This window comes from Akebia trifoliata, chromosome 5 (assembly GCF_017979445.1).
Source record: "Akebia trifoliata isolate Shusen 1 chromosome 5, ASM1797944v1, whole genome shotgun sequence".
In the NCBI taxonomy this organism is placed as follows: domain Eukaryota; kingdom Viridiplantae; phylum Streptophyta; class Magnoliopsida; order Ranunculales; family Lardizabalaceae; genus Akebia; species Akebia trifoliata.
The window spans coordinates 7,398,521-7,470,609 of NC_141379.1; the positions used below are offsets into that span (position 1 = coordinate 7,398,521).

Consider the following 72,089-nt stretch of genomic DNA (forward strand, 5'->3'; position numbering starts at 1 on the left):
AAATTAAAATGGAATATAGAAACTATAAAAGGAAGGTTAGATCATTCAAATCTACCATAACATTAATCTTAAATAATAATAAAAGTATTAAATCTTTTTTATCACAATCTACTTAGACAAAACTAATGCTCGTAAATCGGAAAATGAATTTGATTTAGCATCAATAATAATCAAAGATTATGCTTCCTTTTTAAATAAATAAATATTAAAATTCTTAATCAAACTACCAAAAACTAAGCATGATTTAACTTGACTTTATCTAAAATTAAACCCTCAGAACTTACGATAATTTAAAATAGTTTCTAATAATTACTAATCAAAAGTGGAACACATAAGAACATAAATCAACATGGATTCATATGCAGGCTTTAATTAAAACAGTCATTTGGCTTCATTGACCTCTCTAACGAAGGTTTAGCTAAAAAACATTACAAGAACAATAAAAAATAATAAGATAGATGAGAGAGAAAATTATCTTCTTTTATTGACCTTGATTTGAAATTGGCAACATCTCCTTACAATCTTAAAAATAAGAAATAAAGAAAGAAAATATAAAAACATAAAACTAAAAAAATAGAAGAAGAGAGGTTGATCTCAAAGGAGATGAGATTTAGCTCTAGTCTGATCTCTTATTTATAAATACTAGATTAGGGTTTTCTAGGGTTCGAAAATCTTTCGTAAACAAAATAACTTCAAAACCCTGCTTCAATACGAAGTATTTATAACTGTCAAACTGCAGTGCAAATCTCAAGGAATTTCATGTATTATTCACTGCACCGCCCTACCCAACCTGGGCACCGTGGTCCATATGGGCCCAATTGGTTGGTTAGTTGACTTTGTCCGGAGCCTAGATCATAGTGAATTCTTCGACTTTTCTGATTTATTTTTAGAAATTTATGATTTTTTTCCTATTACATGAATAACAGTAATTAGTTTCAAAATACATTATTTTATTGAAATCAATAATTATTTATGGACTAACAATGAATTATATCTAATTAGAGAATTTAGTGTATAATTTACTCGTAAAATCTATGTAATTAGGGTTCTAAAAACCATTTTCTAAACCTTGATTATATTTTTAATGATATAATTCTTATTGAATTGTCGGCAATAAAAGAAACTCTATCATTTGCAAACAAGGAAAGAGTTCCTAATAATTCAGATATGCTTGTATTCTTAGATGCTATCCAATCCTTGAATGGTGAACTTCAATCTTCATGAAAGTATGAAGAGATGATTATAAAAATTCACATACTAACACATTTTTTTTCAGAGTTATAATTTTTCCTTTCATTAGAGGGAAATTAATCATGCAGCTGATTTTTTAGCTTCATTAGGTGCTTATGATGATGATTTCTTTGTAGTTGAAGATGTTTGCTCTATCCCTCAAGAGCTCATAAATATTTTGATTGATGATACATCCCGTAATTATATTCATAAGTATTGAATAAAATGGGACGGTCCTATTAACCCTAGCTTATTGATATAAAAAAAAAAAAGAATTGTGTATATCTCAATATTGAATTATGAGGTTGATCTAGCATGGACGGTCCATGATTCTTCAACTTGTAAACATGGGTTAGAATTTTCAGAATGGGCTGATTTTTGGTGAGGATGATCTTCTCACCATAGAGATCATCATCACCAAAAATCAGCCCATTTCAAAACTTTTAACCCATGTATGACAAAATACGTAGGGCAAAACGTAGGGCAGATAGTAGGGTGTCGTGTGTATATATATATATATATATATATATATATATATATATATGGGTCCCGTTCGCCACCCTTAGTTTTACCACACACTTTAACAAACGCGTTTTGTCTTACATGGGTTAGAAGTTTCGGAATGAGCTGATTTTTGGTGAGGATGATCTCTATGGTGAGGAGATCATCCTCACCAAAAATCAGCTCATTCCAAAACTTCTAACCCCATCAAAATTGATTTACAAAAAATGGACGGTCCACGATTTTTCAACGTGTAAACATGGGGCTAAACATTTCGGAATGGGCTGATTTTTGGGGAGGATGATCTTCTAATCATAGAGATCATCCTCACCAAAAATCAGCTCATTCCAAAACTTATAACCCATGTAGGACAAAAAACGTTTGTTAAAGTGTGTGGTAAAACTTAGGGTGCTGAACATTTCCCTATATATATATATATAGGGTCAGGTTCAAGGGACATATGAGAAAACATATGTAAAAACAATGTAACACTAATAAATTTTCAAAATATGGGTTAGAAATTTTGGATTGAGCTGATTTTTTGTGAGGATGATCTCTATGATGGGAAGATCATCCGGAAAAAGAAAAAAATCAGTCCCATCTGAAACTTCTAACCCCATTAAAAGTGATTTAGAATGTGGACGATTTTTTTCCAGTTTTTGTTAATAATTTGTAAATCACTTTTGATGGATTTAGATATTTCTGATTGAGCTGATTTTTTGTGAGGATGATTTTCTCATCATAGTCACCATCCTTGCAAAAAATCAGCTCAATCCAAAACCTCTAACCCATATTTTGAAAAACCATTGTTTTTTCATATGTTTTTACATATGGCCCTTGAACCGCCCCCATATATATATATATATCTCATGTGGTCAATATTAGACATATCTCAAATTCAAGATATTTAAATCTTATCTATATGTTGTGTGATACCTTCTATTATGGTAAAATCTAAATTAAATAATAATTATTTTGTTTGGTTAATGGGAAATTGCCCTAGTTAATCGTTACTTTGCATTTTTAAAGTTCTCAGCTGGAAGAATCGGACAATAGAAAAATGTGGCTATGAGGTCATGGTTAATTTGTAAGGAAAGAAACTTGTACTTTAAATTAAGAAGAGTCGTGCTGAAGTAACTTCAAATTTGTACCTCATATTGCACATCCTGTTATGAAAGTGTGTAGGAACCATATATGTTTTTTGAAATGTATCTCAATGAAAAGCATTTATGGTTCTTACACACTTTCATGTCAAAATGTGCGATATGAGGTACAATTTTAAGGTCACTTCAGCATTAGTCAATCAAGAAACTTATATTTTTTTTATGGAAAATGCTAAAGTGATTGTGTAAGACACTACATTTGATATGCTTTCCTCAAGATATAACTAAAAACATCAACGATCTGTGTACACCTCCACGTCAACTCAGTGCCAAACGTAGTTTCCTATGCATTTACTCTAGGATGAGTTTTGAAAGTTTATAGATATTTAAGGCAATCTTGAGATTTTTTACTTTTATCAAATATGATCATTTATAAGATATAAAAAAAATACAAATCTTAACATAATAAAAATGCATAGGTCCAATGCATTTACACTTTGGTATTTATTGCATGACGCATTTGCAAAAAACAATTATGTTAATGACAAGAAATGCCTTCCTAAATTGTTCCAAAGAGACTCTGATTTTAATGTAAGCTCTTTATATAAGAAGATTTAGATAGGTCATTAGATATGTGATTTATTGTATTTTTAAGTATAAAACTCAATGCACCCTTTTCAATGCCCCATGGAATATTTTTTGCACATCACCAAACTTCCACAAAGATCTTTTAGTAGGTCTGTAATAAAACATTCAATAATTTCTCTAGTGTTGGAATTTACATCTAAACAATTGGGATTGTGTGTTTTTTCAAGAGTCATTCTTCATGAGTCATCGGAACCCAACCTTTAAAAAGAAAAAAAAAAAAAAGTTATGGAACTCATGTAAATTTTATGAGAAGAGAATTTCAATATCATGGATTAGTAGGTCGAATTTAGTATGCAATATGATACTTTTAAAATAATAACACCAAAAGTGTTTTTGTTTTTAAAAACAAAAAATTTAGACTAAAATGCAATTGTAATAAGCTACTAATACTAAAATATACTAAATATGTGAAAGAATCACAATGTGATCAGAGCATATCATTTCCCTAGACAAAATAAAAAAAATTCTTGACTTGGAAAAGAGAAAATTGAAATTGATGAGGTCAACTTAACTTTTGGAAAATATGGGGGGGAAAAAGGAAAGAAGAGACCCATGGTCTGGTCTTAGTTCACACAATAAGAAAATTTTGTAAAAATATAATTTTCTTAAAAAATGGAATTTGCATGTGTATTATTAGATAATTTCATTTTTAAAAAAATTAAGAAAAATGATTTTCTAATAAGAAGAACAAAATCCTAATGTTATGATCTCTTGATTACTCCTGTCCTCACAACCACAACTAAAAATCAACTATTTGTTGTACCTTTAAAAGATATTATTTTATTTAATTAATATAAAAACATTTTTCTGAGAAATTGAACAGGAGATTCTTAGTTCCATCAAATATGGCAAATAAAAATTTCACAAAAATTGATTTTCACTTGAAAATCATTTTTCCACTAATTTTCCAGCAAACAAACCCTGATTTAAAAACCTTTGTTTGTTTCTTTCAGATTCGGTGCTTTCTTAGTTGTATAATTAATGTCACCAAGTCATTATAATAAAGATGGTGAAACCCGAAAGAAGAATGGATAATGACAGGTTAACTGGAAAAATCATTTCTCTATTTTAAAATAGGGATTTAGATATACCCCCACATTTTTATCAATATTAGAGATACATCCCATTTTTCAAATGAACGATATGCCCCTTGACCTATGTCTTTTATGAGAAACTATTTTAAACAACCTAAAAAGACCCTACCCCACCAAAACTCCCCTTACTTTTTCAATATGACTTAAATGGCCTCATTCAATCTAGACCTAGATCTTATCTAAAATACTAGTGTAAATAACCTAAATATCTTGATCATCAACCTCAATCCAAATAACCCCTGTACAAAACAATGGACTAAAGACAAAGTTGAAGACAAGGGTGTTTAGGTCATTTTATGATCAGTCTCTAAGACACAACAGGGGTCAAGACATTTGTCATCAGGTTGAAAACACGTGGAGATGAAATGAGGAAGGTTGACAGATCTCTTATGTACACGTGGCAAAATTTTATTGGCTTCAGCAGGTTTGAGACACTAGTCCATATAAAACAGACACGAACAGATTTAGTGGGCCACTATTTTCTTCGGTTTGGTCGCTTTCACACACTTCACAGTGTTTGTTCTTTGACGGCTTCACAGAGAGAGGGATTAAAAAAATCAAAGAAATGCAAAGATCAATGAAGAAGCACTCGGTAAAAAATATATATATGTATATATTTTACTGCGTTTTACAGTTCTGCGTTTTTTTTTTTTTTTTTTGTTAGTCAGTCTGAAATACTAACTAGTTTGTGTTATATTTCTTTAGTTCTGCTTTGGAGGGTTGTTCTTTAGAAATGCTTTTTTGTGTTTTGTTCTTTGTTTTAATTCTCTAAAGTTTCAACTCTCAACTGTGTTTTTGATTGTTTTGGTTGGTCTGATTCTGGATTGATATGGGTTTTACTTGAAACAAAAGACTTGAAATGGGTTTTGTGTCTTCTTTTTATTTATTTATTTCATTTTGTGGATTGGGTTTTGTTTGTTTTTCTCTTTTTTTAACTTTTGGTATCAATAGCTCATGTGGGTTCCTTTTGTTTTTCTTGTATTTTCTGTTTTGATTAAGTTTAGGCGGATTTTGTTTATGTTTTTTCATTTTGCTAATTGGGTTCATCTCTGTGGATTATGTTAATTTTTTATTATTTTTTAGGCTGGTTTGTTAATTGGGTTTATCTCTGTGGATTATTTTAGTTTTTGATTATTTTTCTGCTTACAACTTTACTAACCTTTTTCTTTGGTTGTTTCATAACTGAAAGTTGAAACGAATTTTCTATTTTCCCTTTGAGAATGGGTTTTGCTTGAATTTCCTTTTTATTTATTTATTATTATAATTGTTTTAATTTTAAAAATGGTTTTCCTTCCTTTGTTTGTTTGTGTGTGATTTGGTTGCTTTTGTGAATAAATTTGCTCACTTACCTGTTTCTTCTATGCTGTTGAGTGTGTGTTAGATTATTTTTTGGCTGATTTTTTTTATTTTGGAAATCATAAAAAATATTATTGTTTTAAAATAATTTTTCTGTTTGTGCTCATGTTCTCTTTTTTTCTTCAAGGAGATCTTGTTATGCTTTTACCCTATTTTATTATTTTAATTTCTATTCTCTTATTATCAGTAATATGTTTGTGTTTTGCCTTTTAGTTTCATTTTTGTCATCTGTGTTATTTATTAGTTTTCTTTATTTGTTAAACCTGTGTTTAGAAAATTGACTGAGAAAATTTTTGGTTAGTTTAGAATGACTTTTCTATCTAGATAAAGCTTGTGGTGAATATTTATTACATGTTGATGGATGCTTTAGATCTGCAGTATTTTGTGGGAACATTCCAACTCATATAATATCCGTACAATCTCTTTATCAGCAAAAGATATCAAATACGTTAACGCATAGCGTCTGAAGACAATAACATGCAAACTTGATAATTCTATCTTTCTTGTTGACATAGAACTTTTATATAGACTTTCAATAACTAAATTTATAAAATGCAATCATATTAAGAAGTTCAAGGATTTACAATAAAGTGGAGGTCAACTAAATATAAACAGCTGATTTTCAAACGAGGATGCAATGATGCGTTGGTGCTCTACATATGATGTCCGTCGTTAAAAGTATTCCAGTTAGTGATCATTGGTCTTGTTGACATGTGGCTTGAACAATGGATGTAATTAGATATTAAGCGTGAGAATGTTTTCACAAATCCCCGTTCACAAATTGTCATTGATACCGTGTCTCTTTTTTCTTTTCCTTTTGGTTGGGGGTGGGGAAGAATACCTCAAAATGATGTCATGAAGTGGAGATGTCTTTGTTTGTGATTGCTCCTGTTCAATTCATAAGAATAGCTCGTTAGCTCTCTTTGATCATGTACGTATTCCACGGATTTCCCCTATTCATACAATTAATGTTGCAGTTTGTTTTTCAAAATAAGTTTTTTGTTTCTTTCAATGCTCTCTTGGGTGCCAACTAGCTTATTTGATAAAGTCTTTGGGTGATAATACCAGAGACTTGGGTTCAAATCCCTCTAACACTGAGTTACTAAACTTATTAAAAACAGGCTTACCAATTAAAAAAGAAATTCATTTATACAAATTCTTTGATGAATAATACAAGAATAAGTTGAAATTAGAATTTCTCAACCAAATCAAACCTATTTTTAGACAAAAAAAAAAAAGATTACTCAACAAACCTATAGTGGTTTGGAGAGCCCTAAAAATTCTATGGGACATTGGAAACATCAAAATGAGTTGTGGCTTATAAATAAGAAGATGAGGAAATAAAGGTCGAACATATTCATTTGCTATTGTTCTTTTTTGTTTACTTCCTTATTAGAGAGAGGGGCCTCTAAACTTAAGGAGTGGGGCTTATTGAAAAAAAATGGGTAGGGTTATAAATAGGCTTTTTGCTATTATAATAAGGTTTGCTCACCTTTTTATCAGTTGGCTTTATTATCGCACCCATGTAGTAGTCCACCTTCGAAGTGTTATTACGAGTTTGTGTAGTATTCTCCCCTATATCTAAAAGGGCTTATGTACTCCACTTTACTTTCTACTAAATGGGCGTTAGAGCGAGTGGAGCCTTCAATTTAGTTGTTTCCCCTCATCATGCTCTTTCATTTCTGCTTAAGCTTTCTTGGTTTGTGGGATTAATTAATTGGATACCTAAGAACCATAATCTTCCCTAGGAACAACTTCTATGACGATATATAGGGGTTAGGTTTGGCTTTTATGCACCCTACCCTCCAAACAATATGGAAACCTTTTGGCTTGTACTGCTTGCACTCCTAGATCTTCACTCCACCCCAAAGAGCCATGTTGAATACTCTCTCTTTTGACATTACGGCGCGAAGAAATAACACTTTCGTTTGAGCATCTTTTCACATACACCTTCTTTTCCAGCTGCACCCAAACAAACAACTCCAGAGTGTTAACGCGCGAAAACTGTTGCGCATTACTGCATCATCTTTCTTGTTGGATCCAAAACAAGTGACAAAATTACACTACAAAGAAGTTGGTTTAACTACCTCGTTGTTTTCCTGAGCTACGCTTCGAGGAGAAGACCTACCTTAAGAATCCTAGATCGAATACGTGATCATACTGCAAAGTAGATTGCTTGGCTTTGGAGAACGATGGAACCCTTCACGTAACCACTGGTAGGCGGGATAAAAGATGAGAACATAAAGCCGGACCAATGTGAGCGAGCTTTCTGAATGGATATTATGTACAATCTTTTATTAGTGGATGTTATTATTATGCGTAACTTGCAAGTCCCTTCTACAAGTGATTTATAATTTAAATTACATTTATAAGTTTTATTAATATTTTTTTAGTATTTTTTCAAAAAAGAATATTCCAATCAATGTTTACTATTGATTGAAATATGCAGCTAAAGACTTGCATTTATACCTAAAATTCAATTACTTTGGTTGTTATACATTATTCATTGAAACATTTCGCGAAATGTATGGTGACTACCACTGAAAAATATACAGAAAAAAATGCGATTTGATTTGTGTTGGATCTTGTGAAAATAGAAATATTCTAGTATATTTAATGCAGTACACTTCTTTATTATGCCCATGTGGTATTTAGTAATCAGACTAATAAAAACCTGCATAGCCAATTTCATCCTTAGAAAAGTCGTTGCAAGATTTTTCTTGATTTAAAAAAAAAACACTAATTGGTTCCTCAACATTTTAAGCATTAAATGAAAATATACGAGGAACCCATTTCGAAACCCGACACTTTGGCATGTCCAATAGTTTACACTCTTAATTGATGATAATAATGAGTGGCTTGTTTAGGCAACCCTGTTTTAATGCTCTTGTAGCATAGCGGAGTTTCAAATAAAATAAGTTAGGATAGGAAACAAAAATTGTTACACCGGTGAGGTTTCCACCACTATTCCTTAGGTAGATAGTTTCATCCTTTGTTTAACAAATATTTAATAACAAACATCTATCATAAAGTATCTAGAGTTTACTTGTACCTACGGCACAAGCATCCTCTTTGTGGTTAAGGGGGTAAAAGAGGAAAAATAATGAAGTTGGAGAGGTATTATTGAAATAGAGGGAGGAGGAAAGATAATAAAATTGGAGGGGGTAATATTGGAAAAGAGTGGAAGAAGAAATAAAATAAAGTTAGGGGTATGTTGGAAAGAGGAAGATATGTTGTTTATGGGGTATAAATCTTGAGACAAAGAGTAGGAGCCACCATTTTGTTTTATTATATAGATAGTTTATTGGGAATATTGGTTTTTATCAGAAAATTTTCATTAGAGAGAAAGAATGGTCGAGAACAAATATAAGGATTTAGTTCCCTTTGTAGTATGTTAGTTGATTTTGGTAGGAAAGGAACAACCATGTGTTCGAGAACAAATATAAGGATGAGCATTAGTTAGTTTTAGAGGTGTTAGCTTTGTTATTCTTTTGGTGTAAAAGTTTTAAGGAATTTAGGGGTTTTTTCTTCGAAATTCGTTGTTAATTGGGAGAGGGTGTGCAATGTAGATATGGGGTAATCTTTTGTTGTTTTTTTGACGGCTTGTCCGCCTTTTGATATGTTTGTTCTTTTTCTTTTCGGTTGGTCTTCTCAACCTCCGCTTTTATGACATCAAATTATCTTTACCTGTCAAAAAAAAAAAAAAAAACGAGGTCGAGGACCAAACACAAAGAACTACATTCCAGATAGGTTGCAAATCGTGTCCTATCTAAATAAAAGATTGGTGAGGATTTGTAATCCGGAATTGGTGAATAGCAATATAAGATTGGGTAATGAACTCCAAGTAGTTGTGATAGGGTGCCAATAAGAGAAAATGGTTATCACATCTTGTGTTTATAATGCATTTTCTTATGGCGTGATATGTGAGGATATCAATGGTGCTCTACCACAACATCATTGCCCACCAAGTGCCCCATGTGAGTGTAAAGAGACCAGCTTGGTTGAGAGCATAGTTGGCAAGCTCATGAGGTATAGGCATCATAAACAAATATTTTAGTTTTTTAATGTATTGTGCGTCTATCCTTTTCAAGGGCCCGACACTGTATTTTGTTATACATTGGTTAATTTTTGCTAATAGTGGGCTTGTTCTTAAGTAACCAAGTTTAGTGGTTTCAATTTATAATTGCCAAATAAAGCCAATGCTTAAGATTAAGATAGATTTATTTATTACATTGGCATTTATTATTATTGCAATTATATGTCTGCAAGAGATTCTCTAATTTTGGGATCTTTTTCCTGATTAGTACACAAATCAATTTTCTTCGACAAGTTTATCCTTCAGCTATGGTTATAGATAAATTTTAATGAATACTTGTTTGATATAAATAGAGACCTCTTTTTATCATTTCCTTATACTAATATCAAGTTATTCACAATACCTAACCCCAACTAGTTAGGATATACCCACACAATGTATGTTTCAAGGATGTGTATGTGTGTGCGTGCATGTGACTTTGTCTTGCTGTTTTAGGAGATCCACTTGCTTGGTCCTAACTAAATATACAAGTTTTGTGTTTTCTTCTATTGGGTAGTGCTTAGCTATTTCTATGTGGTGATGATAAATGCAAGATTTCTTATATTATCTCTTCATTGTGCAGGGTCAGCTATGTGACATCTGCGGTGATGTTGGATATGCAAAACTTCTTTCAACTTGTAGCATCTGCCATGCATCTCATGAACATATGTATGGTTGCCCCCAATATATATCTTTGAGCTAATATTTATATTTCCATTTGTTGTCCTCTGTAGCAAATGCAATACTGCATATCATTTATTAGGAACAAATAAGAGCACATTTGCACAACTAACAAGAACATGACAGAACTCCACCTGATACCGGTAGTCTAGTCAGTCAAGCCTACGTTGGCTAGTAGCCACTTAACTGATTAGTCTACATTTTCTCTTCGGCCCCTCAACAACTTGGCGCACTTTGGCCCCCGATTGGGGGACCTACTAATTTATTTATTGTGTAGTCATAGCCGGACATTTTCATCTGTTGGTATTAAACTAGTTACTAAAGTTTTCCATTCCAATTAATCAGATAGTCCATCTGATCCTTCAGTCCTTTGTATGGTAAAAAGAAAAAATGTCAATTATACAGACTCTGGTGGTTGGATGGTTAGACTTAACTATTCAGCATGATATTTTTCCTTGGGATGTCAGGTGCGATCATCAAATGTTTACTCAGACCACACCTTTGCATGTACTACTCATGGTTGAAAACCCAACCTAATTGTTTCTCTTGAATTAATTGTATATTTCAAAGAGTAAGTCTAGCCTGACTAACTTAGTAAGATTTTAAATCATCTTACTAAGAGTCGTTGAGCTCACCATGTGGCATCCAAAAACATGATCTAATGCCACAGGGATGTAGAAGACAAAAAATCTACGAACTTGAAAAAAAACATAAAAAGGTTATTTTTCGCTGTTAAATTTAAATTTAAATCTGGGTGTCTGGTTGGAGTTCAATAGCTGTCCATTTTCAAAACCTTGGATCAAGCCCAATTTTTTTTTTCTTCCCAATTTGTCCATGAAATCTAGAGGGCTGTGGTGTTTAGATTGCCAATTTGGTAATCCATTTGAGCTCAACGACCCTTAGTAAGATTTGAAATCTTATTAAGGAAAGTGTTTCATTTGCATTAATTCTATTCGTTGGCAATTATTAAAAAGACATGTTTTCTTCTTTTCCATTTTCAGTTATTGCATGCGCAATCATCTCAAAGAAGTTCCAAAAAGTTGGATTTGTGAAGCATGTCAACGACAAAATGACATAGTATCACCAAAATCTGGAGTAAAGGAATGGCTTCCCAAGGCTCCAATGTCGAATACTTTGGTTCCCAACAAATTTCACGGGGACGAAGAAGCTCGAATTGCAGATAAAAAGCAGAAGACATTGAGCATGGCTAATGACTTTCCAAAGGTGCCCGATTCAAGTAAGACAAAAATAGGTTTGCCTACGAGTAAGCCCCCAATGCAACCATTTTCTAGAAATAATATTTCCAAGAAGGTTCAAACAGGAAAAGTGAAGTTTCTTCCAGTTGAAGATGTCTATGCATTGACATCTAGACCCAAAAAAAAGGCATTCCCTTCTAGCTCTCGAACCAACTCATTTGTTACTAGGAACCAACCTATCTCCAAGAGGACTACTTGATACAGGAGGATCTACATGGATAGTTTATAGTAAATTGGGCATAACTTTGTCAATGCACTGGGGACTAAGAAGATTACGCGACCGAAATCTTTTGCACCTCCAAAATCAATGTTAAATTTGGACTTTCTATATATAGAATCTTTGATTGTGAATAACTCTAATTCGATTGTGATTTTGAACTTCTGGTAGAAGAGAGTTTTAATGTGTTTAAGATTCTTAATTGAATTAGGAAGTAATTAGAACTTTACTATTTTTAGACTTACTATAAATAGTATTTTTTTTTTGTGGAAAGTGCCTGAGCCCGAGGTATTGTGGTTCATAATTTATATAATTAACACTAATTTAGTTATCAAAATATATAATAGTAAGCACTATTTAATGGTAAGCCTGTAGTATTCTTGTGCTGATTGGAACTCTCATCCCCCCCCCTACTCCATTACTTTTCCTTGCCCACACACATGTTAATTCTAGTTATGATTTTTGGTTATGTATTATTTAAATAGTAGATTATTACCAATAGAATAATATATATAAAAAATACGAAGAAATTGGAAGAACTTATCGATGATTGAGGCACAGAAAAGTCTTTGTCATTAAAATCAATTTTACCACTTTATAATGAATCCTCAGTACAGTTAGTCTCAAGCGTCTGGTTTCCAAGATTCTACATTTATTATCTGCTAACCATGTACTCGAAAATAACAGATCTATAGTGAAGTCGATAAGTTCGAAAGTTATACAAGCAACAAGATTGTATGCAAGATTTTTTCTTGGAGAGAACACTAGAGTAGAGAATAAGAGAGAGATCAAAAAGTTTTTTTGTATATCTCAAAGATTAGGTATAATCTATTTTATAGACAAAGGCCCAACGGTCCACTATAGTAATGGTAGATACGTTTGGGCCTTAATTAGTTTATTTTTGAACGTTAGAGAAATCGAATGGTCAACACATTAACTCTAACGGGTTAGGCAGATCAATGGTTGCAATAAAAAGAAGCAATGACAGATCAACAGTTGAGATAAAGTGAGCTTTTCACACGAGGCTTAAATTCAAGATGTGCACCCTCTCGTGTGCATATCACATGCGCACACGCACTCCGATTTTCCAACGAATTGGCCCCAAACACAATAGGTTACAGTCCCACGGTGCCTTGGACCCCCATGTGCGCATGAGACCCACTCTCTTTCTCACTCACACTCAAGCAATCCTTTATTAGGTAAGCACCACTCTTGTATTTATCCGGTGTGGAACTAAAATTTGGAAGAGTTGTCTTTACAATTCTCACAAACAAAAAAACTAAGAGAATCTTTGACTTTTAACTTATACAAAAATGGGCAAAACACTTTTTGCTTATGTTTCAACAATTAAGGATATCTCTGCACTTTACAAATAACACTCGAGAGGTCTTGAGTTCAATCTTGTCCCTAACAAAACATAAGAATAAAATATATAATAAAACTATGAATTTTTTCAACAATCCCCTATAAATTCATAGTTAAAGGGAAAAAGTAATATTATTCGTACAAGATGAAATACCAGATATCTAATGTCGATGTCTTTTGGACTTAATCGATACTTAATATAGATAGACAAAACTTACATTTTGGAGTCAAAAAAATTCCCCCTTCATGGTTAATTTTATTTTGTTTTATTTTGATAAATAATTGCAACAGAAAATTAATTTTTGTACATTAATAATCCTTAAGAAAATGGGTTTTGGGGTTTAGGTGAATATTTGATATCCCCCCACCATTTTTCTAACTCAGACATAATACTCCTTTTGGCCTTGGTATTCTACCAAAGACCCAGCAAAAAATGGCTGAAATACCCTTACACTTTGTTTGGGTTGAGAGAAGAGAAATTCAATTTCTTTCTAATATGTTTGGATTGACAGGAGAGAAATTGGGACAAGTTTGAAATTTTAAAATATCTTAAAAGAGATCTAGGGGCAGAGTTGGAATTATAAAATATTTTAAAAGGATTTTTCTTTGTTTCTCTCCAAATCTGTCAATTTTGGAGAGAAGAAAACTCACTATTTTTCTCATCTCTCCCCACTTAACAATCCAATATTTCACCAAAACCATAATTTTGACTCAGAAGAACATAACGTTCTACAACTAGGATCTAAAACCATCTCTAAAATTCTATATACCTTTGTCACGAACCAGTACTAACTAAAAGTCAAGAAACGAATAAGTTAACATGGCAATTAGCTCATGTACTATGACATAAGTTGAGCTTTAAAAAACTATATATTTCACTTTATTGTGGTGTGTAGTAAGTAGAAATATTGCATACTCTGTTAAAAATACATCAATGCTAGATGTTAAAAAACATGATCTTTTCACATAAAACTTGGCGTGTCACTAACTAAAACACACCATGGACTTTAAAATTGGTCTGTGCACAACAAAAAATGATCTTTTTTTGGGTTTCTGGCCTTTAAGACATGGTTTTCTAAACCCAATTTTACTTGATTTAAAACAATCTTTTCAAAATATTTTCCATGTTCACATGCCAAAAAAAAATCACCTAAATTATAGAGTTGACCCAATAAAAATGCAAAACTTCTAATGGCAATGTATTTCAACCAAATTAAACAAAAGATTTCCCGTAGAAAATACAGCAAACACATGTTTTGTGACAGTGATCCGAAAATGAAACCCTCATGTTCTTTTCTATTTTATTCCAAAAAGTTTTATTATAGAAGCAACCCCCCAAATCTCCTAGACAATAAATAAAAGGGGTTAATGAAAATTTGTTGATTTGCAATGGTCATAATGCCTTGATTAAACACAGAAAATGGTGTCACTTAACCCCATGAAATGCAATGATCGTCACAGAATCCAATTTCCAATCTAATTTAAAGAGGATCCAACCCAGAGATGATCAGATTCCACAAGAGTAACTCAAAGTGCTTGTTAATAATAATAATAATACTTCGACCAATTCATTTTTATCATCATCGATTATATACCCCTTTTTGAAACTTAAAAGGAAACCAACCAAGATAGACTTAAACAAAATAAAGTGAATCAAAGCTCCTCAACTCGGGCCCAACTTAAACATCAAAATTGAATTTGAATTAAATTGAAAAAAATAAAATCAAATATTAGATGCATCACTTATTGAGGTCATATATAGGTATAACATTGATAGATAGGATGATACCTATCCAAGAACTCAGAATTGAAAATAATTTAAAAATACGATGGTATTCCTTCAGAGTGAATAAAGGAATTTGAAAATTGGATTCTTGGATGATTACCTTATATACATATATGCTCAATGGGGTACATAGGGTGCAACTTGGTTCGATTTAAGGTCAAATTGGAACTTAACCAACATAGGTCGGTTCCACTAAATAAGAATAAGAACGGAACCAATTTCCATATTCTATAAATTGTAAGTAATATTTTTTAATATAAAAAATAAACATAAAATTTCATAAAATAAATCACTAATCTATCAATAAAAAATCATTAGTTTATCCATAAAAGATCACTAATCTCTGTCCTCATTCCTAAAATAATTCATAAAAATCATGATATACATACATATTTCTTTATTGCAAATGGGGTCGGTTTGGTTTGGTTCTATACAAGTTTGATCTGAGAACCGAACCAAATTGATCAATTCTCCATTTTCGTAACCTGGAACCAAACCGCAACTTGTTCCAAATCACCCCAAAGCTATTGGTTTGGTTCGGTTCTCAGTTTGAACCGGACCAAGTTGCGTCCCTAGTATGTATGATGACCCTTGATCTCTTATATATATATGTATATATTTTTTGGTTCTCTATTTTTTAGAAAGCATGCATGATCTCTCGTGGTTGTGGATCTTTAATTGACAATATGTTATGGGGAGTCCAAAAAATTTGTTTCTATTTTCTTATTGATCCATATAGGGATTTTTTTTTCTTCCCTTTTTTTGCGTCCATCCATCATGTGTATAGGTTTCTAAGATTCTTTTTATTCTATATATTTTCCTTCTCCAACATGTATTAATGTATTTGTTAGGAAACTTGGTCAAAAATTGATTGAGGCTGATTTTTGTTTGAAAGTCCTCAGATTTAGGGATGAAATTTGGGTTGCCCCATACATTCCCTAACTTGGCAGATACACCATAAATCTTTTTCTTGTGTATCCCAAAGCTAAGGATCAACGATTTTGTCTACGACTTGTTTGGTTTTTATATATATTTTTTGGAATAATGCTTAAGTGACCTCAAGCTAGAACCTCATATCACACTTCTTGATGCGAAAGTGGATAGGAACTATAGATATTTTCATCGAGATACGAGTGAAAAAGTAACTATGGTTCCTATCTACTTTCAAATGCAATATGAGGTTCCAGGTTTAGGTCATTCCAACATGACTCATTTTTTTGTCTAACTTGATTAATGATTTAGGCCTATGATTTTCTAAAATTGGATTTTTCAATTTTTTTCTTTTAAATTAAAATCAACGGTTCATATATATATATATTTTTTATGAAAATCGTTGGATTGACGTAAAAATCACAATCCCACACTAATTAGGCGATGTTTGATTTTGCGTTAAAACATCGTTTTTACACTTTTTGCGTCAAAATGTAAATTTTCAACGTGTTTGCTATTTGTTACAACAACAAAAAAATGTATTAAATATTGGCTTATTTGTTGTGTGCCTAATTCCATACACACAAGCGTGAGAATGGTTCTATCGTCAGTTACACTCATGTTGCTTAGTTGTAACAATATCTTTCAGTTGTAAGGTAACTGGGTCAGTAACAATCCTAGTTGTGATAGAAGTAGATGCTTGTTTTTAAGAGGATTTGCTTGTTTGTATGTCATGGGTGAAGAATTGGTGATGTAGCAACTTATTTATATTTAAGTCTTTCATTTCAATGAAAAGAGCACAAAAAATTATCCCAAAAATTATCTCAAGAGGTTGGTTACCCTCGAAGTAACCATTTCTCTTCAAAATTATAAGAAATGAAAGGCTTGCACGGAACAATGGTATCAAAGTGGACAATCCTATCATGACTGAAGGAACAAGGAATTCTAAACTCGATGAGGTGCTTGCCTTGTAGAAGGAAACCACAAAGAATCAGGGGAAGATGTTGCAAGACTTGGTGCAAAAAGTCATTACTATGGACTCTAAAACTGAAGGAATTTCAAGTGATCAGAACAATGACAAAGGGGAGAGCTCCAACACGAAGTCCATTATCCAAACTCTACAATGTAATTTGATCGCGTAATTCAGACTCAAACAACTCGATTGGATTTTCCTCGGCTCAATGGGTCAGGTCTTTAGGATAAACATGTAAAATATCTTATTGCCATCTACATTAACATTCAAACAGACACATAGTTCGTACATCAACATGTTTAAAATCATTATATTTTTTTATCATCGTTGAAAGGAGAAATACTACAATTAACACTGTAATAAAATTCAAAATAAATATTATAAGTAAGTTAATATATCATATTTTTGCATATCCAATATTTTTCTCTTTCTCCAAGTCATGCATAAGTTTTTTAACCACTACATTATCCAAATCATGGTCATCTACTTGATCTGTCATAAAAATGCATCATCGTGTTTTTGAAAATAAATAGTCAATATATTAATGAATTTTTTTGTAATAGCTATGAAAACTTAAATTGTATTAAACTAGATCCAACTAATTTACCTGCCATGATGAATATCTATAAAATACTCTTCCATTAGTTTTCTTCATATAAGTAGCAAATTATTTCATCATTAGGTCATAAGAACAATATGAGGGAAATATTGTTCCATGAATACTACAAACACACCACATTTTATCAAAATAAAAAGTGTTACAATGTCATACAAAAAAAGAAATATAATTGTCTATCTAAATAATATGTTACACTCTGATAAGGTACAAGATAGCCTACCATCAATAGATATCCAAAGTCGATCAAATAATATTTACTTATAAGAAAGTAAGACAATATACTAACATATTTTCAATCTTGCATTTTATCTTAATTTTTAAAAACTAACCTAGAGTAGGATGTGAAAATTATAACGATGACTTGTCAATAGTGTTGGGAAACACGCAAAAATTATTGGTCGATCTATCCCATCCAGCTACAATGTGTGTAAATGTTATATCAAAAACACAAGTGGCCATAAGATTTTGTATTATGCCTCTGTGTTTTCGAAATTTATTCTGATACATGAAAATGATATGCACATTGATATATGTCCCATCGATCGCCCTAATACAATCCTTATATTTATATATTTCCAATATAAATAATCATATTTGGTGTTATTAAAATAATGGAAAATGAAGGAAGTCATTGAGGAAATACCTTAAAATATGATCAATATCTTTCATTTGTTCGTATATACATCAAAACTTTGTTGAAATTGGGGGAATAGTCAAACATTTTGAAATTTCAATTAAACCTTTAAGAACTACATGAAAGTATTTGATAATGTTATTCAATAAATGCTTGAATTTGACGTTGAAATTGTAACTTATTATTGAATCGAGATATTTTTTTCATCTTTTATTAGACCATTCCCTTCCAATATGTCACACAAATGTAGAAAAAACATGTCATTCCATCCTAAATAAATCATTGCATGTATTATTTTGTCTATCAATGATGTCACGCACATGATCTGCTCCAGAATAAATAAAATTCATTTGACTCCTTATAGATAAATGTGTCATAGTATTGTTGTATTGCAACAATGACACTTGTTTACAAAATTTATAACGATATATTATCATCTATGGTATTTGTGTTATAAATTTTATCATGAGTAAAAATATCATTATTATTGGACGTATCATTGTGGGTGGACGTACTATCATGAGTGGAAATATCATTATTAGAATTCATAAGTCTGTCATTAAATACATAAACTACAACTTATATAGAATTCAAACCATAACATTCACCACAACATAGATAATAAAGTCAAAATCATACCATTACCACATCATAGGTAATAAAATCAAAATCATATCATTTCCCATATAATCTAATATGTCCCAATCCACATAAAGCAAAAAAATACAACACGCATTATCAATACCACCACACTGACAGCATATAGTTATAACAATTTATGAATGATGGCAATAAATACAAACAAATATTATATCGAATGACACACTCAAGCATCCTCCATTTCACCATCCAACTACCCAACACGAAGTTAATATGTTCGCAACATATATCAAATTATCATGTACTCTTTTGTACTAAATAATTCAATGCAAACCGATAACGATCACTATTAGGAATGATTTCTATCTTTGTTTGGAATTTCTTAATTAAAGATGAATACTCTGATAAATTAAATGATGCACTTGGTATTTTTCCTTTATTAATCAATTCCACAAATATATCAACTCAAATCTTATAAAGATGGAATGTTTATTTTTTCAAATTATTTTTTAACTCGTTTTCTTTTGGTTATATTACTTTTTGTATCATCACCTGACAAAAAAAATGTAAAAAAAATCTAATTATTAAAATCTCTTATTTCTTAGAATCCATGACAATCATGTGGAATTCTAATTCACTTACACCAATTAACCATCCAATTAATCTAACAACACCATAATAACTTAAACGTGAATGAAACATATTAAAAAATAATGAATGTGATAAATAAAAAATAAAAAACACTCAAACATATTTCTGTAATAAATAAATAAATAATCAAGTAAAACCTAAGTGTCATCCAGCAAGTAATAAATTTTCTTGTTCGATGTATGAATGATCTGAATACAATCTCACAAATTCATTTTTTATATACTAATCCTTCCCCATGAACTCAACCTTTTTTACATCATTGAAACAATCCTAACATAAACATCATTAAAACAGTTTTGTAGTATCAAAATAGACCCAAAGTCTTAAAACAAATTGGTGTTAAAATCAATTTGAAAATTTTGATTTTATAGCATTTTAAACAGCTTCAAAAACTTGACTTTTAGTACCAAAATGATATTTTACAGCACTCTAATCAACCCCAAATTCCTTATGTTTTAGAAACCAATCAAAATAAAAAAAATATTCAGATTTCAAAGTATCAAAACAAACCCAAACAATGGGTTGAAATCAGAACTGAACAGTAGGTTCATATTAGATTTTAAAAGTGGGTTCAAATTAGATCTGAACATAGATTGACTGATATGAAAGATAAAAAACACTCATATTTTTATCGAAGGATCGAAGTTTGAACGATTGAGAGGATAAGATCGAAGATTTAGAGCTTTTATTTCTGTCGTACAAGTGTTTTTTGGTGAAATTTTGTGTCATTATTGGTGAGGTTGAGATTGAAATATCTTTATTCTCCTCTATCGACAGTATAGAACCATGGTTTTGTGAACATGTGTTTTAACAAGAGAAATAAATGATGACATTTCTAATAAATTTCATATTTCAATCGGGATATTTTTTACTATTGGTCAAAGCCATTCTTGATATTTGAAAAGCCGCGCAAACATCTTCGCGATACAAGTTCCAATCAACTTACTAAAAAAGATTATTTTGGCTTCAAAATAACATGATGAAGCTTAAGAAGCTGTAATGAACAATCTTTCATGGGTTTTCGAGCTTAAAATCGAAAAAAGCCCCGCGAGAAGCCCAAACAAATAGGCCCTAAGAGTGTTGATTTGAGCTTCTAACATAGTTTTTAGGGCTTTTAAGTTAGAAAAATATATGGATGTACATTCGATTGGGCTTTTTTACACTTTCATAGATTTGTTTTAAAGAAAAAACAATATCAACCTGAGACCGTCTCAACCCTGTTTCGTGGGGATGATTTTGCGCGAAGCCAAAGATTGAAAAATGATTCTACTTAAAAAGATGATTATACATTTTTACAAAAATAAAAATTACAATGTAAAACATAGATTACAACTCTCTTCATCTTCATAAAATACAAAATTTGGGTTAAGGCAAAGTCGATAGAAGATATTTCGATCTCAACCCTCTTGAACGATGGCAACACTATTGGGATCCAATGATTGAATGGGTAGAGGTTTGTCTAAAATCTTGAAAAATGAGATATCCCAAGGGGCAAATTGACTTCTTAATTCAAGAACATGTTGCGATATTTGTTTATACTATGTGTCACAATGAAAGGTATAAGGTATTAAGGGCCAGTTTTAAGTACTCATTAGATATAATTAATAAATACTTTCATGTAATTCGTAGAGGCTTAATTGAAATTTCAAAGTCTTTGATTGTTCCTCTTAATCTCAACGAAGTCTCGATGCATATGGAACTAATGAAAGATATTAGTTATATTTCAAGGTATTTTCTCAATGATTCTCTTCATTAAAAATTACTTATAATAACATCAAGTATAATTATTTATATTAGAAATATGTAAATACAGGGATTGTATTATGACAATCGATGGGACACATATCAGTGCGCAAGTCTCGTTCGTGCATCATAATAGATTTTGTGGAAACAAAATAACCACATTTGCTTTTATATGACATTTACACACATTGTAGCTGGATAAAAGGGATCGATCAATAATTCTCACGTATTTTTCAACACTATTGGCAAGTCATCATTACAATTTATACATCCTCCTCTAGATCAATTTTTAAAAATTAATATAAGATGCAAGATTAAAAATATATGTTAATAGGTTGTCTTACTTTTTTATAGGTAAATATTATTTGGTCAATTCTAGATATCCAGTGATGGATGACTATCTCGCACTTTATCGGGGTACACCATATCATTTACAAGATTTTAGAAGATAGTCGAGACTAATGAAAAATAAATAATTATTTAACTATATGAATTCTTTACTGAAAAATGTCATTGAGTGATATTTTGAAGTTTTAAAGGCAAAATAAACAATTTTGAAGTAAATTATTCTCTACAAATTTCAAATACAACAAGATATTACATTGACTTGCATGATACTCCATAAATTCATAAGGAAGCATGCAATTATAGATAAAAAATTTAGACATTTTGAGGAAGAACAAATTATAGAATATAAAGAGGGTGCACTTAAGGATGTCAATAATGATGACTACGTATATCATCGAGTTTGAGTTGTTATAGAGAGAACAAGGAGTAAAGGAGTACAATAGCTGATGCATTATATATTGTTTACAGTAGAGCTTATGAATTTTTTTTAAATTTGTTATTAATGAGATTGCATTGTAAAATTTTTTATTTGATAAAATATGGCGTGTTTGTAGTATTCATGGAACATTATTTTCCTCTATATTGTTTTTGTGGCTTAATGATGAAATAGTTTAATACTCATACAAAACAAAATAATGTGAGAGTGTTTTATAGATGTCCATCATTAATATGTTGACTATTTATTTTTAACCACACGATAATGTATATTTATGAGTAGATGAAATAGATGATCATGATTTGAATAATGTAGTTGTTAAAAGCTTATGCAAGACATGGAGTAGTTGAAATATATTAGATATGCATGGATAGAATGTAATATCTTAGTTATAATATTTATTTTAGTTTGATTATAGTGTTAGTAGTAGCATTTCTCTTTCAATGATGATAAAGGAATATACAGATTAAAACATGTTGATATTAGTTATATGTGTTTGTTTGAATGCTAATGTAAATGATAATATGATATTAAGATGTTTATCTTGAATAATCGTTAATATTATTTTAAATTTTTTTTATTGACTATTTTATAATTAATAAATATTATTTGAATATTATGATCCTTAGATGTCAAAAAAATGTCATTTGACAATTTTTGTATATATACATAAGGTTAATTTGATCAATTTGTCAGAATTCAACCATTAAAAGCTATCAAACAAACATCAATTTTAGGTTTTTACACAAAACACAATATTTCTTCAACTTCTAGAACGAACAAGCTTCTGTTAGAAGTAGATTTCTAGGCTCTAGGCTTCTACTTCTCCTAAATGACAAAGCTTGAAACTGGAATTGGAAATTGTAAAGAACAAACCTTGCGGAATCATTCTCAACCAATCAAGCGTTAAGTCCAGAGTAAAAAAAATTAACACAGTTTCTAAAGAAGATCAAGCTTCATAAGTTATTCTCAACAAATTAATAATTGCATTTTCGCCCAATCAAACGCAAAGCTTGATGAGAGGAAAATCCACACAAAATCATTATGAATGATTAAGAATCCCAAGCAAATCATCTACTAATTTAAAGATCATTCTCAATTGATTAAGTGCGAAGTCCAGAGAGAATTAAATTTACCCAAAACCACTATAAAAGATCAAGCATCCTAAATAATCATTCATAAATTCAAGTTCTTTTTCGAGCGATTAAACATGAAGCCCAAAAAGAAGAAAGCTACACACCATAATCATTTTTTTTTTTTTTGAATCTCAATTTGAGTGAAATACTCCATTGATTGAGTGTACTAAAATATGTATCTCCATTTTTATTAAAAATCAATAAAATACATTTGTCTTCTTATTTCATGCATCTTGAGGTAGCATTTGAAATACATTGTCGACAAAGATGAAATGTATTATTGAGAAAAAATATTTAAAATAAAATTGATGTTAGTTTTTTTTTTTTTGTGATCGAGAATGGGGTTTTCAATGATTTGCTAGCAAATTCCAATATATTGAGAGCAAGGATTAGAGTATGATCAACACCCAAAGTACTACAATAAGATTTGGTAGCAACATAAGGATTCAATAACAAGTACGTCATCCAAACATAAGGATTCAATCACAAGTGACTTAAATATCATACGTGCATGTGCATGAAAATTATAAATAATCTCAGTCAAACACATGACACTAAGAATTGACATTCATTGACTTTGAGTTTAGAACAAGATGGGAATGATGATTTTTTTTGGAATTATTGGAAAATAAATCAATGCACGCTGGTTGGATGAAAGAGAGATACATGAAGGATTGGATATCTGGCATTATCAAACACCACAAAATGCAACGTGGGCATAGAAGAGTATTGTAAAGCTAAGAGAAGAAATGTTGAAACATTTGACATTCTTTATGGGGAATGGGGAAGATACATACATTTGGATCCTTGGATAAAGGAAAAATTCCTAGTGGAAAGATTTGAAAATCGAATTATTCATTTCTTTTAATAGTTCGACAAATTCAAAAGTTTGTGAATTTATTAATGGTAATAGTTGGAATATGGGCATGCCATTTAATGAAATAATGGTTACTAGGTTAAATTATATCTGCCAAAGGGCATTGTGGATGATAAACTTATATGGAAATTAACAATCAAATGGAAGATTTTTTTTCTAAATCTGCATTTCTAGCATTAGATGGAAAAAGATCGAGTATGGGGTGGATGAGTATTATATGGAATAAACGGAGGATCCCTAGATATTCTTTGATCTCTTGGTTAGCTATGTACAAGAACTATCGACCATCAAAAATTTAAATAAATGTGGGTATTGCTTTGTTTCTCGATGTGTTTTATGCTATAAAAATATCGAAACTTGTGATCATGTATTCCCTGAATGCAATTTTATTACTTGAATTTTGGGGAGAGTGTTCAGAAACTTTAGAATATTTATGATGGGAATTATATCATTATCAGATAAAATTTTGATCTTGAATGGAGTCCGCTTTCCAACTAAAGAGGTACATAATATGCTTACTTATTAATTTTTTTTTTTTACTTTAATTTACAATGTGTGGAAAGAACGCAATCGTTGGATCTTTGAAGGTTTGGATAAGGAGGAAGCAATTATTTTTTATCAAATTGGCTAGGATATAAGGGGGGGTCTTTAATAGAATAGAAATTAAACACGATCATAGAAAATAAAGCTTGGTGTTCAAGAAGATGATATAATTCTTATTGAATTGTTGGCACTAAAAGAAGCTCTATCATTTGCAAAAAAGGAAGGGGCTCCTAACCGTTCAGATATGCTCGTATTCCTCATATGCTATCCAATGCTTGAATGGTGAACTTCAATCTTCATGGAAGTATGAAGAGATGATTATGGAAATTCACCTACTAGCAAAAAAAATTTAAGAGTTGTAATTTTTCCTTTCATTGGAGGAAACTAATCGTGCGGCTGATTTTTAACTTGATTAGGTGCTTTTGGTGATGATTTCTTTGTAGTTGAGGATGTTTGTTCTATCCCTCAAGAGCTCATGAATGTCTTGATTGATGATGTATCCTGTATTTATATTTATAAGTATTGAATAAAATGATAGGGGTCCTACTAACCCTAGCTTGCTGATAAAAAAAGAAGAAGAATTGTGTGTATCTCAATATTGAATTATGAGGATGATCAAATATGGATATCAATTAATGTTATATATATATGCCATGTGACACCTTCTATATATGGTAAAATTTAAATTAAATAATAAATATTTTGTTTAATTGATGGGAAATTGCACTAGTTAATCATTGCTTTGCATTTTTAAAGTTCTCGGATGGAAAAATGGGGCAATAGAAAAATGTGGTTATGAGATCATAGTTAATTTGTAAGGAAAAAAAACATGTACTTTAAATTAAGAAGAGTCGTGCTGGAGTGACTTCAAGATTGTACCTCATTGCATATCTTGATATGAAAGTGTGTAAGAACCAGAGATGTTTTTTGACTCGTATCTCAATGAAAAGCATCTATAGTTCTACGCACTTTCATGTCAAAATGTGTGATATGAGGTACAATCTTAGGTCACTTCAACATTAGTCAATCAAGAAACTTCTATTATTTTTTTATGACAAATGTTGAAGTGATTGCGTAAGACACTACATTTGATACTAAGCTGAGGTAGAAGTGTGCACGAAACAATATATGCTTTCCTCAGGATACAACTAAAAAGCATCAACAATCTGTGTACACCTTCACGTCAACTTAGTGTCAAATGTTGTTTCCTTCACATTCACTCTAGGACGAGTCTTGAAAGTTTATGGACATTTAAGGTAATCTCAAAAAAATTTCTTTTATCGAATAGGGTCATTTATAAGATACAAAACAAAATACAAATATTACCATAAATAGAAATGTGTCGGTCCAATGCACTTGCACTCTAGTATTTATTGCATGATGCATTTGCAAAAAACAATAATGTTAATGACCAGAAATGCCTTCCTAAATTGGTCCAAAGAGACTCTGATTTTGATGAGAGCTCCTTGTATAAGAAGATTTAGACAAGTCATTAGATATGTGATTTATTATATTTCTAAGTATAAAACTCAATGCACCAAACTTCCATAAAGATCCTTTGGTAGGTTTGTAATAAAACATTCAATGATTTCTCTACCGTTGGAATTTGCATCTAAACAATTGGGATCATGTGTTTTTTCAAGAGTCATTCTTCACGAGTCATCGGAACCCAATGCTTCAAAAAAAAAAAAAAAAGATTATGGAACTCATGTAAATTTTACGAGAAGAGAATTTCAATATCATAGATTAGTAGGTCAAATTTTAATATGCAATATGATACTTTTAAAAGAATAACATCAACAGTGTTTTGATTTTAAAAACAACAAATTCACACCCTCAGTTTTAGGTAAAACGAAAAATTTAGACTAAAATGCAATTATTGCAAACTATTAATACTAAAAATGTGATCCGGCCATATCATTTCCCTAGATAAAATAAAATAAATTATTGACTTGGAAAAGAGAAAATTGACATTAATGAGGTCAACTTTACTTTTGGAAAATATGGGGGAAAAAAGGAAAGAAGGGACCCATGGTCTTGTCTTATGTCACACAATATGAAAATTTTGTAAAAATATAGTTTTCTTAAAAAATGCAATTTGTAGGTGTATTATTTGATAATTTGATTTTAAAAAATTAAATTTTCTAAGAAAAATGAATTTCTGGTAAGAAAAGCAAAATCCTAATGTTATAATCTCTTGATTACTCCTCTCCCCGCAATCGCAACCCCAACTAAAAATCAACTATTTGTTGTACCTTTAAAAGATATTATTTTATTTAATTAATATAAAAACAGTTTTCTAAGGGATTGGACAGGAGATTAGCTTCTTTCAAATATGACAAATGTAATTTTCACGAAAAATGATTTTCAGTTGAAAATCATTTTTCCACTATTTTTCCAGCAAACAAACCCTGATTGAAAATAAAAGAATGAACCCCTTTGTTCGTTTCTTTCAGATTCGGTGCTTTCTTAATTGTATAATTAATGTCACCAAGTTGCTATAATAAAGATTGTGAAATCCAAAAGAAGAATGGATAATGACAGGTCATCTGGAAAAATCATTCTCTATTTAAAAATGGGGATTTAGATATGCCCCGACATTTTTATCAATATTAGAGATACATCCGATTTTTCAAATGAACGATATGCCCCTTGACCTATGTCTTTTATGAGAAACTATTTTAAACGACCTAAAAAGGCCCTACCCCACCAAAACTCCCCTTACTTTCTCTCAATATGATTTAAATGGCCTCATTCACTCTTGACCTAGATCTTATCTAAAATACTAGTGTATATGACCTAAATACCCTGATCATCAACCTCGATTCAAATAACCCCTATACAAAACAATGGGTTAAAGACAAAATTGAAGACAAGGGTGTTTAGGTCATTTTACGGTAAGTCTCTAAGACAAAACAGGGGTCAAGACATTTGTCATCAGGTTGACAACACGTGGAGATGAAATGAGGAAGGTTGACAGATCTCTCATGTACACGTGGCAACATTTTATTGGCTTCAACAGGTTTGAGACACTAGTCCATATAAAACAGACACGAACAGATTGAGTGGGCCGCCATTTTCTTTGGTTCGGTTGCTTTCACACACTTTTTGTCCTTTGACGGCTTCACAGTAAGAGAGAGATTAAAAAAATCGAAGAACTGCAAAGATCAATGAAGAAGCACTCGGTAAAATATATATATATATACAGTTCTGCATTTTTTTATTAGTTAGTCTGTAATAGTATGTAGTTTGTGATACATTTCTTTAGTTCTTCTGCTTTGGAGGGTTGTTCTGTTACTACTGTGGGTTTTTTATGATTGTGGTGGTGAGTGGTTTCTGCTAGTTCTGACTCTTAGTTAGAAATGCGTTTTTGTGTGTGTGTGTGTCTGTGTGAAATGGGTGTTGTGTTTTGTTCTTTGTTTTGATTCTCTAAAGTCTCAACTCTCAACTGTGCTTTTGATTGTTTTGGTTGGTCTGATTCTGGATTGATATGGGTTTTACTTGAAACAAAAGACTTGAAATGGATTTTGTGTCTTCTTTTTTATATATTTTTTTCATTTTGTGGATTGGGTTTTGTTTGTTTTCTCTTTTTTTAACTTTTGGTGTCAATAGCTCATGTGGGTTCCTTTTGCTTTTCTTGTCTTTTGCTATTTTGATTACGTTTAGGCGGGTTTTGTTTATTTTTTTATTTTGTTAATTGGGTTCATCTCTGTGGATTATTTTAATTTTCGATTATTTTTTAGGCTGGTTTTGTTTATTTTTAATTTTGTTAATTGGGTTTATCTCTGTTGATTATTTTAGTTTTTGATTATTTTTCTGCTTACAGCTTTACTAACCTTTTTCTTTAGTTGTTTCATAACTGAAAGTTGAAACGAATTTTCTATTTTCCCCTTGAGAATGGGTTTTGCCTGACTTTCCTTTTTATTTATTTATTATTCTAATTTTTTTAGTTTTAAAAATGGTTTTCCTTCCTTTGTTTGTTTGTGTGATTTGGTTGCTTTTGTGAATAGGTTTGCTCATTTACCTGTCTCTTCTATGCTGTTGAGTGTGTGTTAGATTATTTTTTGGCTGTTTTTTTTATTTTGGAAATCATAAAAAAAAAAAATTATTGTTTTGAAATAATTTCTCTGTTTGTGCTCATGTTCTCTATTTTCTTGAAGGAGATCTTGTTCTGCTTTTACCCTGTTTTATTATTTTAGTTTCTATTCTCTTATTATCAGTAATTCTGTATATTGTAATTTTCCGTATTTCTTTACTTCACTTTACTAAGTAGTATGTTTGTGTTTTAGTTTCATTTTTCTCATCTGTGTTATTTATTAGTTTTCTTTATTTGTTAAACCTGTGTTTAGAAAATTGACTGAGAACAATTTTGGTTAGTTTAGAATGACTTCTCTATCTAGATAAATCTTGCTGTTAATAGTTATTACATGTTGATGGATGCTTTAGATATGCAATATTTTGAATATTTAGTAGGCGTTTGGATAGGACTCCTTGGCTACTTCTGACTCTTGCGGGGAGTTAGAAGTCGTTTGGATGCGTTTGTATGAACTACTCCCTCGAAGAGTTACTCCGCGCAAGAGCAAGAAATTACTCTTTATGAAGAAGTCAAGAAAACCTATTTCTCAAAACTCTTCTTGCGGGGAGTCAAAATCTAACGGTTCGTTTTACCAAAATACCCCTAACTTTATTAATTTTCTATGAAAATATTTCTAATTCATTTGCCCTTAAATCAAACAAAAGAAACATTTATTAATATTAAATTTTTTTTTTTTTAATTTTGAGTATAATGGATTTAAACACATTATATTAATATTTAATATTTAAAATATTATATTATATTATATTAATATTTATTATATTATATTATATTAATATTTATAGTTAAACACATTATATTAATATTTAATATTTAAAATATTATATTATATTATATTAATATTTAAAATATTATATTATATTATATTAATATTTATTATATTATATTATATTAATATTATTATATTATATTATATTAATATTTATAGTTAAAATGTCAAAAATAATATAGTTTGAAGGCATATTATGACACTAAAAAACAGTTTGTCAATTTTTTTTTTAATTTTGAGTATAATGGATTTAAACACATTATATTAATATTTAATATTTAAAATATTATATTATATTATAATAATATTTATTATATTATATCATATTAATATTTATAGTTAAAATGTAAAAAACAATATAGTTTGAAGGCATATTATGACACTATAAGACAGTCTGTCAAATTTTTTTTTTAAATATTATGTCAAAAACAGGCAGTTAAATTTTTTTTAAAATTTTAAGTATAATGGATTTAAACATATTATATTAATATTTAATATTTAAAATATTATATTATATTATATTAATATTCATTATATTATATTATATTAATATTTATAGTTAAAATGTCAAAAACAGTATAGTTTGAAGGCATATTATGACACTAAAAGATAAAAAACAGTAACTGGTATAATATAAGGGTATTCTGGTCTTTTTTCTAGAAGTCATGAGAAGTCAGTATGGTTTCCAAACAGACTTCCAGCACAAAAGTACTTCTGCCAGTACTTCATAGAGTTGATTGCCAAACGTCATTTCTGCACAGAATTACTTTTCCAGCTCCTCCATAGAGTACTTCAGCTTCTGTTCTTTGGAAGAGTAGTTCTGCTCCTGGTATCCAAACAGGCCCTTAGTGTCTTAGGAACATTCCAACTCATATAATATCCGTACGACCTCTTTATCACCAAAAGATATCAAATACGTTAATGCATAATTTCGTACGTCAGGTATTGATTTGGTTCCATTTAATATATAATCTTTTTTTATCCTTTTGCGGCTGATCCAATTAAGTTTCCTAGCTTCTAAAGGCAATAACATGCAAACTTGATAATTCTATCTTTCATGTTGACATAGAACTTTTATATAGACTTTCAAAACATATTTAGAAGTTTAAGGATTTACGATAAAGTGGACGTCAACTAAATATAAACAATCAATTTTCAAACGAGGATGCAGTGATGCTTTGGTGCTCTCCATATGAAGTCCATCATTAAAAGTATTCCAGTTAGTGATCATTGGTCGTGTTGACATGTGGCTTGAACAATGGATGTAATAGATTTTGAGAGTGAGATTGTTTTCACAAATCCCCATCCACAAATTGGCATTGATACCGTGTCCCTTGTTTATTCTTTTGGTTAGGGGTGGGGAAGAATACCTCAAAATGATGTCATGAAGTGGAGATGTCGTTGTTTGTGATTGCTCTTGCTCAATTCATAAGAATAACTCGTTCGCTCTCTTTGATCGTGTACCTATTCCATGGATTTCCCCTATTTGTACAATTGATGTTGGAGTTGGATTTCCAAAACAAGTTTTTTGTTTCATTCAATACTCTCTTAGGTGTCAACTAGCTTAGTTGGTAAAGTCTTTGGGTGAGGATACCATAGACCTAGGTATCTCGCCAACACCGAGTTACTGAACTCATTAAAAACAGGCTTACCGATAAAAAAAGAAATTTATTTATACAAATTCTTTGATGAATAAAACAAGAATAAGTTGAAATTAGCATTGCTCAACCAAATCAAACCTATTTTTAGGCACAAAAAAAAAAAGACATTACTCAACAAAACTATAGTGGCTAGGAGAGCCCCAAAAATAATATGGGAAATTGGAAACATCAAAGTGAGTTGTGACTTATAAATAGGAAGATGAGGAAATAAAGGTCGAACGATTTTCATTTGTTATTGTTCTTTTTTGTTTCCTTCCTTATTAGAGAGGGGCCTCTTAAATCAAGGATTGGGGCTTATTGAAAAAAAATAGGTAGGGTTATAAATAGGCCTTCTGCTATATCTATAAGGTTTGCTCACCTTTTTTATGGGTTGGCTTTATTATTGCTCCCATGAAGTAGTCGACCTTCGAAGTATTCCTACCATACCTGAATGCCTATTATCTAGTGCTAGAAGCTTCGCCAGAAGCAAGCAAGACGAGGAATTATATATCGTAGACAAGGCTCGTTCCGTACTTGACTTACGAGCTCGTGTAGTACTCGCCCCTATCTCTAAAGGGGCTTATGCACTCCACTCGCTGTCTACTAAACGGGCGTTAGAGCGAGCGAGCGAAGCCTTCAATTTAGTTGCTTCCCCCTCACCCTACTCTTTCATTTCCGCTTAAGCTTCCCCGGTTTGGGGGATTAATTGATTGGATACCCGAGAACCATAATCTTTCCTAGGAACAGCTTCTACGACGATAGATAGGGGTCAGGTTTGGCATCTATGCCCCCTGCCCTCCAAACAGTATGGAAACCTTTCAGCTTGTACTGCTCACACTCCTAGATCTTCAATCCACCCTAAAGAGCCCTACCAGCTACGCTCTTCTTTGACATTACCCAGTCCAATGGTGCCAAGAAATAGCACTTTCGTCTAAGCATCTTTTCACATACAACTTTTCAAGCTCCACCCAAACAAACAACTCGAGAGTGCTAACAAGCGAAAATTGTTGTGCGTTGGTGCATCGACTTTCTTGTTGGATCCAAAGCAGGTGACAAAATTACACTATAAAGAAGTTGGTTTAACTACCTCGTTTTTGTCCTGAACTAGCCTTCAAGGAGAAGACCTACCTTAAGAATCCTAGATCGAATACATGATCATACTACAAAGCAGATTGCTTTGCTTTGGAGGACGATGGGGCCCCTCACGTAGCCAGTTGTAGCTGGGATAAAAGATGTGAACGTAACGCCGGATCAATGTGAGCGAGCCTTCAGAATGAATATTTTGTGCAATCTTTTATTAGTGAGTGTTATTATTATGCGTAACTTGCAAGTCCCTTCCACAAGTAATTTAAAATTTTCATTACATTTATAAATTTTATTAATATTTTTTAGTATTTTTTCAAAAAAGAATATCTGAAAAATGTACAAAAAGAAAATGCGATTTGATTTTGTGTTGGGTCTTGTGAAATTAGAAATATTTTAGTATATTTTATGTAGTACACTTCTTTATTATGCCCATGTGGTATTTAGTAATTAAACTAATGAAAAATTGAAAAGCCAATGTCATCCTTAGAATAGTTGTTGCAAGATTTGTCTTGATTTTAAAAAAAACACTAATTGGTTCCTCAACATTTTAAGCATTAAATGAAAATATACGATGAACCCATTTTGAAACCTAACACTTTGGCATGTCCAATATTTTACAATCTTAATTGATGATGATAATGAGTGGCTTGTTTAGGCAAACCCCATTTTAATGCTCTTGTAACATAGTGGAGTTTCAAATAAAATAGGCCGGGATAGGAAACAAAAATTGTTAATGCCCCTCACATAACCACTTGTAGCTAGGATAAAAGATGTGAACGTAAAGCCGGATCAATGTGAGCGAGCCCTCATAATGAATATTATGTGCAATCTTTTATTGGTGAATGTTATTATTATGCGTAACTTGCAAGTCCCTTCTACAAGTAATTTATAATTTTCATTACATTTATAAATTTTATTAATATTTTTTCAAAAAAGAATATCTCAATCGATGTTTACTATTGAGTGAAATATTACCACTAAAGAGTTGCATTTATACCTAAAATCCAAGTACTTTGGTTGTTATTCATTATTCATTGAAACATTTCACGAAATGAATGGTGACTACCATTGAAAAATGTACAAAAAGAATATGCGATTTGATTTTGTGTTGGGTCTTGTGAAAATAGAAATATTTTAGTATATTTAATGCAGTACACTTCTTTATTATACCCATGTGGTATTTAGTAATCAAACTAAAAAAACCTAAACAACGAATTTCATCCTTAGAATAGTCATTGTAAGATTTGTCTTGATTTTTAAAAAAAAAACACTAATTGGTTCCTCAACATTTTAAGCATTAAATGAAAATATACAATGAACTCATTTCGAAACCCGACACTTTGGCATGTCCAATATTTTACACTCTTAATTGATGATGATAATGAGTGGCTCGTTTGGGCAATCCCATTTTAATGCTCTTGTAGCATAGTGGTGTTTCAAGTAAAATAGGTCACGATAGGAAACAAAAAATGTTAATTCCCCTCACGTAACCACTTGTAGCTGGGATAAAAGATGTGAACGTAAAGCTAGATCAATGTGAGCGAGCCCTCGGAATGAATATTATGTGCAATCTTTTATTAGTGAATGTTATTATTATACATAACTTGCAAGTCCCTTCTACAAGTAATTTATAATTTTCCTTCTACAAGTAATTTATAATTTTCATTATATTTATAAATTTTATTAATATCTTTTCCAAAAAGAATATCTCAATCGATGTTTACTATTGATTGAAATATTACCACTAAAGACTTGCATTTATACCTAAAATTCAATTACTTTGGTTGTTATTCATTATTCATTGAAACATTTCGTGAAATGAATGGTGACTACCACTAAAAAATATACAAAAAGAATATGTGATTTGATTTTGTGTTGGGTCTTGTGAAAATAGAAATATTTTAGTATATTTTATGCAGTACACTTTTTTATTATGCCCATGTGGTATTTAGTAATTAAACTAATAAAAAACTGAAAAGCCAATTTCATCCTTAGAATAGTTGTTGCAAGATTTGTCTTGATTTAAAAAAAAAAAAAACACTAATTGATTCCTCAACATTTTAAGCATTAAAGGAAAATATACGATGAACCCATTTCGAAACCTGACACTTTGGCATGTCCAATATTTTACACTCTTAATTGATGATGATAATGAGTGGCTCGTTTTGGCAAACCCCATTTTAATGCTCTTGTAGCATATTGGAGTTTCAAATAAAATAGGTCAGGATAGGAAATGAAAATTTGTATACCCTATGAGGTTTCCACCACTGTTCTTTAGGTAGATAGTTTCATCCATTGTTTACCAAATATTCAATAACAAACATCTATTATAGAGTAACTAGAGTTTGCTTGTGCCGATCCTTTGTGGGGTTAAGGGGGTAAAAGAGGAAAAATAATGAAGTTGGAGGGGGTAATACTGGGAAAGGGTGGGAGAAGAAATAGAATAAAGTTAGGGGTATCTTAGAAAGAGGAAGCGAACAAGTCAAAAAGTAAAAAATGTGCTCGAGATACACGTTGTTCATGGGGTATAAATCTTGAGACAAAGAGTAAGAGCCACAATTATGTTTTATTATATAGATAGTTTATTGAGAATATTGGTTTTTATAAGAAAATTTTCATTGGAGAGAAAAGCGGTTGAGAACAAATCTAAGGATTTAGTTCCCTTTTGCAGTATGTTGGCTGATTTTGGAAGGAAAGGAACAACTGGGTGTTCGAGAACAAATTTAAGGATGAGCATGAGTTAGTTTTGGAGGTGTTAGCTTTGTTATTATTTTGGTGTAAAAGGTTTAAGGAATTTAGATGTTTTTTCTTCGAAGATTTCCTTGTTAATTGGGAGAGGGTGTGTAATGTAGACATGGGGTAAGCTTTTGTTGTTTTTTTGGCGGCTTGTCCGCCTTTTCATAGGTTTGTTCTTTTTCTTTTCGGTTGGTCTTCTCAACCTCCGCTTTTATGACATAAAATTATCTTTACCTATCAAAAAAAAAAAAAAAAAGCGGTCGAGGACCAAACACAAAGAACTACATTCCAAATAGGTAGCAAATCATGTCCCATCTAAATAAAAGATCTTCAAAAAAAGATTGGTTAGGATTTGTAATAAGGAATCGATGAACAGCAATATAAGATTGGGTAATCAACTCCAAGTAGTTGTGATAGGGTGCCAATAAGAGAAAATGGTTATTACATCTTGTGTTTATAGTGCATTTCTTATGCCATGACATGTGAGGATCTAAATGGTGCTCTACCACAAGAGCATTGCCTACCAAGTGCTCCTTGTGAGTGTAAAGAGACCAGCTTGGTTGAGAGCATAGTTGGCAAGCTCATGAGGTGTAGGCATACTATAAACAAATATTTTAGTTTTTGTATGTATTGTGCATCTATCCTTTTCAAGGGCCCAATACTGTATTTTGTTATACATTGGTTAATTTTTGCTAATAGTGGGCTTGTTCTTAAGGAACCAAGTTTAGTGGTTTCAATTTATAATTGCCAAATAAAGCCAATGGTTAAGATTAAGATAGATTTATTTATTAGATTGGCATTTATTATTATTGCAATTATATGTCTGCAAGAGATTCTCTAATTTTGGGATCTTTTTCCTACAAATCAATTTTCTTCGACAAGTTTATCCTTCAGCTATGGTTATAGATAAATTTTAATGAATACTTGTTTGATATAAATAGACCTCTTTTTATCATTTCTTTATGCTAATATCAAGTTATTCACAACACCTAACCCCAACTAGTTGGGATATACCCACACAATGTATGTTTCAAGGATGTGTGTGTGTGTGCATGTGACTTCATCTTGCTCTTTTAGGACATCAACTTGCATGGTCCTAACTAAAAACACAAGTTTGTGTTTTCTTCTATTGGGTAGTGCTTAGCTATTTCTATGTGGTGATGATAAATGACAAGATTTCTTATATTATCTCTTCATTGTGCAGGGTCAGCTATGTGACATTTGCGGTGATGTTGGATATGCAAAACTTCTTTCAACTTGTAGCGTCTGCCATGCATCTCATGAACATATGTATGGTTGCCCCCAATATATTTCTTTGAGCTAATATTTATATTTCCATTTGTTGTGTCTACTGTAGCAAATGTAATACTGCATATCGTTTATTAGGAACAAATAAGAGCACATTTTCACAGCTAACAAGAATATGACGGAACTCCACCTGATACCAGTAGTCTAGTCAGTCAAGCCTACGTTGGCTAGTAGCCGCTTTACTGATTAGTCTACACTTTCTCTTCGGCCCCTCAACAACATGACGCACTTCGGCCCCCCAATTGGGGGTCCTACTTATTTATTTATAGTGTAGTCATGGCCGAACATTTTCATCTTCTGGTATTATACTAGTTACTAAAGTTTTCCCTTCCAATTAATCTATAGTCTATCTGATCCTTCAGTCCTTTGTATGGTAAAAAGAGAAAATGTCAATTATACATAATATGGTGGTTGGATGGTTAGACTTAACTATTCGAAATGATATTTTGCCTTGGGAGGTCAGGTGTGATCATCAAATGTTTACTCAAACCACACCTTTGCATGTTCTACTCATGTTTGATAACCCAACCTAATTATTATTTCAAGGAGTAAGTCTAGCCTTAGTAACATAGTATGATTTCAAATCATCTTATAAGGGTCGTTGAGCTCACCTTGTGGCATCCAAAAACATGATCCAATGCCACAGGGATGTAGAAAACGTAATCTAGAGTGCTGTGGTGTTTGGATTGCCAATTTGGTAATCCATTTTAGCTCAACAACCCTTAGTAAGATTTGAAATCTTATTAAGGAAAGTGTTTCATTTGCATTAATTATATTCGTTGGCAATTATTAAAAAGACATGTTTTCTTCTTTTCCATTTTCAGTTATTGCATGCGCAAGCATCTCAAAGAAGTTCCAAAAAGTTGGATTTGTGAAGCATGTCAACCACACAATGACATAGTATCACCCAAATCTGGTGTAAAGGAATGCCTTCCAAAGGCTCCGATGTCAAATACTTTGGTTCCAACTGAAGATGTCTGTGCATTGACATCTAGACCCAAGACAAAGGCATTCCCTTCTAGCTCTCGAACCGACTCATTTGTTACTGGGCACCAACCTATCTCCAAGAGGACTGCTCCTCTTTCTGTGGCCGCTGCTCCAAAGTCTACTTATCATAAAGACCTTATTGGTAGGCCTTCAATACATTCAAAGCCCCTTATACTTGGCAGTCCTCATACAAGTTCTACCCTACATAAACAATCTGTTAAGCCCTCCCAACCTTTAAGTGGTGAAAAATCTCCACCACATATTCTGTGTAAATCTTCTATCCCTGAAAGTTCAAGAAGCAAAAAGACAGAAGTTCATATTGGCAAACAAGTTGATTTGCAGACGAAAAAGAGGCGTTTTTCTGAAGTACCTCGAACTCCATCAAATCGATTTGGATCTACAGAACTTTGTGTTCAAGAGGAGTCTGATGTTACAGGGTTGTTGGGATTGAATAAATCTGCAGGTATAGTTTTACACCCAATGTTTTCACACACTTAAGGCGTGTGGGGAGGCACTCGGCTGGTTAATGTCTCAAGGTGTAATCCTCAAATGCACATTCTTTAAACGACTAATATAACAAACATAAATGATTAATTATTATAACAATGAAGGTGCACACCACGTATTTCTGAATTTCAAGTTTCAAATCCACATAATTGATTCCAAGTTCTATTCCTTTACATTAATAATGATAGAAAGATTCCAATTTTATATTTCATCTATAAATAAATGTTTTATATTTGAATTATTGAAAGTTTCAGCAGTAAATTATATTTATTGAAAAAATACAATAAATACAACCTTTTCAATTTCTTTGCACCATTCTAAATAATGCAAAAAAAAAATTTTGAATGAACTCAATTCAACTTTTGTTGCATGTATTACTACTTTATTTTTTTTCTTAATGTCCAATTATGTTGGATGCCAATAGCAACAAAGAAATATAAGACGGCGAGAAAGAAATTAAAAATACATTAATGTGTAGTTAAAAATTTGAAAATAAAAAACAGAAAAATTAAAGTGAGGCATACACTTTGTGGACACCTCCTGGTCTGAGACATACACCTCACCTATCTTTTATATTTTTTCCTTGTGCCTAATTGCACTTTTTACTGAGTCTTACCACAAGGCAGCATGCCTCGACGCATAAGCCTCACATGCCTTTGGAAACACTGCTTACACATGGTTCAAAATTTCGTACAGTTTCGGATTGTTTCCACTAAGATCAAAATGAAACATTGACCCCAAAACATAGACAGTCTTGTTTTTTCTCTTGACCAAAACATAGCCTCATGACAAGATTTTAAACCTTGGCTACACCATATTGATCCCAAAACATAAACAGTCTTGTTTTTTCTCTTGACCAAAACATAGCCTCGTGGCTACACCACCTTTGATCATGTGAGATTTATCTTACTCATTAGTTTATCTGTGATAGGAGTTTTATCTTACATGTGTTCTATATATTCTATATATTCTTTCTCTTGTGAGTTTTGTTTCTGACAAATAGGTTTGAGTGCCTTTGTAGCTCCCAAAGAAGTTGGAACTTCAAGTTCCAATCTTTTATCTATGGTTGGAAAAGAGCATCCTAATCCCCCCGCGATAAAGGCTACATGGATGTGAGTGTCCTATCCTTTGATGGTGTCACATGATGTAATGATCATTTATTTTAGGTGAAGAATTTTTTGGAGTTTCATTCATCAAAAGATTCCCGAAGACAAGTTCCTGAAAAATTGTTGATGCTTATCTTTTCTACTGGGGAAAGTTTCTCATTGGTTTGAACAGAGAGTCAGGCGGAATACTGATATTTGAAAAATCGGTTGTCAATGGATTATTTTACTATTATGTTAATTATTTCTCTGTTTTCTTTAGGGGAAGCTTTGAGATTCTTGCTGCAGTTTACCAACGTGAAGTTTACGATGGATTTCGGGCTAATCCTCCAGGCAAAGTTTCTCGTAAAGCTTACGAGTTCTCAAAACAAATGCCTGGAATGCTGCAGTTTAAGCTGCGGCCTCGTGGTGAATTGTGGCCAGATACCTTTCACTTGGATTTTCCTGCTGCGGATGATATTGCAATCTATTTTTTCCCCGATGATGACAACGGGTTTGGTTTTAATTTCTGATCCTTTGGCTTCAATCTAAATTTCTTTTTTAGATCGTGACATTGTTGTTCTCCTTCCATTGTAGGTCCAACCAGAGGTACTATGCCCTTTTGGAGTTGATTGAAAAGAATGATTTAGCCTTGCAGAGTTGCTTGGGTGGTGTGGAATTGCTGATATTTACCTCAAAACAACTGCCCGTGGATTCTCAAAGTGAGTTTTCTGATTTCTGCAATAAGAGATTTATTTCTCTCCTCTTAAAGGTTAAATTATTATCCTGGGGAAGGAAACGTATTTAGGCTTTCGTGTTCAATGGTAAACAACTTGAAATAGACTTTAATCAATAATTTGATTTCAGTGTTCCACTTCGTAAGAATGTTTGACAACTTCAGTTAGTTGATGAAAAACCATTAATCTAAACAAAGTGGAAGTATGGGAAAATATTGGATTATATTGAATCTTTTCAAGGCAATTTTTAGAGATTCCATCTTTTTTCAAGGTGAGATTATTCTCACCAAAAATCTGTAAAAATCTGTCTTTGACCCATCCTGCATGGGCCCTATTACGAGTCATAAATGTGCCATCATTGGTGTATCACACACACACCCCTGTCCTATTAGTGATATCGTTTAGTTTGACTTATTTGGTTTGTCGCGCACACACACCATAGTTGTCTGGAATGTAGACGTTGATTTTTGCTCATCACCATTAGGCCTACATGAATACGAGTTAAGCTGATTTTGGGCAAGGAAAAGGTGTCCTGTACAAGATGAGCAATTACAAGCTGCTCGTTTTCTTTTCTTGCTAGACATATGCCACCCATTTTCATTGTTAATTTCAATTCTGCATTTGATACATTTAGAAAGTTTAGATTGGGCTGATGTTCGTGAGGATCTATGGATATATATATAGATAAGTAGATCTGCATACAGGTCTAGTAATGATTTGGTGGGTCTTGATTGTGTGTAACAGGATGGAAGATGAAATTCTACCTATGGGGAGTGTTTCATTCTGTGAACGGACGTCAATTACATGCAAGAAGTGCCGGGGTTCCTGGTCGTGAAAATGCAGTTGGACCTTCCCAGAATGTGCTCCCCGAAGTTCATTCGCCCAGACCAATAGAACGAACTACAGGTCTACTGGCTTTAGTGGAGGTCAACAGAGAGCAAGGCGACGAGCTTCGCACTACTGGATTTTCTATACCATTTACTAGAGATGCCACTGATAAGCAGCCCATAAGAGAACCACCCTTGAAGATTCAGTGCGACTTGGAAGCTCCACCTGGTTTCTCTAAGCCTATTAAGCCGAAGGAGAGGGACTACTCATCTGACTTAATCCATAAACATGGCAAAGCTCTTATACCCGATGCAAATGCCACAAAGCCCTCACCAAGGGAGAGTAGAAGCTTTGAGTCTGTTTCAAGAGGAGTCTTCAATGGTTCGAGTTTGCAGCCTGTAAAAGGTCTGGAGCCACCAGAAATACCCTCCAAATGTCGTCAGGTACTAACTTATACTAAATTAATTTATTATTCCTGTAATCGAGAGCTTGCTATGTTCTTTCGTGGGAAGTGCCTGAGCCCGAGGTATTGTGGTCTGCCTGAACAGGGATTAAGAAATTTTCCATTTTCCTTAAAATGAAATTTCTGTTGTTTTGGGTTATAATTTATGTAATAAACACTAATTTAGCAATCAAAAGATATAATAATAAGCACTATTTAATGGTAAGCCTGCAGTTTTCTTGAGCTAGCTGGAACTCTCATTGCCCCCCACCCCTTGCCCACACACATACATGTTTTTAAATCTTGCCCGAGATCGAGACAACTCGCCCGATTCATCCTGGTATCTTCCATAAAAAAGACTGATAGACATGGCATCCCACATCTGCAGAATCTCACAGGATAAATGAGTTGACTCGGATGATATTTTGAAAATCTCAGCCGAGTCAGTAAAACTTTTTTGAGTCAATCAGGATTTTGTATATTTTGATGAAATTAATTATTTTTGTGTGTGTGTAGTATTTAAACATTTATAATCTAAATAAAATATGATTTTATAATAAAACATCTTCTGAACTACCTTATTTTATAAAATAAAAAAATTGATAATTATTTTCATATAAATATATATGAGTAAATAATTTAAACTGAGTTAAATGGTTTGTCTCATCTGAAATGAGTTGACTTATCCAAGACAACTTGGTACTCAGTCTCGTCTACGGACGAGACGACATCAAACCAAAATTTGAAACCATGCACACATAGGCACATACAAGGGTTTTTGGTTTTGCCATTACATACGTTCTTACTACCTCAGTCAAGTTCTTTTTGGGCTTGTTCTCACTCTTTAGAACCTTTAACGTGCCCATTAATTGGTCGTTTTGTTTTTGAAACTTAAAAAATTACCCTTTGATGCGATGCCCAAATTCTATAATGCAAATAAAATACTGAGGTTACATAAAATGTTGTATGTACTGAAATGCTGTTCTCATTGGAATCACATTCCTTCGTTTGTCATTAACAGGTTATCTCTTATGGCCCGCCAATGGATTCTATGGCTACCAATCCTGAATCTTTGTCAAGAAAGAGCGGACACAACCCACCTTCAAGTCCCATACATGCAGATCCGAAAGGATGCAATCAGCACAGCTCTAATAATTGTGGACTCAAAGGTCCACCTGAAAATTTCCATGTTTGGGATGATCCGGAAAAGAAGGGAAAAAGAGGCCAAGATGAATGCCCTGGTGATATATCACAGAAGGAAGGGTCTTCAAGTACCGCTTGAAATGAAATACTTGCAGTCCCACCTACAAGTGTCAACGATAGATGGTTGTGCCGATGATCTACATCTAACGCTCTAAATTGGGTAGAACAAATAATCCCTATAAATAACATTAGCTTTCAGAGAGACGGATACTATTCTATAAATCTTTTTCTTTATATATTTGTCTAATTAGTTTTGAATAAACTAGCGTGGCTTGGAACTTAATCTCTTTTTATTTAAAGGATTAGAGTTTGAAAGATTATAGTGGAAGGTGTCTTAGTTGGATGTGGAACTATACATTGCATGGTCATTGGAGTGGAAATATAAACCTTGAAAGTTAATTTCTAATGGCCTTGTTTTTTCCTTCTGGTGATGCTATGGTGCATGTGACACCATCGATTGCACAATCAACAGTGAATGTTTTGTTTTCTGTTGGTGGTTATCTTGAATTGCTTTGTTGAATGGTTTTTGAAATTTTTGATCTGTAATATACTCCAGGGTACAGAAACAGGGCAGCTGATGTTGCTAAAAAACCCTTGGAGTTAAAAATTCCCCCCCTCTTCATTGTTAATTTTATTTTTATAAATGATTGCAACAGAAATTTAATTTTTGTACATGAATAATCCTGAAAAAAAAGGGGTTTTGGTGTTTAGGTAATATTTGATATCTCCCCTTCCATTTATCTAACTGAGACATAATACTCCTTTTGGCCTTGGTATTCTACCAAAGACCCAACAGAAAATGGCTGAAATACCTTTACACTTTGTTTGGGCTGAGAAAAGTGGAGAGAAGAGAAACCCAAGGGAAGAGAAATTCAGTTTCTCTCCACCATGCTTGAATTGATAGGAGAGAAATTGGGACAACTTAGAAATTTTAAAATCTCTTAAAAGAGATCTAGGGGCAGAGTTGAAATTATAAAATATTTTAAAAGGATTTCTCTTGGTTTCTCTCCATATCTCTCAATCTTGGAGAGAAAGAAAACTCCAATTTTTCTCCTCTCCAATTCTTTTCTCTTCTCTCCCCACTTAACAATCGAAACAAGAGAAATAGAGAGAAGCACATTTATTTTATCTTCTCTTCCTCCAAACACAACATTAATCTTAAACCTCTTGTTACTAACCCATTATTTGTCTCCAAAATATACACTGTTTTCTACTTTTGGGGAGATATTTTGGTTATTTGCCAACCTTTATTTCTCCCAAAATCAGGTGGTATTTCCAAATTCTCCCTCAAAATTGAAATTCTCCCCTCCAAACCCCATTAATCCATTAATCATTTATTGACAAGATTACCCTTCTTTACAATCAATTAATATGAAATTACGAATGGATAATTATAGGGTACAATGATGTTGAACATATTGTTGTAATTTTTAATTATTTTAAGATTTTCAAATACAAAGTGGCTTTAGCTAATTTGGTTATAAAGTGGTGTACTCTTAGCTTTTATCTATTTTGTTGTCATCAATCAGAAAAGAAATTTTTTATTTGTTTAACTATATTGGATATATACAACACACAAGTGATGAGTGTTTAACTTGTTCTTTAAAATATTTAGTCTTACATCAACTAAAAAAAAGATTAACTATGTCTTTATATACTATCTTTCTTTACTTGCGTGGTAAAGTTAGAAAGGATAGGAGGCTCACGCATGCATGGGGGGCCAAGAGGAAAACCCAAGGTATTTGAGTCCGTTGATCCGAAAACCATAATGCATGTGTGCACTAGCCATTGTGCTAATTAGCAATTAAAACATTTTAATCTAACAGTTAATTTGCCGTTTTAATTAAATTAATTGGACAGTCATAGGGTGATTAAACCCTTGGTCTATAAAAAAGAATTTCTCTAACCCAATAGACAAACGGAAACTTTATGTTCTCTCTTATTCTTTTCTTGAGTTGTTTTAAATTTACTTTTCTTCTCATCTTTTTCAAAAGGAGTAATCTGAGCTATTCAACTTTTTCACTTATTGCAAGTCCACGTTTGGTTTGGGAGTCCGATTGTTGTATCCTGGAAGGTATTCCGCTATACCAATTGCATCAAGATACAATTTTTGTCGGGCACGATATACTCTTAAGGGTAGTAATTTATCATGCATCAATCATTCTTTTTGCAATTGATTTTCTGCCTTGTTAGTTGCATCTACAATTTTTCAACACATTTTATGTCCAACATCATTAATATATTACCTATTTAAAAAGAAAAATATATATATATATATCCTTTATTTTTTAATCAGATCACTAAGACAATGATATTTGTGTATTTTTAAACTTATTTTTTATTTTCTTTATCTTCATTTTTTTTCATCATTGCACCCTAAAATAACACAGTAGCCATCAATAAAGTTGTAACTTATTTAATTTAAATTTTTAATTATTTAAAAATATATTAGAAAATGTTTTTCTCTCCTCCTAATGTTTTCTTCCTACAGCTGGGAAAATGATTTCTCACCCCTCTAATATATATATATTTTTTTATTTATTATTGGTAAGCCTTTTTTTTAACAAGTACAGTGACTTAGTGCTAGTGGGATATGAACCCAGGTCTTTAGTATCATCACCATGGAGTTTCTCATCTCGTCCACACCAGATACTGGGTCTTCTCGGATGAGTTTTTAGATACATTTGAGAGTCTCGTTCAAAAAAATGAAAAATGAACGTGGGGTTCTATATCTCATCCAAAAATTTGACATGTCCGTCCATGCTTGATACTGAGACGACTCGGGCGATACATCTTGGTCTTGGACAAGTTTTGAAGACATAATCATCACCCAAAGACTTTAACCAAATGTTGGTAAATAATTTTGAAAACAATTTTTGGAAGAGAACGGAGCAAAATATTTAAACAAAGTCGGTCAAATAATGTTGTAATTCGGTCGTATATCAGTTTAATGAAAGCAAAAAAGGTTCAGATATGATTTGAACTATTAAGAGTCGAGTCGGATTTGGATCTAGACCCAAATAAAAATCTTGATATGAATATGAATATAAATATATGGATGTACGCATATCCAACTTGAACACAACTCGTTTTATGCCCTACTCTTTCCTAAAAACCCCATAATCCGCCCCCCCAAAAAACAAAAAAATAGTCATCTAGAACCTTAGGGTACCCTCATCTTCAAACTTCATCCTCAAGAACAAGATAGAATTATTGGAGAAGTTAAGATGGAATTTTGGGTAGAAAGATCAGGTTTTGTACAAGCCATTGAGACATATTTGATTAATTAAAAATAATTTATCCAAAATGTTGATGACTCAAAAAAGATTATTATTATTATTGTTTGTAGACACCTCAAATTTTGCAAACCCATTAACGGAAAGAGTTTCAAAAAACTTGTTTGTGATGTGAAGCTCAAAGGCCCAATGTGAAAGATTCCTAATTCTAGCCCACACTCAAAATTAAAGTCCAAAATCCATCAAATTGGCCAATGGATCTCACTCTTTTCTCAAAAATAATCACTTGGCACTATCCCATTCACTAGCACTTTTTGCTTGCCACTTGAGTCCTAACATCCAAGGTGACTCTCATTGATGGGCCAATGCTTAAAGCTCATTAACGAGTCAACTATCTTTTTGAGAAATTTCAATATTATCCTCCTTGAAAATCAAATTTAATTAGAAAAAGTATTTGTGAGTGTTGTAAATATGTCAAAAATTATGTTATTTAACCATTTTACCCTCAAAAGGCATAAAACAACAAGGTACATGCACTTGGTCCTTGGTTGCCACATGACACTCTTAGAGGATCCTTTTGGAAAATTATACTTGCCATATTTTTAGGAATATTTATCAGAGAACCAAGACTAGCCTTTCTACATAACATTCTCCCATTTATACTCCCAAAAATATTCTTCACCTCTCCTTATTTGCCATGTGTTTATAGATATTTACAAGGAATAATGATTTTCTAACTAGAAAGTCTTCACTCAGTCAATATTTGCCTGACGTGGCATAGACACGAAATCATGGATATTTTTCCTCGGGATACACAACTGCACATGTAATTAAGGATAAGCCAATTATTCTAATATGATATCTTACTAAATTATTATTTTGCATAGACAACACTAGACATATTTTCCACTTGAATAATGCTAAAGTGACCTCAGGTTAGAACCTCACATCGCACTTCTTGAAGTGAAAGTGTATGGGAACCATAGATGTTTTTTATCAAGATACGAATGAAAAAGCATCTATGGTTCCTATCCACTTTCATGTTAAGAAGTGTGATGTGAAGTTCCAAGTTGAAGTCACTACAGCACGACTCTTTCCACCTTTCTTGAATTGGAAACTTTAATTACTAAAAAATAAAAATAAAAATAAAACCAAGAGTATAACTATTTGAGCCAAATAAAATCCTTTGATTATCTAGTCACCAAATAAGAGATAATATAGTATAGGCTACAACCTAACGATTGATATGATTTTAAGGATTTTTTTTTTCTTTCCTGAACAACCCACAATATTATTCATCGCCACCCCAAAATCCAAAAGAATAAGACAAAAAATTGGATTCAATAATAATTAGATCACCAACATATGACAAAGGCATAGAAAACAATTCCTTATCATTCGTTCTTCCCACAAGAAAGGATAGGGAATAGAACAAACCTCGTGCAAAGTAGTAGTATGTGTTAGAGAATAAGATGCATTGCATTAAGGTGCATGAGATACACTGTAACATTGCCAGTGTATCTCATCACAAATGAAAGGTTGTGATGAATGATAGCCTAGAATATTTATTGATATTTATAATATATCAATTAGATTTAGAATATTATATTAGGCTAATTTTCATATATCTTGGTTGATGTAATCTCTATAAATACCTTATTAGGGTTATGTAAAATCATCTAAGAATTATAAATAAAATTATTGTCTTCATGTTGCCATCGCTGAAGAACGACATACCAGATGGATGTGCTCAGTGGAGCTCGAGCTCTGATACCATGACATAATTGATTTTTATTGATAATTCTTTGATGAATAATGATCAGAGCTTAGAAAGTCATTTTTAAGGCCCTAATTACAAAAACTTTAAGGCTTAATCAAACACTAAATCCCCTAAATATACATAATTCATTAATAGTCCATATTTATTATTATTTTCAAATAATTTACGATTTTTGGCCTAATTTCGATTATTTATTTGTTTGTGATAAGTCAAAGTCACGAGATCCAAAAGGATGAACCAAGATAATCAAAGAAATACATTGCACTCCATAACCTAAGCTAAGGATTCGAACCGAAATCTAGACATATTGGGTTTACAAGAACTGCGATGTCGAGATCTTCTTGGGTGGCATGGTGAAACTGGCAGGAACTACCACGAGATTTGTGCAATTTTATGGTGGCTTGATTTATAACCTAATAAATTAGGGTTTAGACTTTTTATTTATTATTTACGAAAGTTCTCTGAATCTTTGAAACCCTAGTCTGGTCTCTACAAATAAGATACCAGACTAGAGTCAAAAATATCTCATCTCCTTTGAGGTCATCCTCTCCTATCTTCTTCTTTTACCTTCTTTCTTCTATTATTCAGTTTTTAGGATTTAATCTATTTTCTGTTCAAGTTTTGTAATTTGAAGGAGATATTGTCAATTTCAAATCAATAAAAGAAGATTGTTTCTTCATTTTCTCATCTTTAATCACTTATTTTCTTTTATCTCTGATTTTATGGTTATTGCAATGATCTGTAGCTAGACCTCTATCGTAATCAGTTTATTTGTTTATATATGTGTTTCAATTTTTATCTATGATGATGATCTATTAAGTAGGGATCATCAAACCTGATTTATTATTCATGATTTGATGGTTTAGACTTAGATAAGTTCAAGCTAAATCATGATAATTAAAATATCATATTAATCTTTTGATTTCATCTTATTAACTTTAATCACAATTTTTTGAATTTCTAATTGTGCCTAATAGAATCATTCTTCGATCCAACGACATTAGATTTATTAATTGGATTGAGATAAAAATAAGCATTGATAAACTAATGAGATTATTTTCTTATGGTGGATTTAATTGATCTAATCTTTACATTGCGATCTTATTTTTTACTCTTCTATTATTTTTAGTTTAGTTTAAAATTCCCTCTAAATCAATTTTAAATCAATTGCCTTATCTCTAATCGTTTTAAATTAAAAATTATTAAATCAACGTTATCTCTGTGGATCAACCCTTGCTTGTAAAGGTTTTTAGTATTTTGTTCTCTTTTATTTTGCATGATAATCTGCGACGAACAAATAATACATAAACCCTAATAGAGTATTTATAGAGATTACATCAACCAAGATATATGGAAACTAGCCTAATAATATCCTAATTGATATGTTATAAATATCAATAAATATTCTGGAATATCATCCATCACGACCTTCCATTTGTGATGAGATAAACTGACAATGTTACAGTGTATCTCATGCACCTTAATACAATGCATATTATTCTCTAATAGTATGGAAAAAGATAGAATTCTTAACTTTTAGTGTAACTATGAATAACAAGAAAATAAGAAAGGATAGGAAATGGAACAAACCCCATGCAAAGTAAATTAGTACGGGAAAATATAGAATTCTTAACTTTTAGTGTAATTGTGAATAACAAATAGGCAAATAATTCAATCCTCACCTTCTTCCCCTTAATTATTTATGTAACATCAATCACCATTCGCAATACATTCATATGTTGAGCAAACCCTTCAGCAATCAAGCATAGATTATTCTTTGTCCAATAGCCTTCCATTAATACAATTCACCTCATTATTAATCGAGAAAATTAAGAAAACATGCTCAGACACACAAGTTTCGAGTGAACAACAACATGAATCAATCATAGAAAAACGAACTCAATACAAAAATACCTCTTTTGCGAGTTTTGTTAGATAGATAACATACTCCTCAGGTATCTTAGTATCGTTGCTGCCAACTTCGGCATCAACAGTCACGATGCTCTCACCTATCGTAAAGATAACCTATTTACATTAACAAGTTTTATATTCTTCATAACTAGTGATATGTAAAATATATATAGGGTTTATATCTAATACACAAAAGAGACAGGTTACAAAGATATTACTGGAAAGGAAGTTCCCTAAGAAGAGGTGAATGATAATAAAATAACTTGCCTACATACTAATATTGTATAAATTGGCACCAAACTTTTTAAGCATAAGGACTGCAGTACCTTCACTTTCACAAAGCAATCCTATAAGTGCTATGGTCTAATATATGGACAATCTAACACAATTAACAATGAATTATTAATAAGATATATAGATGATTCAAACATCCAAAACTTACCAAGTTGGAGGACTTTCTCTAGCAAAGGCATCATAACATGATTTGCACGAGGAGTAAATGGTATCTCCACAGAGAAAATTTCACTTCACCTTCCAATAATCTTTTCCAACTCAACATGAGCATCTTTCAAATTGATTCCTATGGATTTAAGAACCTTGGCAGTAATGCCAGTACCCTGACCAATGACACTTAACAGAACTTGTTATGTCCCAACGCAATCATGACCTAGCCGTGTTGTTTCCTCTAATGCAATCATAATAACTTTAAAAGTCTTTTTTGTGCAGCATGTATATAGAGGTTTAGCGAGACATCCCCTACCCTTACCGTGTGGGAGAGAATGAAGCGACCACCTAGGAGTGAAAATCAAGGCCAGATGTTGACATTAATGTATCTAAAGCATTAGATGATACCCGTAATCTAGAGAAACCCCCTTGCATTCGCATTCTAATAATGGTGCTTATACATTACACTTCATTTGAATAGTCATTTTGTTTTGTCCAAATCCATGAAGCTGTTTGCGGACAACTGCAGTTAAAAAGTTTGTTAACTATACTAGAACCCCGACCATGATTCCTTCCTAATTGTATAAATATGACACAACTTGCAGATAAGCAGATTCTCGTGAACGAGTGGCAGTGACAATTTATTCAATAAATGATATAAAGTATCTCAACATGTTAAAATTTACAAATTACAACCATAAATAAATTATTTTCATTTTTAAATAATCTTGAAATACTAAAAAGTTCCCCGACATCCACTATTATTAATTTTCATAAACCATAGTGTTGTCTTACATCACAAAATTTCACCAAAATCATAATTTTGATTCAAACAAACATAACGTTCTAGAACTAGGATATAAAATCATCTCTAAAATTTTATAAACTTTTGTCACCATACAGTACTTACTAAAAATCAAGAAATAGATAAGTTAACATAAAAATTAGCTCATGAACGTTTACATAAGTTGAGCTTTAAAAAACTATATATTTCACTTTAAAAAATTGGGTTTTTGGTTCCTTTTTCAAACAAGTTACTATGTTGCATTGTTGTTATGGTGTGTAGTAAGTAGAAATATTGCACATCCCGTTAAAAATACATCAATATTGGATGCTTAAAAACATGATGTTTCGTACATGAAACTTGGTGTGTCACTAACTAAAACGTAGTATGGGCTTTAAAATTGGTCAGCACAACAACAAAAATTTGAGACATGATTTTCTAAATCCAATTTTACTTGATTTAAAATAATATTTTCAAAATATTTTCCATGTTCACTTGCCAAAATAATCACCTAAATTGTTGAGTTGACCCGACAAAAATGCAAACTTCTAATGGCAATGTGTTTCAACCAAATTAATCGAAAGATTTCCCATAAAAAACACAGCAAACACATGTTTTGTGAAGGTGATCCGAAATTGAAACTCTCCTATTTTTTTCTATTTTATTACATGGAAACTATCTCTATAATATTCCCAAGGACAAAAAAGTCCAAAAAATGTTATTATAAAAGAAACCTCCCAAATCTTCAAGACAATAAAGAAAAGGAGTTGATGAAATTTGATGGTCTGCAATGGTCATAATACCCTGATTAATCACAAAGGATGGAATCACTTAACCCCATAGAATGCAATGATCCTCACAAAATCCAACTTCCAATCTAATTTAAAGAAGATCCAACCCAAGAGATGATCACATTCTACGTGAGCAAATCAAAGTGCTAGTTAAAATAATAAAAATTTCATCGACCAATTCATTTTCATCATTATCGATTATATACCCCTTTTTGAAACTTAAAGGAAACCAATTGAGATAGACTTAAACAAAATAAAGTGAATCAAAGCTCCCCAACCCGATGACCCAACTTAAACATCGAAATTGAATTTTGAATTAAATTGAATAAAATAAAATAAAAAATCAGATGCATCACATATTGAGGTCATATATAGGTGTAACATTAATAGATAGGATGATACCTATCCACGAACTTATAATTGAAAATAATTTAAAAATACGATGGTATTCCCTCAGAGTGAATAAAGGAACTTGAAAATTGAATTCTTGGATGATTGCCCTATATATATATTATTCTCTCTTTTTATAAAGCATGATCTCTCTTGTAGTTGTATATCTTTGGTTACCTATTATTAATGTATTAATTAGGAAACTTGGTCAAAATTTGATTAAGGCTGATTTTTGTTTGAAAGTCCTCAGATCTATTGATGAAATTTGAGTTGCCCCATACATTTCCTGACCTAGCAAATACATTGTAAATATTTTTCTTGTATATCCCAAGGCAAATGATCTACGGTATTGTGATGGAAAAAATGAGAGTCAGATTATCACGACTCATTTGGTTTCTATGTGTTTTTAGAACAATGCTTAAGGGACCTCAGGTTGGAACCTCATATCACACTTCTTGACGTGAAAGTGGATATGAATCATATATACTTTCATCGAGATACGACTAAAAAAGTATCTATGGTTCCTATCCACTTTTACGTCAAGAAGTGTGATATGAGATTTCAACTTGAGGTCATTCCAGCATGACTCATGTTTTTTGTCCAACTTGATTAATAATTGAGGTCGGTGGTTTTCTAAAATTAGATTTTTCAAATTTTTTCTATAAAATTAAAATCGATAGTTCAGATTTTTTATTTATGAAAATCGTTGGATTGACATGAAAATCACAATCTCACGCTAATAGAAGTGTTTGAATTTGCATTAAAACACCTCTTTTGCCTTTTTTATGGGTTCAAAATGTAAATTTTCAATGTATTTACCATTTGTCATATAAAAAAAACATCAAATATCAATTTATTTGTTGTGTATCTAATTTCATGTACACGAGTGCACAAGTGTGAGAACGGTTCTGCTGTTAGTTACACCCATATTACTTAGTGTAACCATGTCTTTTAGTTGTAACCATATTTTTTAATTGTAGGATAGTTGGGTCAGTAACAATCGTAGTTGTGGTAAAAGTAGATGTTTGTTTTTAGGAGGATTTGTTTGTTTGTAGGTCATGGGTGAAGAATTAGTGTTGTAGCAACTTATTTGTATTTAAGTCTTTCATTTCAATGGAAAGAGCATAATAGAATTGTCCCAAAAATTGTCTCAGGAGGTCGGTTACCCTTGAAGTAGTCATTTTTCTTTCAAAATTGCAAGAAATAAAAGGCTTGCACGTAACAATGGTATAAGAGCAGATGATCCTATCATGGCTAAAAGAACAAGGAACTCTAAGCTCAATGAGGTGATTGTCTTGTTGAAGGAAACCACAGAGAATTAAGGGAAGATGTTGCAAGACTTGGTGTAAAAGTCACCATTATGGACTCTAAAATTGAAGGAATTTCAAGTGGCCAAAATAAAGAGAAAGGGGAGAGTTCCAATACGAAGTCCATTAACCAAATGGAAGACAACTTTACAATGAAACCTAACTATGCAATTCATACTCGAACAGCTCGGTTGGATTTTCCTTAATTCAATGCGTCAAGACCTTAAAATAAACATCTAAAATATCTTATTGCCATCTACATTAACATTCGCACAAGCACATAGTTCATGCATCAACATGTTTAAAATCATTATATTTTGTTGTCATCGTTGAAAGGAAAAATACTATTACTAACACTGTAATAAATACTATAGGTAAGATAATATCAATGCATATCTAATATTTTTCTCTTTTCTCCAAGTCTTGCATAAGTTTTTTGATCACTACATTATCCAAGTCATGGTCATCTGCTTCATCTACCCATAAAAATGTACTATCATGTTTTTAAAAATAAATAGTTAATATATTAATGAATTTATTTTTAATAAATAAGAAAACTTAGATTGTATTAAACTAAATCTAACTAATTTACTTGCCATGATGGGTATTTATAAAATATTCTCTCATTAGTTTCATTTGTATGAGTAGTAAATTATTTTATTATTATGCTATAAGAATAATGAAGAGAGAAATATTGTGTCATGAATGCTACAAATATGCCTCATTTTATCAAATGAAAATTGTTACAATGTCATACAAAAAGATAAATATAATTTTTCATCTATAATGAAAATTAAGAGTATTACAATGTAATGTCATTAATAACTAATATAAAAAAAGGTCTTAAATTCTAACCTAAGCAATATATAATGCATTAGTTATTGTTCTCCTTGTCATATTCATGGTAATTAAAGATCAAAGATCTATATGGTCATCATTGTTGTTTTTCTTAAGTGCACCCCCTTCATTTTTTTCAATTTGTTCTTTCTTGAAATGTATGAATTATTCATCTATAATTGTATGCTTCCTTATGAAGTTATGGAATGTCATACAAGTCAATGTAATATCTCATTGTATTTGAAATTTGTATTTATTGCATCATTATGCAGGAAATCTGGAGGTACCCTAGATTTTTAATCTCATTCTAGATGATCAAAACTAATGAATGCAGTTAGGTCGGGATAACAAATTTATCGATTGGTGGAAGTAGTTAAATCGAAGACAATTACTAGTAGTGCACCATTTCCTCCACTATTTGTACAATCTAATAGCATTAGGGAGTATATTGATTTATTGAATGTGATAATAGAAATCATCCTTAATAGTGATCATTATTAATTTATATTGAAATTATTCAATACAAAGAAGTACATGCAAAAATGTTGTATGTTGCAAATGAATGAACTTCATGTTGGGTGGTTGAATGGCGAGGTAGAAGATGTTCGAGTTCATCATTCGATGTAGTATATATGTATTTTTATTCTATGTGTGCTTATTGTCATTATTCATAGATGGCAATGACTATATGCCGCCACTATGGTGGAATTGATAATGCATGGTTTAATTTTATTTTTGTTTGTGTGGATTGGAACATATTAGTTTATGTGGTGAATGGTATGATTTTAATTTTATTATCTATGTTGTGGTGAATACTATAGTTTGGATTTATATAATTTGTTGTCTATATCTTTATTGACAAACTTATGGATTTCGATGATGATATTTTCATTTATGATGATACATCCACCCACGTTGATATATCAAATTACGATAATATGTTTACTCACGATGAAGTTCATAACACGAATACTGTAGATGACGATTTAAAATTAGATATTTTTGTATCAGGTGTCGTTGTTTCAATATAACAATACTTTTACACTTTTATCTATAAGAAGTCGCATGAATTCTATTTATTCTAATGCAGATTATGTGTGATATCATTGGTAGACATGGTGATGCATACAATGATTAAATTAAGATGGAATAATATATTTTCCTAAATTTATATAACATAATTGAAGGATGGGGTCTAAATGAAAAGATCTTAATTTAAGAACAGGTTGTAATGTTTGTTTATATTGTGGGCCACAATGAAAGGCATAAGGTTTTGAGAACTAGTTTTAAGCATTCATCGGATACCATTAATAAATACTTTCACGAAGTTCTTAAAAATTTAATTGAAATTTTAAAGTTTTTTATTGTTCCTCTTAATCTTAACGAAATCTCGATGCAATGATTCTCGCGTGTTTCTCGACACTATTTGCAAGTCATCATTACAATTTCAACATCCTCCTCTAAGTCAATTTTTAAAAATTAAGATAAGATGCAAGATTGAAATGTATGTTAATAAGTTGCCTTACTTTGTTATAAACAAATATTATTTGCTTTATTTTGGATATCCAGTAATGGATGCCTACCTTGCACTTAATGGGATACACCATAACATTTATAAGATTTTAGAAGATAGTCGAGCACAATGATAGATAAATAATTGTTTAACTTTATGAATTATTCACTGAGAAATGTCATTGAATGATATTTTAAAGTTTTAAAGGTAAAATGAACAATTTTGAAGTAAATTCATCTCTACAAATTCTAAACACAACAAGATATTATATTAGCTTACATAATACTCCATAACTTTATAAGGAAGCATGCAATTGTAGATGAAAATTTTAGATATTTTGATGAAGAAAAAATTATGGAATATGAAGGGAATGCACTTGAGGATGTCAATAATGATGATCATATAAATCGTCTAGTTTGAATTACCGTGAAGAGGACAAAGAGTACAATAGCTACTGCACTATATGTTGTTTATAATAGAGCTTAGGAACTTTGATTTTATTTTTTTTTTGTTCTTAATGCGATTACATCGTAATACTTTTAATTTTCATTTTAAATAAAAATTATAATTATTTTTTGTTTAACATTGTAAAACTTTTTATTTGATAAAATATGACGTGTTTGTAGTATTCATGGCACATTATTTCTTTCCATATTATTTTTTAGGCTTAATGATGAAACAATTTAATATTACTAATACGAAACAAAATACTGGGAGGGTGTTTTATAGATGTCCATCATTAATATGTTGACTATTTATTTTTAGACACACGATGATGTATTTATTGGGTAGATGATGTAGATGATCATGATTTTGATAATGTAGTGGTTAAAAAATTTATACAAGACCTGGAGAATGAGAAATATATTAAATATACATTTATAGGATGTAATATATTAGTTATAGTATTTATTTTAATATTTTGATTATAGTGTTAGTAATAGCATTTATCCTTCAACGATGATGAAGGAATATAACAGACTGAAACATATTGATGTTAGTTCTATGTGTTTGTTTGAAAATTAATGTAGATGATAATATGATATTAAGATGTTTATATTAAAAATGATTGATTTTATTTTAATTTTTTGTATTAATTATTTTATAATTAATAAATATTATTTGAATATTATGATCCTCAGATGTCAAAAAAAATGTCATTTGATAGTTTTTGTATATATAAGGGAAATTTGTCAAAATTAAACACTTAAAAGCTATCAAACAAACATCCATTTTAGGTTTCTGTGCAAAACCCAATACTTTTTCAACTTTTATAACAAAAAAACTTCTGTTGGAAGTAGATTCTCTTGACTTCTGTTTCTCCCAGACGATAAACTTAAAGTTAGAGTTCGAAACTGTAAAGTATAGACCCAAAGAAATCATTCTCAACCGATTAAGCATGAGTCCCGAAGTAAATAAAATTAACACAAATTTTCTAAAGAAGATCAAGCATCATAAGTAATTCTTAAAAATCAAAAATCACATTTTCGGATAATCAAACACAAAGCTTGATATGAAGAAAATTCACACAAAACCTTTATGAAAGATCATGCATCCCAAGCAAATTATTCACAAATTTAAATATCATTCTTGGTTGATCAAGTGTAAAATCCAGAGAGAATAAAATTCACCCAAAACCACTATAAAAGATCAAGCATCCTAAACAATCATCCATAAATTCAAAGTTTTTTTTTTTTCATCCGATCAATTGTGAAGTCTAAAAAAAAGAAAGCTACACACCATAATCATTTTTTATTTGAATGTTAATCAAAGGGAAACACTCCATTAATTGAGTGTTACTAAAATATGTATCTCCATTTTTATCAAAAATTAATAAAATACGGTTGTATTCTTATTTCATACATATTGAGGTAGAATTTAAAATTTGTTGTTAACAACTATGAAAAATATTATTGAGAAAAAACATTTAAAATAAAAATGAAGTTAGGTTTTTTTTTTTTTTTTTATCGAGAAAGGATTTTTCAATGATTTGCTAGCAAATTCCAATTTATTGAGAGTAATGATTAAAGTATGATCAACGCCCAAAGCGCTACAACAAGATTTGGTAGAAACATAAGGATTCAATAGCAAGTACGATGTCTTAACATAAAGATTCAATTACAAGTGGCCTAGATGTCATAAAGCGTTCTTCTTCTTTCCTTTGTTTTATGACTATCTTCCTTTGTTAACTACCTCTTCCTTCCCTTCCTTTCGAACTAGTTGATTTCTTTCTTCGAACATACAATCTAGGGACTAATCATTGAATAAAGGAAAAATCTCTAGTGGGAAGATTTGAAAATCGAATTATTCATTTCTTTAATAGTTTGGCAAATTCAGAGGTTTGTGAATTTATTGATTGTAATTTTTGGAATGTGGGCATGTCGTTTAATGAAAGAATGATTACTGAGTTAAATTATATCTGCCAAAGAGCATTGTGGATGATAAACTTATATGGAAGTTAATGGCTAAATAGAAGATTTTTTTTCTAAATTCGTGTTTCTAGCATTAGATGGAGAAAGATCGAGTATAGGATGGACAAGTATTATTTGGAATAAACGGAGGATCCCTAGATATTCTTTGATCTTTTGGTTAGCCATGCACAAGAAGCTATCAAACATTGAAAGTTTAAATAAACGTGGGTTTAGCTTTGTTTAGAGATGTATTTCATGCTATTAAAAACATCGAAACTTATGAGTATGTATTCTTTGAATGCAGTTTTATTGCTTGGATTCTGGGGAAAGTGTTGAGAAACTTTGGAATATTTAGGATGGGAATTGGATCATTATCGGATGAAATCTTGATTTTGAATGGAGTCTGATTTCCAATTAAAGAGGTACACAATATGCTTACTTATCTTTTTATGCTTTAATTTACCATGTGTGGAAAGAACGCAATCATCGAATCTTTGAAAGTTTGGATAGGGAGAAAGCCATTATTTTTTCGAATTGGCAAGGATATAAAGGGGGGCCTTTAATGGAGTAGAAATTAAATACGATCATAAAAATTAAAGCTTGATGTTTTCCAAAATTGGACTTGCTCTTACACTTTTGTGGAAAAAAAAAATATATGAAGCTTTTTTTGGATGGCCCCAGAGCAAGGTACATCAAGATCAATACGGATGGATCATTTTCATCGATTGAGATAGCAATAGGCTTTATTGGAAGAAACTTTGAAAGAGATTTAAAGTAGCAGGTTGATCGTCCGTTCAAGAAGATGATATAATTCTTATTGAATTATTGGCAATGAAATAAGCTCTATCATTTGCGAAAAATAAAGGAGTTCCTAACAGTTCAAATATGCTCGGATTCTTCATATGCTATCCAATAATTGAATGGTGAATTTCAATCTTCGTGGAAGTATGAAGATATGATTATGAAAATTCACCTACTTGCAAATATTTTTCAAAACTGTAATTTTTTCCTTTCATTGGAGGGAAACTAATCGTGTGGCTCATTTTTTAACATGATTAAATGCTTGTAGTGATGATTTCTTTGTAGTTGAGGATGTTTATTTTATCCCTCAAGAGCTCATGAATATCTTGATTGATGATATATCCTGAATTATATTTGTGAGTAATGAGAGGGGTCCCACTAACACCAGCTTATTGATATATATATATATATATGGGAGCGGTTCAGCAACCCTAAAGTTTGCCAAGTTTGGTGCCAAACATTTTTTGTAAATCACTTTTGATGGGGTTAGAAGTTTTGGAATAGGCTGATTTTTTGTGAGGATGATCTCTACGGTAAAGAGATCATCCTCACAAAAATCAGCTCATTTTGAAACTTCTAACCCTAGTTTACAAGTTGAAGAATCGTGGACCATTCAATTTTTATAAATCACTTTTGATGGGGTTATAAGTTTTGGAATATGCTGATTTTTGGTGATGATGATCTCCTCATCATAGAGATCATCCTCACAAAAAATCAGCTCATTCCAAAGCTTCTAACCCATATTTTGAAAAATGTTTGGCACCAAACTTGGCAAACTTTAGGGCTGCTGAACCGTCCCCTATATATATATATATATATATATGGGTAGCGTTCAATCGCAAACTTTTTGGCAAAACATTTTTCAAAACATGAGTTAGAAGTTTTGGAATGGGCTGATTTTTGGTGAGGATGATCTCTACGGTGAGGAGATCATCCTCACCAAAAATCAGCTCATTCCAAAACTTCTAACCTATGTTTACAAGTTGAAAAATTGTGGACTGTCCATTTTTTTAAAACTGTTTTTGATGGGGTTAGAAGTTTTGGAATGGGCTGATTTTTGGTGATGATGATCTCCTCACCGTAGAGATCATCCTCACCAAAAATCAGCCCATACTCACCAAAAATCAGCCCATTCCAAAACTTCTAGCTCATGTTTTGAAAAATGTTTTGCCAAAAAGTTTGCCATTGAACGCCCCCTATATATATATGGGAAATGTTCAGCAACAAACATTTTGGCAAAACATTTTTCAAAACATGGGTTAGAGGTTCTGGAATGGGCTGATTTTTGATGAGGATGATCTCTACGGTGAAGAGATCATCATCATCAAAAATCAGCCCATTCCAAAACTTCTAACCCCATCAAAAATGGTTTACAAAAAATGGACGGTCCACGATTTTTCAACTTGTAAATTGGGCTAGAAGTTTTGGAATGGGCTGATTTTTGGTGAGGATGATCTCCTCACCGTAGAGATCATCCTCACCAAAAATCAACCCATTCCAAAACCTCTAACCCATGTTTTGAAAAATGTTTTGCTAAAATGTTTGTTGCTGAACGGGACCCTATATATATGGGAAATGTTCAACACCCTACACTTTACCCTACGCTTTACCAAACGTGTTTTGTCCTATATGGGTTAGAAGTTTTGGAATGGGCTGATTTTTGGTGAGGATGATCTCTATAGTTAGAAGATCCTCCTCACCAAAAATCAACCCATTCCGAAATTTCTAGCCCCATGTTTACAAGTTGAAAAATCGTGGACCGTCCATTTTTTGTAAACCATTTTTTATGGGGATAGAAGTTTTGGAATGAGTTAATTTTGGTGAGGATGATCTCCTTATCATAGAGATCATCCTCACCAAAAATCAGCCTATTCCAAAACTTCTAACCCATGTAGGACAAAACACGTAAGGTAAAGTGTAGGGTAAAGCATAGGGTGTTGAACAGGACCCTATATATATATAGGGTTAGGTTCTAGGGACATATAAGAAAACATATGTAAAAACAATGTAACATTAATAAATTTTCAAAATATGGGTTAGAAATTTTGGATTGAGCTGATTTTTTGTGAGGATGATCTCTATGATGAGAAGATCATTCGAAAAAAAAAATCAGTCCAATCTGAAACTTCTAACCCCATTGAAAGTGATTTAGAATGTGGATCGTTGATTTTTTGTCAATAATTTGTAAATCACTTTTGATGGATTTAGAAGTCTCTGATTGAGTTGATTTTTTGTGAGGATGATCTTCTCATCATAGTGACCATCCTTGCAAAAAATCAGCTCAATCCAAAACCTCTAACCCATATTTTGAATAATCATTGTTTTTTCATATGTTTTTACATATGGCCCTTGAACCACCCCCATATATATATATATAAAAGAATTGTGTATATTTCAATATTGAATTATGAGGTTGATCTAGCGTGGATATCAATTAATATTGTATATATATATCATGTGGTCAATATTAGACATATCTCAAACTCAAGATATGTAAAATCCTATCTATATGCCACGTGAGATATGGTAAAATCTAAATTAAATAATAATTATTTTGTTTGGTTGATGGAGAATTGCACTAGTTAACATTGCTTTGCATTTTGAAAGTTCTCAAATAGAAGAATAGGGCAATAGAAAAATATGGCTATGAGGTCATAGTTAATTTGTAATGAAAAAAACTTGTACTTTAAATTAAGAAGAATCATGCTAGAGTGACCTCAAGATTGTACGTCATATTGCACATCCTAATATGAAAGTGTGTAAGAACCATAGATGTATTTGACTTGTATCTCGATGAAAAGCATCTATGATTCCTACTCACTTTCACGTCAAAATGTGTGATATGAGGTACAATCTTAAAGTCACTTCAGCATTAGTTAATCAAGAAACTTATATTTTTTATGAAAAATGTTGAAGTGATTCCGTAGGACACTGCATTTGACACTGAACTAAGGTAGAGGTGTGTACGAAATCATAGATGCTTTCCTCGAGATACAACTGAAAATCATCAACAATCTGTGTACACCTCCACGTCAACTCGATGTCAAATGCATTTTCCTGCACATTCACTCTAGGATGACTCTTGAAAGCTCATAGACATTTAAGGCAATCTTGAGTTTTTTGACTTATATCGAATAAGGTCATTTATAAGATGTAGAGAAAATATACAAATCTTACTATAAATAGAAATGTGTAGATCCAATGCACTTACACTTTGGTATTTATTGCATGATGCAATTGCAAAAAACAATAATGTTAATGACAAAAATACCTTCCTAATTTGATCTAAAAAGACTTTGATTTTAATGTGAGCTCTTTGTGTAAGAAGATTTAGATAGGTCATTAGATATGTGATTTATTGTATTTTTAAATTTAAACTTGAAGCACCCTTTTCAATTTAGTCTAAAATGCAATTATAGTAAGCTACTGATACTAAAATATATTAAAGATGTGAAAGAATCAAAATGTGATCAGAGTATATCATTTCCCTAGACAAAATAAAATAAATTCTTGACTTGGAAAAGAGAAAATTGAGGTTGATGAGGTCAACTTTACTTTTGAAAAATGTGGGGAAAAAAAAGGAAAGAAGGGACCCATGATCTTGTCTTAATGTCACTCAATATGAAATTTTTGTAAAATATAATTTTCTTAAAAAATGCACTTAATTTGTGTATTATTAGATAATTTGATTTAAAAAATAAATAACTTTTCTAAGAAAAATGATCTTCATTTTAGTAGCAAAATATTTTGCCATTAGGAAAATGATTTTCTCATAAGAAAAGCCAAATTCTAATGTTATTCTCTCTTGATTACTCCTCTCCCCACAGCCACAACTAAAAATCAACCATTTGTTGTAAAATCATTTGATTTTCTTTAATGAATATAAAATCATTTTTCTAAGATTGGGTGGGGGCTTAATTTCCTTCAAATAGGGCAAATAAATTTTTTATATTATTTGAAAATCAAAGAGGGCACAAAAAGAATGAACCCTTTGTTTGTTTCTTTCGGATTCGGTGCTTTCTTAGTTGTATAATTAATGTGACCAAGTCACTATAATAAAGATGGTGAAATCCGAAAGAAGAATGATAATGACAGGTCATCTGGAAAAATCCTTTCTCTATTTAAAAATGGCGATTTAGACATACCCCCACATTTTTATCAATATTAGAGATACATCTGATTTTATGAGAAACTATTTTAAACGACCTAAAAAGGCCCTCCTCCACCAAAACTCCCCTTACTTTCTCTCAATATGACTTAAATGGCCGCTTTCACTCTTGACCTAGATCTTATCTAAAATACTAGTGTAAAGGACCTAAATACCCTGATCATCAAGCTCGACCCAAATAACCCCTATATACAAAACAATGGATTAAAGACAAAGTTGAAGACAAGGGTGTTTAAGTCATTTTATGGTTAGTCTCTAAGACGAAATAGGGGGTCAAGACACTTGTCATCAGGTTGAAAACACGTGGAGATGAAAGGAGGAAGGTTGACAGGTTTCTCATGTACAGGTGGCAAAACTTTACTGGCTTCAGTAGGTTTGAGACACTAGTCCATATAAAACAGACACGAACAGAGTGAGTGGGCCACCGTTTTCTTTGGTTTGGTCGCTTTCACACACTTCCCAGTGTTTGTTCTTTGACGGCTTCACAGAGAGAGCGAGAGAGTAAAAAAAATCAAAGAAATGCAAAGATCAATGAAGAAGCACTCGGTAAAAAATATATTTTTTACTGCGCTTGCATTGTTTTTTGGTAGTTAGTCTGAAATAGTATGTAGTTTGTGATACATTTCTTTAGTTCTGCTTTGGAGGGTTGTTCTGTTACTACTGTGGGTTTTTTTATGATTGTGGTGGTGAGTGGTTTCTGCTAGTTCTGATTCTTAGTTAGAAATGCGTTTTTGTGTGTGTGTGTGTGTGTGAAATGGGTATTGTGTTTTGTTCTTTGTTTTAATTCTCTAAAGTTTCAACTCTCAACTGTGTTTTTGATTGTTTTGGTTGGTCTGATTCTGGGTTGATATGGGTTTTACTTGAAACAAAAGACTTGAAATGGGTTTTGTGTCTTTTTTTTTTTTTTTTTTTCATTTTGTGGAATTTGTTTATTTTTAATTCTGTTAATTGAGTTTATCTCTGTGAAAGATTCCGTGGATTATTTTAGTTTTTGATTATTTTTCTGTTTACAGCTTTACTAACCTTTTTCTTTGGTTGGTATATTCTAAGTTGAAAGTTGACACGAATTTTCTATTTTCCCGTTGAGAATGGGTTTTGCCTGAATTTCCTTTTTTTTTTTTGTTGTTTGTATTATTATAATTTTTTTAGTTTTAAAATTGGTTTTTATTTTTTGTTTCCTTTGTTTGTTTGTTTGTGTGTGATTTGGTTGCTTTTGTGAAATAGGTCTGCTTACTTAGAGCTTCTTCAACAATGCCCTTTAGAATAAAGAGCATATTTTTTCAAAATCTGACAAATGTTAGTTTAACTGGTCCAAAATTTGTTGGGTGCTCCAACAGACTCAACAAATTTTTTATTTGTTGAAAATTGACTTAAAACTTAATAAGAGTTGTGACCTCACATTTTGGAATCCAAAAACATGATCCAATGCCGCAAGCTTCTAGAGAACGAAATGTTGGATTAATGTGGAATTTATCCTAATGTTTGAATGGAAGTGAAAGAAAAGTAAAAGCAAAAGTTAAAGTTAAAAGTAAAAAAATAATGAAAGTAAGAGTTAAGTAGTTTGTTTGTAAGTTGTGTAAAATTTTTAATCCCACATTGAATAGAAACAATTAAAAAGTATAACTCTTATATAGAAGCTCTCACATAGTGTAGTAAGTGTGAGAAAGATATGAGTCAAGCCCACACGCACGTAAGGGCCCATGGGTTCTAAAAGGGATTTGGACCCATTGATTCGAAAAACCTTATTGCGTGTGCACGCATGCGATTGTTAGACCGAGTTGAACTCAATGAGTTACAACTTGTGACTGTTCGAAAAGTCACAGAGACCGTTGATGAATGCTACATTGAGTGAGCAATTATTTTGATTTTTGCATTATTTACTTTAACATTTGTTAGTAAAGAGTCTGTTGGACCCAAATTTTGTGACTTGGCTCTTTAAAATAAATCTTGCGGTGAATATTTATTACATGTTGATGAATGCTTTAGATCTACAATATTTGAATATTTAGCATCATAGGAACATTCCAACTCATATAATATCCATATGATCTCTTTATCACCAAAAGATATCAAATACATTAACGCATAGTTTCGTACATCAGGTTTGGATCCATTTAATATATAATCTTTTTTTATCCTTTTGTGGCTGATCCAATTAAATCCCTAGCATATGTAGACAATAACATGCAAACTTGATAATTCTAGCTTTCATTGACATAGAACTTTTATATAGAGTTTCAATAACTAAGTTTCTAAAATGCAATCCTTGTAAAGAGTTCAAGGATTTATGATAAAGTGCAGGTCAACAAAATATAAACAGCTGATTGGCAAACGAGGATGCAGTGATGCTTTGGTGCTCTACATACGAAGTCCATCGTTAAAAGTATTCCAGTTAGTGATCATTGGTCTTGTTGACATGTGGCTTGAACAATGGATGTAATTAGATATTGAGAGTGAGAATGTTTTCACAAATCCCCGTCCACAAATTGTCATTGATATTGTGTCCCCTTTTTTTTTTCATAATGATGTCATGAGGTGGAGATGTCTTTGTTTGTGATTGCTCCTATTCAATTCATAGGAATATCTCATTAACTCTCTTTGTTGGAGTTGGATTTTCGAAACAAGTTTTTTGTTTCATTCAATGCTCTCTCAGGAGCCAACTAACTTAGTTGGTAAAGTCTTTGGGTGATGATACCATAGACCTGGGTTCAAATCTCGCCAACACCGAGTTACTGAACTCATTAAAAGTAGGCTTACTAATAAAAAAAGAGATTCATTTATACAAATTCTTTGATGAATAAAACAAGAATAAGTAGAAATTAGCATTGCTCAACCAAATCAAACCTATTTTTAGACCCCAAAAAAAAAAAAAAAAAAAAATACTCAACAAAACTATAGTGGCTAGGAGAGCCCTGAAAATTCTATGGGACATTGGAAACATCAAAGTCGGTTGTGGCTTATAAATAAGAAGATGAGGAAATAAAGGTCAAACGATATTCATTTGCTATTGTTCTTTTTTGTTTCCTTCCTTATTAGAGAGGGGCCTGTTAACTTAAGGAGTGGGGAGCTTATTGAAAAAGAAAAATGCGTAGGGTTATAAATAGGCCTTTTACTATTGCTATAAGGTTTGCTTGCCTTTTTGTTGGCTTTATTATCACTCCCATGTAGTAGTCCACCTTCGAAGTGTTATTACGAGTTTGTGAAGTATTTGCCTCTATCTCTAAAAGGGCTTATGTACTCCACTTTACTATCTACTAAATGGGTGTTAGAGCGAGTGGAGCCTTCAATTTAGTTGTTTCCCCTCATCATGCTCTTTCATTTCTGCTTAAGCTTTCTTGGTTTGTGGGATTAATTAATTGGATACCTAAGAACCATAATCTTCCCTAGGAACAACTTCTATGACGATATATAGGGGTTAGGTTTGGCTTTTATGCACCCTACCCTCCAAACAATATGGAAACCTTTTGGCTTGTACTGCTTGCACTCCTAGATCTTCACTCCACCCCAAAGAGCCATGTTGAATACTCTCTCTTTTGACATTACGGCGCGAAGAAATAACACTTTCGTTTGAGCATCTTTTCACATACACCTTCTTTTCCAGCTGCACCCAAACAAACAACTCCAGAGTGTTAACGCGCGAAAACTGTTGCGCATTACTGCATCATCTTTCTTGTTGGATCCAAAACAAGTGACAAAATTACACTACAAAGAAGTTGGTTTAACTACCGCGTTGTTGTCCTGAGCTACCCTTCAAGGAGAGGACCTACCTTAAGAATCCTAGATCGAATACATGATCATACTACAAAGCAGATTGCTTGGCTTTGGAGGACAATGGGGTCCCTCATGTAACCACTTGTGGCTGGGGTAAAAGATGAGAACGTAAAACCAGACCAATGTGAGCGAGCCTTTGGAAAGAATATTATGTGCAATCTTTTATTAGTGAATGTTATTATTATGTGTAACTTACAAGTCCCTTCTAAAAGTAATTTATACTTTTCATTGCATTTATAAATTTTATTAATATTTTTTAGTATTTTTTCAAAAAGAATATCTCAATCGATGTTTACTATTGATTGAAATATTACCGGTAAAGATTTGCATTTATACCTAAAATTCAATTACTTTGGTTGCTATACATTATTCATTGAAACATTTCGCGAAATGTATGGTGACTACCACTGAAAAATATACAGAAAAAAATGCGATTTGATTTGTGTTGGATCTTGTGAAAATAGAAATATTCTAGTATATTTAATGCAGTACACTTCTTTATTATGCCCATGTGGTATTTAGTAATCAGACTAATAAAAACCTGCATAGCCAATTTCATCCTTAGAAAAGTCGTTGCAAGATTTTTCTTGATTTAAAAAAAAAACACTAATTGGTTCCTCAACATTTTAAGCATTAAATGAAAATATACGAGGAACCCATTTCGAAACCCGACACTTTGGCATGTCCAATAGTTTACACTCTTAATTGATGATAATAATGAGTGGCTTGTTTAGGCAACCCTGTTTTAATGCTCTTGTAGCATAGCGGAGTTTCAAATAAAATAAGTTAGGATAGGAAACAAAAATTGTTACACCGGTGAGGTTTCCACCACTATTCCTTAGGTAGATAGTTTCATCCTTTGTTTAACAAATATTTAATAACAAACATCTATCATAAAGTATCTAGAGTTTACTTGTACCTACGGCACAAGCATCCTCTTTGTGGTTAAGGGGGTAAAAGAGGAAAAATAATGAAGTTGGAGAGGTATTATTGAAAAAGAGGGAAGACGAAAGACGATAAAGTTGGAGGGGGTAATATTGGAAAAGGGTGGAAGAAGAAATAGGATAAAGTTAGGGGTATTTGGAAAGAGGAAGATATGTTGTTTATAGGGTATAAATCTTGAGACAGAGTAGGAGCCACCATTACGTTTTATTATATAGATAGTTTATTGGGAATATTTTTTTTTTATAAGAAAATTTTCATTAGAGAGAAAAATTGATTGAGAACAAATCTAAGGATTTAGTTCCCTTTGTAGTGTGTTGGTTGATTTGGAAGGAAAGGAACAATCGGATGTTCAAGAACAAATCTAAGAATGAGCATGAGTTAGTTTTGGAGGTGTTAGCTTTGTTATTCTTTTGGTGTAAAAGGTTTGAGGAATCTAGGGGTTTTTTCTTCGAAGATTTCCTTGTTAATTGGGAGAGGGTGTGTAATGTAGATATGGGGTAATCTTTTGTTGTTTTTTTGGCGGCTTGTCCGCCTTTTGATAGGTTTGTTCTTTTTCTTTTCGGTCGGTCTTCTCGACCTCTGCTTTTATGAAATGAAGTTAGCTTTACCAAAACAAAAAAAAGTGGTCAAGGACCAAACACAAAGAACTACATTCTAGATAGGTTGCAAATCATGTCCCATCTAAATAAAAGATCTTCAAAAAAAGATTAGTCAGGATTTATAACCAGGAATCGGCAAATAGCAATATAAGATTGGGTAACCAACTCCAAGTAGTTGTGATAGGGTGCCAATAAGAGAAAATGGTCACATTTTGTGTTTATGGTGTGTTTCTTATGGCTTGACATGTGGGGATCTCAATGGTGCTCTACGACAAGATCATTGCCTACCAAGTGCTCCATGTGAGTGTAAGAGGACAGCTTGGTTGGGAGCATGGTTGGCAAGCTCATGAGGTATAGGCATACTATAAACAAATATTTTAGTTTTTTAATGTATTGTGTGTCTATCCTTTTCAAGGGCCTGGTACCGTATTTTGTCATACGTTGGTTAATTTTTGCTAATAGTGAGCTTGTTCTTAAGCGACCAAGTATAGTGGTTTCAATTTATTATTGCCAAATAAAGCCAATGGTTAAGATTAAGATAGATTTATTTATTAGATTGGCATTTATCATTATTACTATTTTTTTTTTTTTTTTGGCAAGTGAGTAAAGTAGTCATCATCATTACTATCTACACCTTGTCCCAATTTGGGTAGGAAGTCAAAGAGGGGAAATTTGCTTGTTTGAATGGAGAGTCTGATCATCCCACCCCCCTTTGTCCTTTTTTGAAGTCGGTAGGTATCATCATATGCACCCCTGAGTAGGTGAGGTAGGTCAATACCTCTTGACAGGTCAGACTTCCTACCTCACATACCCGATGGAGGCTGTCCTCAGTATTACCTGTCTCCTCGATTGTCCTCACTTGGCGCTTCTGTCGCAAACTGAAGGGGTTCTCCTCAAGGGGAGGAAACTATCATGACTCACTCCCGGAAAAATCCTGTCGATGGCCCCCCCAATAAGGTAGAAACGGGTTAGTGCAACTCCCAAGGCACCAAGTCATAAGATTACGCCATCCAAAGTAGTTCTCTCAAATTTCGCTAGCGTCACCATCGTTAATGCCAATGCTGATTTGACTGGAGCTAGCTGGAGATACCAACATACCATCTACAATTGGTTTCTACATTCGTGGTCTTGATCAAATAATTGACCATCAATAGTTAGGATTAACTTTAAGGCTTTTGTTGTTTATTGTTTAGTATTTAAGGGTGTGAGGGAGAGTGGAGACGGAATATTTTTTAATATTAAACTGAAATTGTCTTTATGAATTTCTCATCTATCCCCTCTTAGTTTCCTCTCTTCTGTAATGCAGCATGTTACGTACCTAGATATTAATAATTGGGAGTATAATAATATAACGAGTCATGCTACATGGTAGCAAATTAATTATGATTAAGATTTAGATTAGGGATTTTATTAGATTTGGATTAGGGTGAATCTAGAATAAAATCAGATTTGATCAGGATGCATTTAGAATAAAATCAGGTTAGTTACATGGAGATCAATGAGAAAATTAGTTAAAATCCTTTTGGGTTTAGGAGATTGACCATTTCGAATTAGTCGAGGTCCAATCTGCCTCTAATCAGATCAATCTCTTATCTTCACTTTTTTATTCTTATTTTGAGATTTGATCATCACACTATGATCCAGGGTTGTATCACAACTAGGCATGATGAAGCTTTGTTTGGGTTGAAATTGTGGTATTGTTTGTTGTGTTAATCTCTTCCCTTTGCAAGGTCCCATGTGATCCATATTGGGAAATTTTGTTTGTACATGTATAATATACTCCTTAAGAATTAGAAAATGATCCATTACACTGACTGAATTTTAGCAGTGAGGCAAACCACAAGGATTTCCTTCCACTTATGATGAGCTATATCCTTTCCAATATAGGTCTGCAAGAGATTCTCTAATTTTGGGATCTTTTTCCTGATTAGTACGCAAATCAATTTTCTTCGACAAGTTTATCCTTCAGCTATGGTTTTAGATAAATTTTAATGAATATTTGTTTGATATAAATAAACCTCTTTTTATCCTTTCTTTATACTAAGATCATAGTTATTCACAATGCCTAGCCTCAACTAGTTAGGATATACCCACACAATGTATGTTTCAAGGATGTGTGTGTATGTGCGTGCATGTGTCTTCATCTTGCTCTTTTAGGACATCAACTTGCATGGGTCCTAACTAAATATACAAGTTTGTGTTTTCTAATATTGGGTAGTGCTTAGCTATTTCTATGTGGTGATGATAAATGACAAGAGTTCTTAATTTATCTCTTCATTGTGCAGGGTCAGCTATGTGACATCTGTGGTGATGTTGGATATGCAGAACTTCTTTCAACTTGTAGCGTCTGCCATGCATCTCATGAACATATGTATAGTTGCCCCAATATATTTCTTTGAGCTGATATTTATATTTCCATTTGTTGTGTCCACTGTAGCGAATGTAATACTGCATATCGTTTATTAGGAACAAATAAGAGCACGTTTTCACAGCTAACAAGAACATGACGGAACTCCACCTAATATTAGTAGTCTAGTCAGTCAAGCCTACGTTGGTTGGTAGCCGCTTAACTGATTACTCTACACTTTCTCTTCAGCCCCTCAACAACCAGGCACACTTCGGCCCCCCGATTGGGGGGACCTACTTATTTATTTATAGTGTAGTCAGGGCCGACCATTTTCATCTGCTGGTATTATCCTAGTTATTAAAGTTTTCCTTCAATCCTTTGTATGGTAAAAGAGAAAATGTCAACTATCCAGAATATGGTGGTTGGATGGTTAGACTTAACTATTCGGCATGATATTTTGCCCTGGGAGGTCAGGTGTGATCATCAAATGTTTACTCAAATCACACCTTTGAATGTATTCCTCATGTGTAATAACCCAACCTAATTGTTTCTCTTGAATTAATTGTATATTTCAAAAAGTAAGTCCAGCCTTACTAACTTAGTAAGATTTCAAATCATCTTACTAAGGCTCGTTGAGCTCCCCTTGTGGCATCCAAGAACATGATCCAATGCCACAGGGGTGTAGAAGATGAAAAATCTACGAACTTAAAAAAAAACATAAAAGGGTTATTTTTTGCTTTTAAATTTTAATTTAAATCTGGGTGTCTGGTTGGAGTTTAATAGTTGTCCATTTTCAAAACCTTGGATCAAGCCCAATTTTTTCTCTTCCGAGTTTGTCCATGAAATCTAGAGGGCTGTGGTGTTTGGATTGCCAATTTGGTAATCCATTTGAGCCCAACAACCCTGAGTAAGATTTGAATTTTTATTAAGGAAGTGTTTCATTTTCATTAATTCTATTCGTTGGCAATTATTAAAATGACTTTTTTTTTTTTTTTTTCCATTTTCAGTTATTGCATGCGCAAGCTTCTCGAAGAAGTTCCAAAAAGTTGGATTTGTGAAGCATGTCAACAACACAATGACATAGTATCACCAAAATCTGGTGTAAAAGAATGCCTTCCCAAGGCTCCAATGTCAAATACTTTGGTTCCCAACAAATTTCACGCGGAAGAAGCTCAAATTGCAGATAAAAAGCAGAAGACATTGAGCACGGGAAATGACTTTCCAAAGTTACCCGATTCAAGTAAGACAAAAATAGGTTTGCCAATGGGTAAGCCCGCAATACAACCATTTTCTAGAAATAATATTTCCAAGAAGGTTCAAACAGGAAAAGTGAAGTTTCTTCCAACTGAAGATGTCTGTGCATTGACATCTAGACCCAAAACAAAGGCATTCCCTTCTAGTTCTCGAACCGACTCATTTGTTACTTGGCACCAACCTATCTCCAAGAGGACTGCTTCTCTTTCTGTGACCGTTGCTCCAAAGTTTAGTCATCATAAAGACCTTATTGGTAGGCCTCCAATACAGTCAAAGCCTCTAACACTTGGCAGTCCGCATGCAAGTTCTAGCCGCCTACTTAAACAACCTGTTAAGCCCTCCCAACCTTTGAGTGGTGAGAAATCTCCACCACATATTCTGTGTAAATTGTCTATTCCTGAAAGTTCAAGAAGCAAAAAGACGGAAGTTCGTATTGGCAAACAAGTTGATTTGCAGACAAAAAAGAGGCGTTTTTCTGAAGTACCTCAAACTCGATCAAATCGATTTGGATCTACAGAGGAGTCTGATGTTACAGGGTTGTTGAGATTGGATAAATCTGCAGGTATAGTTTTACACC

General features: G+C 32.1%; 2 protein-coding genes across 8 annotated transcripts in view; both read left to right on the top strand.

The window, feature by feature from the left end:
- Nucleotides 1-5,069: 5,069 nt before the first annotated feature.
- Nucleotides 5,070-42,695, top strand: LOC147401351 (PHD finger-containing protein 1-like). Of its 5 annotated transcripts, none has more exons than XM_086442610.1 (8): nucleotides 5,070-5,168; nucleotides 10,591-10,676; nucleotides 37,262-37,887; nucleotides 38,953-39,043; nucleotides 39,297-39,527; nucleotides 39,611-39,735; nucleotides 40,495-41,021; nucleotides 42,042-42,695. In XM_086442610.1, the coding sequence occupies exons 1-8, from the start codon at nucleotides 5,142-5,144 to the stop codon at nucleotides 42,300-42,302; spliced, it is 1,974 nt and encodes a 657-aa protein (XP_086298736.1). In that variant the 5' UTR covers nucleotides 5,070-5,141; the 3' UTR covers nucleotides 42,303-42,695. The 5 variants fall into 5 exon arrangements, with proteins under 5 accessions (XP_086298736.1, XP_086298741.1, XP_086298737.1 ...); XM_086442615.1 differs by lacking the exon at nucleotides 5,070-5,168 and adding an exon at nucleotides 7,567-8,188 and having other exon boundaries at nucleotides 42,042-42,688; XM_086442611.1 differs by lacking the exons at nucleotides 5,070-5,168; nucleotides 10,591-10,676 and adding exons at nucleotides 27,874-27,987; nucleotides 36,334-36,419 and having other exon boundaries at nucleotides 42,042-42,667.
- A 20,293-nt stretch (nucleotides 42,696-62,988) lies between these two features.
- Nucleotides 62,989-72,089, top strand: part of LOC147401352 (PHD finger-containing protein 1-like) — a 13,812-nt gene continuing 4,711 nt past the window's right edge. The window contains exons 1-4 of one of the 3 annotated variants that reach the window (XM_086442616.1): nucleotides 62,992-63,142; nucleotides 64,871-68,262; nucleotides 70,197-70,282; nucleotides 71,266-72,074. In XM_086442616.1, coding sequence (XP_086298742.1) covers nucleotides 68,170-68,262; nucleotides 70,197-70,282; nucleotides 71,266-72,074 — 988 coding nt within the window. In that variant the 5' untranslated portion in view covers nucleotides 62,992-63,142; nucleotides 64,871-68,169. Of the gene's footprint in view, nucleotides 63,143-64,870; nucleotides 68,263-70,196; nucleotides 70,283-71,265; nucleotides 72,075-72,089 lie in introns of all 3 variants that reach the window. The other 2 variants (XM_086442617.1, XM_086442618.1) reach the window with 2 other exon arrangements.

Excerpts from the sequence above, each read along its gene's own strand:
- LOC147401351 (XM_086442610.1), top strand. The coding sequence starts at position 5,142 with ATGCAAAGATCAATGAAGAAGCACTCG. Across the intron at positions 10,677-37,261 it reads CATGCATCTCATGAACATAT|TTATTGCATGCGCAAGCATC; the intron begins GTATGGTTGCCC and ends TTCCATTTTCAG. Across the intron at positions 39,044-39,296 it reads GCGATAAAGGCTACATGGAT|GGGAAGCTTTGAGATTCTTG; the intron begins GTGAGTGTCCTA and ends TGTTTTCTTTAG.